The 70,370-nt window shown below is 41.0% G+C and overlaps 6 protein-coding genes across 7 annotated transcripts; 2 read left to right on the top strand and 4 right to left on the bottom strand.

Moving 5' to 3' along the window:
- The first annotated feature begins 234 nt into the window (after positions 1-234).
- Positions 235-9,069, top strand: LOC118776123 (eosinophil peroxidase-like). The gene is made up of 14 exons (XM_036526218.1): positions 235-301; positions 2,065-2,152; positions 2,584-2,759; positions 3,268-3,400; positions 3,762-3,891; positions 4,123-4,329; positions 4,620-4,980; positions 5,411-5,571; positions 5,862-6,120; positions 6,299-6,469; positions 6,969-7,206; positions 7,711-7,910; positions 8,216-8,284; positions 8,630-9,069. The coding sequence occupies exons 1-14, from the start codon at positions 235-237 to the stop codon at positions 9,067-9,069; spliced, it is 2,700 nt and encodes an 899-aa protein (XP_036382111.1).
- Positions 9,070-11,919: 2,850 nt separating this feature from the next.
- tmem150aa (transmembrane protein 150Aa) lies at positions 11,920-21,110 on the top strand. The gene is made up of 8 exons (XM_036527867.1): positions 11,920-11,998; positions 16,523-16,775; positions 16,904-16,951; positions 17,268-17,354; positions 18,407-18,474; positions 18,806-18,933; positions 19,439-19,616; positions 20,018-21,110. The coding sequence occupies exons 2-8, from the start codon at positions 16,711-16,713 to the stop codon at positions 20,317-20,319; spliced, it is 876 nt and encodes a 291-aa protein (XP_036383760.1). The 5' UTR covers positions 11,920-11,998; positions 16,523-16,710; the 3' UTR covers positions 20,320-21,110.
- A 4,770-nt stretch (positions 21,111-25,880) lies between these two features.
- rnf181 (ring finger protein 181) lies at positions 25,881-27,977 on the bottom strand. 2 transcript variants are annotated; one of them, XM_036527888.1, is made up of 6 exons: positions 27,839-27,977; positions 27,390-27,508; positions 26,976-27,109; positions 26,741-26,856; positions 26,388-26,462; positions 25,881-26,214 (listed from the first exon to the last, which is right to left on the bottom strand). In XM_036527888.1, the coding sequence occupies exons 2-6, from the start codon at positions 27,473-27,475 to the stop codon at positions 26,155-26,157; spliced, it is 471 nt and encodes a 156-aa protein (XP_036383781.1). In that variant the 5' UTR covers positions 27,476-27,508; positions 27,839-27,977; the 3' UTR covers positions 25,881-26,154. The 2 variants fall into 2 exon arrangements, with proteins under 2 accessions (XP_036383781.1, XP_036383780.1); XM_036527887.1 differs by having other exon boundaries at positions 25,883-26,214; positions 27,390-27,511; positions 27,839-27,976.
- A 1,289-nt stretch (positions 27,978-29,266) lies between these two features.
- Positions 29,267-35,310, bottom strand: vamp5 (vesicle-associated membrane protein 5). Its single transcript, XM_036527477.1, has 3 exons — positions 35,001-35,310; positions 32,268-32,411; positions 29,267-31,125 (listed from the first exon to the last, which is right to left on the bottom strand). Exons 1-3 carry the CDS (start codon positions 35,001-35,003, stop codon positions 30,934-30,936), a joined length of 339 nt encoding a protein of 112 aa, XP_036383370.1. The 5' UTR covers positions 35,004-35,310; the 3' UTR covers positions 29,267-30,933.
- A 5,734-nt stretch (positions 35,311-41,044) lies between these two features.
- vamp8 (vesicle-associated membrane protein 8 (endobrevin)) lies at positions 41,045-49,392 on the bottom strand. The gene is made up of 3 exons (XM_036527485.1): positions 49,174-49,392; positions 41,476-41,634; positions 41,045-41,353 (listed from the first exon to the last, which is right to left on the bottom strand). Exons 1-3 carry the CDS (start codon positions 49,186-49,188, stop codon positions 41,171-41,173), a joined length of 357 nt encoding a protein of 118 aa, XP_036383378.1. The 5' UTR covers positions 49,189-49,392; the 3' UTR covers positions 41,045-41,170.
- Positions 49,393-51,058: 1,666 nt separating this feature from the next.
- ncaph (non-SMC condensin I complex, subunit H) lies at positions 51,059-57,561 on the bottom strand. The gene is made up of 18 exons (XM_036527939.1): positions 57,459-57,561; positions 56,644-56,839; positions 56,430-56,520; positions 56,144-56,236; positions 55,822-55,939; positions 55,552-55,703; positions 55,270-55,459; positions 55,096-55,178; positions 54,768-54,970; positions 54,063-54,208; positions 53,766-53,872; positions 52,946-53,065; positions 52,740-52,847; positions 52,058-52,210; positions 51,817-51,927; positions 51,586-51,656; positions 51,223-51,298; positions 51,059-51,118 (listed from the first exon to the last, which is right to left on the bottom strand). Exons 2-18 carry the CDS (start codon positions 56,832-56,834, stop codon positions 51,059-51,061), a joined length of 2,073 nt encoding a protein of 690 aa, XP_036383832.1. The 5' UTR covers positions 56,835-56,839; positions 57,459-57,561.
- Positions 57,562-70,370: the final 12,809 nt, after the last annotated feature.

Below are 70,370 nucleotides of genomic sequence, written 5' to 3'. Positions count from 1 at the left end.
CTTGGTATTTCATTTGTTTGAGGAAAAAAAGACAAGGAGATATAAAAATACTAAAAGTTTTAAAAATGTAGAATTAACCTGTACATATTCAAAGCAAGCTTACATTTTTCCCACATGTTTTAGAACTTGGAGTCTAGACCACACAATCAATCAGCACTTTTTTCTTGGTGATGAATGGCAAAAAGACACCCCAGCCTTAATACACTAAATTAAAACTCTTTATATTTCATAGAAATGAAGACCATTCTGTGCATTTTGCCTTTGGGACTGTACCTGTCTCTCCTGTGCCAGGCTTCTGGAGGTGAGTAGAGGATAGGACACCTCAAACAAGAAGAGCTGGTTGAAGCTCTTGAACAGTTCATAAACCCACACGTCCTGTGGGTGCTGTAGGGTTCAAGAATTTGGTGTCAAAATACCGATGCAGATGACTTCAGGGTCGCCAATTAACCACCTGGTGCTCACTTCGTCGTTGTGCACTGTGGATTGTAGTGCGTTAAGTAACTGCTGGCTCGTCTTTTCTGCTCCATAAAGAGCAACAGGCATTACTACACGTCACGTGCAGCCAGTAATACTGGTTTCCACACGAAATATCCTATTGTGACCATTATACTGTAGGTAGTGTGTAATATTTAAAATGTAGTCACCAGTGACATCCCTGAATGTGCGCCTCTAAATGTACAGCAGCCTACTGCTGTAGTATTTAATGATCAACTAGTTTTTATCAAGGTTACAGTCTAGTTTTCCTTCCATTAATATACCAGCAACGAAATGGACTTTTACTTTTCTTTAATGCAAGACATCGTTTAAGCTTTAACAAATACCAAGGAAAACAAAGAGTCAAGTAAATCGGTCACATTGGCCAATTTATGTGTTCAATTAACACCCATTTAGGTCCTTTAGGTGAGCGATTGTATCGATATAATTGTATAATTTAGATACACTTGTGAAATATTTAAAGATTTCACTGCATCCTGTTCTCCAAATATTTTATGTAACACACATTTGTTGATTCATATGAACAAGAAAACAAGAAAAATAAAAGTGTTTATTTATCAATACTTTGACAATGTATTAGCCTTAACAAACATTTAGAGTTTTTAATGAGGATTATATTTTTTTCTTATTTACTTTATATTTATCGGGGACGTTGTACGTTTACACATAAATATGCATCTATCAGCAATCCACTTTGCCTGCTGAAGGTTTTAGGCATTTTTGCTGAGGAATTAAAATAGAACACAGCATGAAATTCACCGATGAATAGTCAACATTCCTTTGCACCATAAAATCGCCGGTTCAATTGGGTACCTCTGCTGTAGCCTCGAGAAGGTACTTTTACCCAAATGCCTTGCGCTCGGTTGTTACACATGGGTGATACGATATGTCGCTCTGAATAAGGTATCCTGCCAAGCAAATAAGTAGTAATAATAATGAATGTAGTACAGTAAGTTTAGTACATGTGATATCTTAATATGTTTTAAAAGGATGTCAAAGGATACGTGACTTAATACAGTGACAAACTTGTATTCGTACAGCCTATTTCAATTGTAGTGAAAGTAGCGCAAAGTACCTTGAAACACCAACAGCAGTCAACATTTTGTCATAGGCCTATCGAAAAACAATATTCGATTTTGAAGCTAAGGGATTTTTTGCGTAGTCTGACGTCGCTTTTTTTTCAGCATACTCGCGTGGACATTTTGACATGTGACCGCATAATTCAGCGATGGAAGATTTTGTCTCACAGATATCCAGTCTAATTTGAAAAGACAACCCATATGACTTGAGGACTCTGCACTTGGGTTATTTCTTTTATTTGTCTGATTATTTAATCTGTTAATTCATATATACTATAGTGCGTAAAGTATTAGTTTAAATATATTTGCATATAAAATGTTCATTTCCACTCATTTTTAGTATTATATAGAAAATAATACTGGTAAAAAAAAAAACTGGAATTTAAATTAATGTCTTCCTTGTCTGCTGTCTGAACATATAAACAAGTAGTCATTGTTAACCTATGCTAGTCAGATATTCATGCTCTTGGGTGGCTGTGTGTGTCAACAGAAGAGAGTCTGGGCAGGCAATTCATAATGAATGCTGTGGAGGAGGCCAAGAGGACTGTTGACGAATCCTACAAATATTCACGGGACACGTAAGTGAGCACAACCTGTCCTCAAAAACTGTTTGCCATTTTCAACTGTTGTGAATGTACATGAATGGGTGAAGCCAGCTGTGGTGTGTGAAGTCCCCCTGTTGATGTCAGAATCTGTCATTGTGCTGGTCTGTTGCCTATCCATTCATTCTGTTTCAGTGTGCCTGTCAACATGATTGTCATTGAGTGTGTGAAACATGTGTCTCACTGTGTTAGGGCAATAGTAATAGAGTTAACAGGAAATATGTCAAACACAGGCACTTGGAACAAACTATGATTGATTTGGTGATAAGGCCTGAGTAGAAGGCAAAAATGTGATCAGGTTTCCCAGTGACCATTTACTTGCCATGACAAGACTAAAACCGCACTTTGGATTGAATGTATGTCCCTCCCCCTCCCTACCCCATTCCCCACCCCCCTGTCCCGCACAGGAGCGTGGCCCGGGTAAAGAGGCAAACCGCCACTGCTGCAGACAGGCTGAGACTGTTGAAGCAGCCGTGTGGCGACGCGCGCTCAGCAGTTCGCGCTGCAGACTACATGGAAAACACACTGAGGCTCATCCAGCAGAAAGCCCACCACGTTCACAAACGCTCCCTCAATGCAACAGGTCTGAGTCCCCCACCGAGATGCTGCAACACACGCAGGCAGGAGACACTCGCTGACATACACGTTCTTAGTATGGATAGTATGCTAGCATTATGTATGAGACGTAATATATAGCACTCACGTAATACATGTTATGGTGTGGTATGCTGTAAATGTAATGAAATGTACATATGTTCTGAAACAGGGACGTTTCTAGCTATTGAAAAGACCTGGGGAAGTCAAGTTTGTCTGGGGCTTGTCTTTTTTTTTTTTTTTTGAAGGGAGATTGGCATCTGTAGGTTAGGCAGGTTAGATCTACCTTTATAATAAATAAATATCACAACTTCGGATGCTGCAAGTCAAGTTCAGCTCTGTTACATAGTCTGTTGTTTTGCTATAAACACCTCCTTTTTCAGGGTGAAAATATTCGGGGCTAGGCTTAAAATATTCAAGGCTATAGCCCCGAATGATCAGGCCTAACGACACCACTGTTCTGAAACATAACCAGTATTTCTGTCTCTTTCTTGTAGACCTCCTGTCTTCAGAGGACCTGAGCGCGATTGCCCGTCTAACTGGTTGCTCAGCCAGAATCCAGGATCCCTCTTGCCGGACCACCCCTCTCATCAATACATTCAGGACCGCCACTAGTGTCTGCAACAACAGGTGAGACTGTGAGACCCTCCCTATAGCAGGCAAACAACCAGTTCTTGAATGGTCAGTAGCTGACCATATCTTGAAGAGGGGAGCAATCCATGGTGGAGTATGTCTGCTGGAGGAACGCAAAGACAGCCAAAGCAAATTTGTGCATGATAAATGCTCTCAGTTCATTCTTGTCAGTACAGTGCACACATCTACAAACAAACATGGATCTGGACATTTTAATCTCTCCTCTGGTCTGCGTATTACATTGGGAAGAGAGTACTGTGTACACAAAAACTCAAAAAAGTGTGACCCCCAGGTCACTGGATGAGCTCCCTATTAACAGTGTTTTGTTCTGGTTGTATCCTGTCCCTCTCACCGACAGGAGAAACCCACGCTGGGGATCCTCCAATACACCATTCACCCGCTGGCTGCCTGCAGAGTACCAGGATGGGATCTCACTGCCTAAGGGGTGGGACCCTAACCTGCAAGTTAATGGCCAACTCCTCCCCCTGGTATTACTTTTTTATTTTTAGTATGAATAGGAGCAGCAGTAACAGCTATTATTTGTAGCAGTTTTACATTTGCTGTTGGTTACAGCAAGAACAAGCTTATCCAACAGTTACAAGACATGATCAAAAAAGGGTCTTTTTTGTTGTGAGAAGTGGCTTGTATTCTGACTCGATTCTCCCTTGTCATCTGCTTCCATCTTTTTCTCTCTCTCCCACTGTCCTCCTCATCTCCAGGTGAGAGAGGTCTCCAACCGTATTCTGAGGACCGCCAACGAGGATGTGGAGAGCGACAGGATCTATACCCACCTGGTGACTATCTTTGGCCAGTGGACAGACCACGACCTGACCTTTACCCCCCACTCCCCCAGCATCCGCTCCTTCAGCAACGGCATCAACTGTGACGAGAGCTGTGAGCGGACGGAGCCCTGCTTCCCCATCAGGGTGTGTGTTCCTCTTGGGTAACCCTGCCATGCTTTACAAACAACCACATACTAGTGTCTGCACTCTGGGCACCACCCGTATGAGGGTGATAAGTAGTGTATCAATGGGGCGTATCGGTTGGATTTACTGCACTTCAACAGTAACTCTGCTAATATTGATTTATCTTTGGCTATTTGAACAGTGTATACTCTTGTGTATACTCAGTGTATACTCATATAATAAGGCCAAACGACTCAGATTTTTGAGACATTGAGTTCATCAGTAACCCCCCCCCCCCCTCCTCCGACTAGATCCCCAATGGAGACCCCCGCCTCAGAAGTAACGAGGACACCTGCATCCCATTTTTTCGCTCGGCACCAGCTTGCGGGACGGGGAACACAGGCTTCATCTTCGGGGCCAGCAACGTGAGGCAGCAGATAAACACCCTGACAGCCTTCCTGGATGTGGGGCAGGTGTACGGCTCGACTGACACGCTGGCACGCGACCTGCGGGACCTCTCCAATGACGGCGGCCTGCTGCTGGTCAACAAGCGCTTCACCGACAATGGGAGGGAGCTCCTGCCCTTCTCCAACATGACCGAAAACATGTGTGCCACACGCAACAGTATCAGTAACACCACCAACTTGGAGGAAGTGCCCTGCTTTTTGGCGGGTGAGTCCAGCTATGGGGCGATCTGTGTGGGCGAGGGGCTGTAGGGGGGAAGGCCACTTCTTTCTGGCAGGAGGGTTGAATACTGTTTGACTGATAAGACCCTTGACATGAGTGTTTCATTTTCAAATACGAGTTGACATGACAGTTGAACTAAGGAAATGAGTAAGAGGCTCTATGTATGCCCAAATACATTGTACACGAATACAAATGCTGCAAACAATTACATACAAGCACGTCAAGTGAACCTGGAGATGGGCAATGGACAAGCAATGTACAATCATGCCAGTCATGCATGAGTGAGTCCTATGTGGGTCACTATCACAGAGGTAAATATGCCAATCAATCAATAAACGGACCCCTGAACAGGTGTAGATAGGTGTAAGGCGCAGGTATGGTGGCTGTGGCTGAGGTTTCTCTCCTGTGTGCACAGGTGATGTCCGTGTGGATGAGAACATTGGCCTTGCATCCATGCACACACTCATGATGCGTGAGCACAACCGTCTGGCGCGTGCCTTGTACCAGCTCAACCCACAGTGGAGCAGTGAAAGGCTCTACCAGGAAGCTCGCAAGATCATGGGGGCCTACTTCCAGGTAAACCCTACCGCCAGAGCGTGGCACGTGCATGATCCCCATGCTTACCTCAGTCCAGAATCAGTGTTCACACGCTGTAGAGAAATAACTTTTATTAATCACAATCACAGCCAGGGTTTCCCATATGTAATTGTCTCTGTTATGACCTTCCATCTATGTCTGTTATGACTCTCATACCAACAATTACTGTTTTTCCACAGTAGTTACCAGTTTACGAGTTTTACCCTTCATAGCTTTCTGTTGGATGAGGTGACTGCCCACTCAGACATTCCTCCCCAACTGACTCACAGGTGATCACATTCCGGGACTACCTGTTTCACATCGTGGGGCCAGACTTTGTGGCACGCCAGCTTTCCACTTACCCTGGCTATGATGAGAACGTGGACCCCAGCATCTCTAACGTCTTCGCCACGGCTGCCTACCGCTTCGCCCACCTGGCTATCCAGCCCTTCATGTTCAGATTGGATGAGAACTACAATGATCACCCACAGTTCCCCAGCCCACTGCTCCACAGGACCTTCTTTGCCCCTTGGAGAATTGTCTTTGAAGGTAAATTGGAGGGTAGCTAGTCAAAAATAACTCTGAGGGCCTTGCTGTGAACTCTTTGTCTGTTGACAGGTATTTTGAAAAGCTATCACAAGTATTGTCATGAGGTGCCAAAGTGTATTGGGCCGTGCAGTTTAGGATGCACTCGTGAACAGTTTGCTCCCTCTCGCTTTCTTCACAGGGGGTATTGACCCGATTCTGCGAGGGCTGGTGGGCCGGAAGGCCAAGCTCAACACTCAGGACCACATGATGCATGACGAGCTGCGGGAAAGGCTCTTCGAGTTTTCCAGCCGCCTGGCGCTCGACCTGGCCTCGCTCAACATGCAGCGCGGCCGTGACCACGGGCTCCCTGGTGAGGGCTCCCTCTCCCCTTGCTCCCTCTGTTTGTCCTTGACGTTACATTAGATCACATTCATTTAGCAGACATTCTTATCCAGCACAAAAGAACAGAAGTGTATCCATTCAAGCTGAATACGCAACAGTGCCAGACCAGGCTAACAGCATTCCCAGACCAGGGAGCATGAGCATAACACTAATTCAAACCTTACCACAAGCTAAGTTACGTAACCTGACTAGACAGCCTGGAAACTAATGGAACCCAGGTACACATACTCCAATACATCACTGTCACTAGATAACAGAATCCAAAACACACTGCGATATTACGCCTAAAATAAACAGCAAGTAATACCAGTAATACACGTTTCCCGTTGCTGGGAGGTCTTTGTCTTTGTCTACTTCTCTGCTGCTTCTCACCTCTATTGCTCCCCCATCCATCACACTGACACTGTGCATGTCTCTAACCCCTCTAACCCCCCCCCCCCCCCCCCCCCCCCCCCCCCCCCCCCCAGGTTACAATGCTTGGCGCAAATTCTGCGGCCTCTCCCAGCCCCAGACGGAGGCTGAGCTGGCCGAAGTGATGAACAACACCGAGCTGGCCCGCAGGCTCCTGGAGCTGTACGGCACACCCGACAACATTGATGTGTGGCTGGGTGGTGTCGCCGAGCCTTTCGTTCCTGCTGGCCGCGTGGGGCCCTTGTTTGCCTGCATCATTGCCACCCAGTTCCAAAGGATCCGCCAGGGAGACAGGTAAGCTGGTGTGGTTGGTGGGGGTACCGCAGTCCCTTGTGACCGCTCTGTGGGTTAATTCAGAGTTTGATACACATTGTGGTGATTTTTGTAGGGGAGTTTGTGCAGAAGGGTCACAGGACAGTGTTGATAATTTACAGGCACTTTTAGCCTGTGATTGTACCACCTTGAAATATAAGATCAACATAAAATGTAAAGCCTCAATTATTTTACCCTGCCCCATATAAGTATTAAAATAGATTGTGGCCTATTTAATACAGATCTCTGGTATCTGTATTAGGTAGTTAGTGAAGACTCTTTACAGGTATAGTACTAGGGACCAATTTTGACTGGCCTTGAAACTAGAGTATTTTTTATATTTTCTGTGACAAATGAAGGTTTCATAAATTTTTTACATGTTGGTACTACATACTCAAGCTTGAATGTGAAATTTGTAAATGGGTCACATGTATAAATGTACTATGACATGTAATGTGAGATGTTAATTAATACTTTGTTACCCAGACTGTGGTGGGAGAAGGAGGGAGTCTTCACCAGCAGCCAGAGGGAATCCCTGAAACGCACATCTCTGGCCCGCATCATCTGTGACAACACTGGCATCACAGAAGTTCCCATTAACCCCTTCCTGTACCGCCCCCGTGGAGCTGGCTATACACGCTGTGAGAACATCCCTGCCTTTGACCTCTCCCCCTGGAACGAGAACCGTGAGTTTACACACACACACACATCCTCGTAATCACATACAAACCATAAGGAATGTTTTTAATACATTACATTATTGTCATTAAGCAGACGTTCTTATCTAGAGCGACATACGAATTTATCCATTTATGCAGCTGGATATTTGTTAAAGTAATTGTGGGTTAAGTACCTTGTCCAAAGATACAGCAGCAGTGTCCCAGGCACACTGCTGTATTCAAATGAAAACCTGTTCTCCGTGGCTAAATTGGTGCTAAAAAAGTGTTACATTTAACGAAATATTAAAATAATTCTCATTTTCTAAAATAAGAATCAACACCTGGTCCAATGGGACCCTCTGACGGAGCCCAAGGTCCACGCGGACCACCAGGACCACCAGGTAAGTCTGGTCCTCCATCTCACTTTTCATCCTCTAAATATTATTTTTCAGGTTACAGAAATCTGTAATAATGCCACTGATAGAAGCAGTACTACTGATAGTAAGTAATAATACCTGTTGTAGTATTCATGAACACTCTTGCCCAGGATGGGCAAATACATTAGTAGAAAACAATTCAAACAATATAACAAAGTAACAATACAGCCAATACAAAACTGAAATATAATTTCTAATATATTTACAAATATAATGTATAATATAAATATATATGTATAATCTTCAGGAAGGGTCACAATAATTGACCAAACATGTCTCTGTGCTCTCTTCACCACCACCACATTACAGGGCCACCTGGTCCACCAGGTATGGCAGGTCCTCCTGGCCCTCCAGGAACCGGCGGTGAGAACCAACCCTCTGCCTTTGCCGTGCGCCTGGGCTACAACTACCCCAACCCCAATCAGAAGATCATCTTCCGCGAGCCCATCTACAATGGGCAGAACCACTACAGCACCCAGACAGGGGAGTTCACATGCGTGGTGCCCGGTGTGTACCAGTTTGACTTCCACTGCACTATATATCAGAACGTGGGTAACATCGACCTGCGCCGCAACGGGCAGCTGGTGATGCACTCCTTCACCACCCAGCAGAACGGCTACATCACGGCCTCAGGGGGCACTGTTCTGCAGCTCTACAAGGGAGACAAGGTGTGGCTGCAGGCCAACTATGGAGGCAATGGTATAACCGCTGACAGCTTCTTCTCTGGCCACCTGCTCTTTACAGTATAGACCAGCCCCCCTGCCCTGACAAACTTGATCACAATTCTCAAACCCTGTGGGTCACAAAGAACAGATGCACAGGTTACTGCTCACTTTAGCTCTCCTCTGTTATCCTTTTCTGTGGTTCCATTTTGGTAGCTTCCTGACATCAAAGTGCACAATGCAGACTTCATCGTTTCTTTTTAAGGATTTCATCAAGTATTTGGAAGCCTTCCTCAAGTAATCATGTCACAGCTAGAACATGGAAAATTATAATGCAACATGTATAATATAGATCAGTGTTATGATATTTTGAAGGGAGTAGTTGAAAAAAAGTGGAGATGGATGAAATCTTACTATATGTTTAGCTGCTGCACTGAGAAGGATGAATTAATTTGAAGGATGCAAGCCTATATGCACGGGTGTGGAACATGAAGAAAAATATTTTAAAACCTTTCCTTTGCTATTAGGCCCAGTTATTTTCCCTTCTTCCAAACTTTGTAATGCTGATTCTGGTCCATTCTTCTTTCTTCCTCTTCCACTTGATGTGCGAATTACATTCAATCAGTGACAATTGTTTAATGGAGGATCTTACCATACTGTAAAGATACTTCTTAAAATTTTCTGTCTGTTTTGCATGATGTATTTTTTTCCTGCTTTCAATGGCATAATTTTATGTTCTTTGCTTTGCTTGTTTGCATTACAGATATTAATTCACCATTTGAATAATTCAAAAATATCTCACCTTATGAGACACATGGCTATTGAAGTCACTCCTGCACATTGCTATCCATGTCTAGCTTAAATCATAGAAAATCAAAGAACAACTGTAAACATTTCGGTTCAGCAGACTACAGCTCTGTCAGCTTTTGAACTATTCACTAAACTCATGCTCCATAGCAATTAGCAGTTAGCATATTCCCTCTGCTGTAGTAAATCATATTGATCTGATATATTATTTGCCATGGAGGATTCCTGTGAGTTATGTGATCAGCATGTGATCAGATGAAATCCATGTCAATGCTTTAAATTGCTGTTATACTTTTAAAGCTGAAGATCTAAGATTTCCTTATTCAGGCTACTCTCTCCTATCGTACCAGAACTTTGACCTCCTGGTGTCACAGCAATATAGCTTTTATAAGAAGTGTTCTGTACAGGTTATATAAAAGTTTTATAAAGAGGTTTTCTAATTTTCCAATATAAAACAGATTGCAGAATGTTGAAGTTCCTGGGTAAAGATCTAAAGGATTTAGACTTCAGCATCTCAGAATGTTTTTTATTAATAAAAATACTCAGGGTCATCAAATATTTATATATTTATGCTTAATGTTTAGTTTCCCTCAAACACTTGTTTTCATAACATTGTGGACAAAATGCACTGATAATCTAAAAGATTTTTCGTTAAAAATGGATGGAAGGATCATATCTGCTTGTTTTTCACATAATTTCTGATATGAACATATTCCTCTGTGTCTGATTTTTGTCAATTGAATGTAGCACCGATAAATGCATTGAAATAAAAAGGGCATTCCTCAAAGCAGAATTAATCTGAGTTCTTCAGATCTTTTGGTTTTCATTTGTGAGCTGCTTTCTTAAGCTTGAACCACAAATAGTCAATTGGACTGAGATATGGCAAGTTAATTAGTAATTTGGGAACAAATTAATTGTGTTTTCACTTAATCATTTCATTTGCTTGAATACTTTGGATCATTGTGCTGGAATCACTCCTCTTGGCAGAATGAGCCAGGTTTCTGGTCAAAATGTCTTAGTGCATATTGTAGTATGTTGTTTCCCCTATATTAACAATGGCTCTGGGACTTTGTGGATAATGTGTACAAGCCTTTAGGCAAATACTAGTCTTTATGTTACCCAACACACTTTACACCATCATCCTTTCTTTATGTTTATGGAATTATTTTAGAGGCTTGAGGAGAGTATCTAGTCAATGGAGTCATGGACTGTTTTGATAAATAAACAAATTAAGAGACCATAGAGACATTTCAAATGAGAAGGCTATTTTATATATAGGTAGCTTATTACATAAAGAGTATATATGTGTAAGTAGATTTTATGTTGAATTATTATTAGAGGTTCCCAATAACAATCTCAGTCCCACTGGTAGCAGCATCACCTGCCTACTGTTTGCACCACCTGCCAGTAACACCTGCCCCCTTTGTGTCCTAACCACCCACGAGTTAAGACTTCTGTAAAACCAGTTCAATGGTTTTATACGTCCTTACGGCCGTTTGAATCGACGATTGATTCGTAGTCCCTTCTTGAAATAAAATTAGCGCGTTAAATTAAGTACTTAATGCAAATGAATAAAATGAAAAATGGATCGAAGGGTTGTATCAAGTTGCACCTCGGCATGAGGTTGTATTCCGTGAAACAACATTGTATTGCGTGGCACGAAAAGAACTTTATGCGGAAAATGCAATTTCTTACAGCAGAACGCTGCTTTTGAGTCAATGAATGCAACTGTTACGACTTGCAACATAGGGCTGATTTGTGGCAAGATGTGCCTTTTATGCTCCGTTTTCAGAGCGATTGCACCCCACCGACCAGAGTGAAAACGCTACACCGTAATTCGGCAGCTAATTTCTGGTATGTCTCGCCACTCGTTCACCGGTCATTTCTGTTTGGCTGATTGCTTTCCCAGCGCAGAAGGAGGAAATAAAGTTTTCATTTGTTTCATATACACGCATGGCCTTTTTCTTTTGGCCGGTCTTTGCGGTTTGGCTTTTGGGCAATGTAGTTCATTTGTGTGACGCCAGCGTTAGTGGCTAGACACTTAGATAAGTCATGGACCGGCGGGGCTTAAGTGTAAATAACTACATTTACCATGTGGCGCCATAAGACTCGCCAAAGAGAAGGGCTTGGGGACCGAAATGAGCGACTGAGTTTTTAAAGGAACACTAAGGTTGTTTAGCAAGGTTCAAAGAATATAACGGGATCAGGGGTATGTATCATTAGCAAATTTGTTTTTTCGCGTTGCGGTCGCGCATAACAGCAACGCAGAATACTACATTTAGGGAAATGTATTAGAAACTAGATAAACAATTTTTATTATGCGAAGTATTTATTTAGCTGGATGGAAAATAACCCCCCTAGATAGCTAGCACCGAGCTAGAGAGCCGTCAGAATCATGCGACTATACTGGGGAATCTACGCCAAAAACGCTCTGTCTTTGAAACAGACATGTACCTTGTTATGATAGTGATTAGATACGTAGTAGCAAACTAGGTAGCTATTTGTGTTCACTCTGCTTGCTTATTTGCTTTAAAGTACTGTAGTGTTTCTAGCTAATTAGATGCAACTTTTACAGATAGATAGATAGCTAGCTGTAATGTTAATCCTTGCCTGATAACGACATTTAATTCGTGATAAGTTTAGCTAGCTGCCCACCTAGCTAACCCATTTTTTTATTTTATTATTTTTTTTTAACAACGACTCTTTTTGAATGGTATTGCTGTCCATGCGAATCAATAATCTTGAGAACACATGTTCTGGTTGTCCGTTGATACCGACAAAGCAAATCTCGATATCAACTATCTGATTGTTGACGCGAGGGCATGCTTTGCGATTTTAAGACGTAGCTAACTACTGGGTATGGATTTCGCTCAGAAATCACAAGTAAAATCGCTTAATGTGTCTTCATTCGTTGTGCATGCTGACAAGATATACTTTACTAGCTGATGTGCTTTACTGTCAGTCCTGAAAACACAAATATCTAGCTTCTAGCTACTAGCCGCGTAAAGGTCATTTGCCTTGAACAGTAGGTATGCTACTTATTGTTTTTCCTTCTAAGCCTCGTCAAGTTACTCTTGGTGTTACACCTCTGTATTACTTGTTTGTGTAAGCTGTTCAGATAATTCCCAGAAAATCTTTACTTATATCCTTCGCTTGAAACGAATAAACCATAAGCTATTCATATTTGCCCGATGCGTTAAGTAAAATACAGTACAGTATTCAGCAGCTTTTTAGAAAAGATGCATACACAGGGCACAGGACATGCAAAAGTAGCCTATGTTATATAGAAGTGCTTCTTATTCATGGTCCATGGGACTCACCATGCATGCGCATTAATGTTGCAGCTAGGCTCTCATTTTAGATTTGATTAAGGTCTTAAAAGAATATATGTTTTTATTGGACATTTCTTCATTAATGTCATTATTATGTGCATGTGGGCTGTTATAAAGATAAAGTTGTACAAAGCAAGTGCATTTTTGTTTGTATCTGCCCCTTGGAAAAAAAAAAATGTTTAAGCTGTCTCAGTGAAGCCTTGTGAACTTAGCTATTTAGTTCTGGCCCTGGGCCCCAGTGAATGCCTAATTACTCTTGATAAAGATCATACTACTTATTTATTTGTTAAATTATTGCAAGTAACATACAGAAATAACTTTACTTGTATCCTTTTCAACAACTCATATCAATAACAAAAAAACTAAGAGCAGATGCTTGTTGCTAGATGACAAATCCAAATCTGTATTTAATTTTAAAGCTCAACAAACCTTATTGAGACAAAAACAAGCACAAGACTCGAGAAACACAGTAATATAGCGTAATTGAACAGAAAGTTAGTGTTTTGATATCTAATACAGAGAAATGCAATATCATGACATGTCATGTCCATTTGCTCAGTGTGCCACAAAAAAAAATGACATTACTACAAGGTGATAGGAGCATGGTGGTAGGACAGAACAATAAGATCTTTAGATCTGGTTCAATAAAAGCAGTTCCCTGCACATTGCAATGAGCAAGACTATATAAATGTGTCCTTGTGATTTTCTGGGACCTTTTCTTATAATATAACAGCCTGCTAAATAACCATTTAGCACAGACTAAAGATTTTCTTTATGGAAGTTGCTTGGCCTCAGGGTGGTGGAGGAGGGAAGAGAAAACTGCATACCTTTTCCTGGCCCGATGACATATGAGTGATTAAATCGTTGCCCGATACAATTATTCACAAAAGAAAATGTCAAGAGCAGGGAGAGGGGGAGGAGAGGGAGTGGTGGCTGCCTATATCCTCCCATTTCTATCTAATCCTGTTTCCTGTTTATAACAGGCCATTTAGAGGCCCCTTTCAAGGGCTCAACAGTAGTTAAGTGAATAGGCTGAATAAAGGCCAAGAAAATTTGACTTTATAGCAAGGAAAAAGTGAATAATTCTTCTAAAAAGGCATGATGGGAAGTTAGGCAGCCAACCAATTAGCACTGTTTAGCAAGGTGATATATTACTGCAAGAATGTAGTTTGCGAACAAAGAACTTGTGGTTAACCAACTTCATCTGTTGAATTAAGAGTGTCAGTTACTGGTTAGGACTTGTTTTAAACTCTGACTGAATACTGTAGTCCAGGCTTAAACTAGAGCGTGGGTGATGTCATTAGCTGACAAAGAGTCCACAGCAGTGAAACAGTTTCAAACATAATTTGCTTTATGCCACTGGGGTTGAGTGGCACATCAGATATCTGAGGTCTTCAGATATCATTAGTGGGGGTTGCACCTATCTTCCATTTGTTGTTTTCCCACTTGTTGGATTTGTAGTTCAAAAAATAGTTTGAAATGAGTGCATGGGATGTTCTGGTGGGGCTAGCGTACTGTATGTTCATAAGTCACATGTTGAAGAAGGATTTTAAAAAATTGTTGACATAACAGGTAATCCCAGGTTTATTAAAAATGTTTTAATGGGTGATTGAACATTTAAAAGCAATTAAAAACCATGGGAACCAAGCACAGGCAAATGGTGTGTTTCTTCAAAAATCATTGTGGATGCATTTCAAATTATGTGCAAGGATTTTAGCTTTACACTGCAAAAAAGGTGCTGTTTGCTAACAAAGCTGGGAAGAATCTCACTAATAAGCTATTAGCACTAAATAAATACATAACTATCTCAAAACATACGTGCCTTGTGTGTGCAGGCAGTGGAATTTCTGTCTGTTGTATATTAAAAACATAATCCTAGCTGAAGTTCATTATTCAATTTGTCTACGCTTTATTATAGTCCCTCTTATTTCTCTTGTCCTTTCGTAGGCTTAGGCATCAAGAAGAGCAGCCCAGAGGTGTTGATGGGCTCACAGCCAAATGTTTGATGTAGAGAGTACTCTAAACAGAGAGATGTTGTGTATGTGACCCCATTCTTTTCACATGGTAAAGGAATAAACCATAAGACCCAATCATTTGAAAGAAAAGAGGGAATGTTGGGTAGCGTTCATTATGAACTGTGGCTTTTTACTTTGTGTGGAATAACACAGACACAACTGTTGGCTTCATTTAGGTATCCATACTTGGAGGAGTAGATGTTTTTTCTTCAAAATTACATGTAGTGTGTACTGATATGGAGAAAATATTGCTAATGCTACCTATGAGTACCCTTTCTGTGCTGAAATAAGTTTTGCTATAGGTTTCAGTTTTTTGAAGTGTAGTGTAGCTACTGTATATATTACAATGTCAGTATGCTGTTGAAAATGTGAAAGAGAAGTTTCAAAAATGCATACAGAGACATACACATTGAATAAAATGAATGATGGTAAAATGTACAGAATTAGTCAAGCATTGTTTCAGTTGTTCAGTAAGAGAAGTCCTCCTCAGCCTTCCTAGTTGTAGAGAATGGTGCTCTGCCTACATCAGTGAAGTGGTTGCAGAAAATATACTGCATTAGTTATACTGCATAGTTATAATCTGGTCATATGACATTTGAATTGAATATATGAATATTTCAATTTTGCATGCTCAGATGAGGTCAGGTTGTACAGATGTGAATGTTTGTAAGGAGTCTTACCTCAGTGTCATTGTGTTTATGATTGTAGGACACCCCAAAAAGGGATTAACCCTTGGTTATGTAGATATGGAATGTGCCTGATGAACTCTTGTATTTACAGATTGCCAACTGAATATAGCAGTGCTCAGTGAAAGATTTTCTGCCAGGAGTTTGTTTTTCAGCATCTGGATACATGTAACACTTGTTTGCTCTAGTGCTGGGTTTGCTTTTCCTTAATGTAGGAGACCAAACACATGCCAGTGATGTTCAGTTTAAAAAATCTGTAATTTAAATAATGTTATTTGGATGCACAGACATGGAGAGAAAATTATTTACCTGGGGGGTATGATACAGCATCTTGTGGACAAAAGGTTTTATTTTAGTGTGGGAATTGCTTGTTGTCTTGAGAGAACAACTTGTGATCCTATTCCCTCCAGATATGAAGTTGTTCCCTGGAGACATTAGTTCATAACCTTGCTGTAATAAATCACTCCCAGAAGATAAAGATGCCATTCCTGTCAGATAGCGTCTCATGAGCTTAACTCAGTAAGCTTTTCCCCTCAGATAAATACTCTTCTCTCCATGTCCTCTTGTGGGCTGGGCTAAGCTAAGCTGATCTAAACTGTAAACTTTCTATTTTCTCTCGCCCTCCCTTCCTTTGTTCGCCCCTGTGTGTCTTCTCTTGTTTGTCCATCTCTGCTCCTCTCACTGGCTCTTGCCCTTGCAGGCGTTGGGAAGTGTTGGGTGCAACAGCGGCAGTAGCAGGAGCAGTGCTCTCATCCCTTGTCCTCTCATGTCCCCTCCACGTGTGTCCTTACCTGTTAGAATCCCCGGTGTGTCCCCTTGTCTCACCTCTCCAGACTCCAGTCCTCCTCTCCCTCATGCTTTGGACACAGGCCCCACACCAACTACCCGATGACTGCCTGGATTGTCCTGCCCGTCAGCCTCTCTGCTTTCTCCATCACGGGAATATGGATAGTGTGAGGAGATATTCCAGCCTCAAATCATACACATCCTGACACTGCGCACAGCTTCTTTGTCTGTGCTGGTGGAAACTGTTACGTAACATTTTCTTTTGTGCCTTTAATGTGTTCCTTTATCACTACAGCTATGCTATGGCAGTGATGAACCATCATGTTTGTCCGGTAGAAAACTGGTAAGTGAGATATTCTATTACTTTTTTCCCTTGTATATCATTATCAGGGTAAGTCCCCTGCACAGACGCAGGCAGTACATGTATTTTCTTTTAACATTTTTTCATAAGCAAAGGATAGGCCAGAATCCCTGACTCAAAAAACAACCTTCCAGTAAAAAACAATTTGCTAATGCAAAGGTGCATATGACATAAGGTCTTTGGAACCATTTGTGTTTTTGTAGTGACCCTTAGATTCTGTTTGTGTAAAAACAGGAAAGTCTACAATTGACACGGGTCCATGTCAGGTGACGTATTTTTATTTCCTTATGTGGTGCAGGTCTTACAATGTGACATGTACAGAAGAGACAGCCAAGCAGGGGTTCCCCAAAACGTGCTGCACCCTGCAGGACGTCCCCCTCATCAGGTGTCTCCCTCACACATATCTACACAACCTCTGGGCAGCCAGGTTTGCCTGTGTCAGCTGGCCTCAACTACCAAGCCCTTCTCACTGTGTCCCTGTACTATGTGAAGTTCTTTCTGCATTCTTTTGCAAGTAACATATTCAGGTATTGTATTGTAGCCTGCAACAGTTTTGTACATAGTAAGTCTCTGTCTTTGTTTGCAAGTTACTGTCTTTGAACTACTTTTTTAGTAGGGGACTGTGTGTTGGCCCTTCTTTTCTCCTATTAATGCTGGTTTTCTCTGAGTTTAGTGTTTGGTTTTCCTCTTTTTTTTAATGATTTCAAAATATTTCTTTACATCTCTCAATCAAGGATTTCAGGTATTTATTTGAAATTTACAAAACTCCACAAATACGATTATAATTCGGTACTTGCACTTTTGTCTTTGAAGTAAAGCATGGGGACTGGATTTTACTGTCGTGTATTAAAGTTGCTAAAACAGTATTCTTAGATCTCTGGCCGAATTTTAATTATTTCCCTCAGACCTTGATGTATTGGAGAATATTGTTCATGTGTCTTATCATTAATAATTTCTGATATTTTCTTATGGTATCTTCTGTTTACTGCCAGGGCCCATGATAGGCAATACTGCAGTAGCACAGCCAGGGTCTGCTAAAGCCCTTGCTCAGTGCCTGACAAGGTCATCTGTGTATATCAGGAATTGAATTTCCGTGTTGTTCAGAGTTATTCCCACAGCTGCAGATCTCTCCAACAATGTGTTCAATTATGTGATAAAGAATTTGCACAATGTGTGTGATTTCAGCATTCTTTTCGCCATTTACATTGATTGGATTACTCAATTTACCACTACTTTTCAAATCAAATGGTTTTTTTGTGTTAAAATGAACAAAATGTTATTTTATTATGTTGTTTTGCGTGACCATCAGAGTGTGTAGGATGTTAATCCAGTTGATTGTGCTGAGAGAGAAAGGGTGATGGAGAGACTGCAGTGATAATTGGATTCCTGTTTGTTGGCGTCATTTTCTGTCCTCTTCTCTCTTGTTGTGTCCTACAGTAAGTGTGGCTCATTCCCCCCAGAGAGCTGCCTCTTCAGCCTGATAGGCAATGTTGGAGCCTTCATGGGTGAGTCTTTTTTTTTCTAACCCCTCTCCACTTTCAAGGGAAAAAAAAACAGCAACAAAAATCAGATGTACTAAAGGTAACATAATTAAAACCAACTGCCTAATTGACCACAACTGACAAATGGAAATGAATTTATTGAGATCAGAGAAAGCAACACTTCTTTCTTGTTATTGTTTTGGATTTTCTTTCTTTCTTTACTCTGCATGTATTCCATCCCTCTAAATATCCATCCTTATTATTTTTTTTTTTTTTGTCTTGTCAGTCTCCTTTCATGCTGCCTACCGTAACTCTGTCTTTCTCTCTCTCTTTCCCTCTCTCACTAACGCCACAGTGGTGATGGTCTGCCTGCTCCGCTATGCCCAGGTGATTGAACATAGCCATCGATGCTGGATCAACACCAGTGCCCTGGTCTCTGGCTGCACCAATGCCCTGGGCCTGGTCATGGTGGGCAACTTCCAGGTCAGTGTGAGAGGGAGCGAGTGAGCAGAAGCACTGCTTTGTGTGTGTGTGTGTGTGTGTGTGTGTGTGTGTGTGTGTGTGTGTGTGTGTACCTATGGAACAAGGGAAACTGAGAAAGCGAGGGGGTCTGGGAAGAACTCATTGGTTAATTGCTTCACTTACTGTTATCGGTGGGACAAAACCTGGACTTTGCAGTGGAATAAATGCATGTGCATTTTTTTTAAATCTCAATGTGAAAATACCTGTATCTTTGTTTAAGTTTATCATGGATTAGGTTTGTGTGTATCTTAGTTCCTTAGTTTAGGCTAGCAGCCCGCCTGCTGCAGTCCCAGTCTTGATCCAGTGCGTCCTTCTCTCTTGGGAACTGCTGTTATTTACATGCTAGGGTCAATGTATGCTGTTTTTTTTTTTACTGCGTAGGAAACAGGTGCTGTATTTGTTTTTATGTCCCGGAACTGATGCCCATAAGTGCTCATAAATCCCCCTCCTCTCACCACCACCACAGGTGGACCACGCCAAGTCGCTGCACTATGTGGGAGCGGGTGTGGCCTTCCCCGCCGGGCTGCTGTTCGTGTGCCTGCAGTGTGTGCTGACCTACCGCGTGGCGGTCACCATACTCGACTACTGGATGGCGCACGTCCGCGTTGCCCTGGCAGCGGGAGCCCTCGTCTCTCTGGTCCTCAGTATCCTCACTGTAGGGGGTGGGGTTTCGCTGGCTTGCAGCACGTCTCCTGTGTTTGAGGTTTTTATGTGCTTCTGTTTGTCTGGTAACTAGAGCTGTTTTTGTTTTCGTGCTTGTATATTTGTGTTTTAAATACAGATGAGTAGGGGAAATGAACATTTAATGAAATGTAATAATTTAAGAATGTGTACATTTTATGCAGAGAGTGCGAGTAGTACCTTTCAGTGGCTGGTTTCCAACCCGCTTTAGTACAAGGCCTGATGAATGGTAACACTCGTAGGTGGTGAGTAAGTATAATCCTTTCCTCCTTTTGTCTTGGATCACAACGGGATTGAGGGTGTTTTGTGAACACACGTAGGGTTTGCACGTTTTAGTTCTGCTCCTTAACCCCGCCCTCCCCAGGTGGCATCTTCTTCATCCACGAGAGCTTCGTTCTGCAGCACGCGGCAGCCATCTGTGAGTGGGTCTTCACTGTGGACATCCTGGTCTTCTACGGCACCTTCACATACGAGTTCGGCACCGTCACCAATGACACCATGGTGGCGGGCCTGCAGCGCAGCCACCACAGTGGGCCGGGGGTCATGATTGGGGGCGGGGGGAGAGGCACGCCACTAGGGGGTGGCACCAAGGGTTTGAAATCGCCTGGCGGGAGCAGCACCTCCACCCACCTCAACTGCAACCCAGAGAGCGTCGCCATGTTGTAGTCGTTTTCCCACCACTTTCTCTACTGCCCCTCCCAGCACGCCAACAGGGTATGTGTAAGTGTGGATGGTGTTTTTATGGGCAATGCCACAGGTTTTTTTGGGGGGGGTGTGAATTATACACAGTTGTCTGTTTTTCCTCTGAAAAGAGTCTTGCCTGCTTTCCCAGCAGGACCTCTCCCACTGAAAGTCAGGCAAACATTTACATAATGTAAGTGTATTACCCTGGTGTACATTCTGGGCTTATTGGGAAAAGGCCCAATTTCACAGATCTTTCTGGAGGTACCAGAATACCACTGACCATGACTGTGCTGCTAACGTGTGCTCCATTTAACAGAGTGAGGAATACCCATAGTTATTTTACATTACTTTCATTCTTTTTATTCGTACACATTTCTGAGACTTTTCTGAGATCTCTCACTCAACCACTGAGTTTTGTAAGTGTCAGGTCTTATTTTTGTGGTTTATTAGGAAGAAGCAAAAAAGGCAGCATCTGTTTGCCATATTGTTGAACATGCCCTGTCATCCCTAGGGGAATTTCTTTTGTACAACTTTATTGGATTTCTTATGTGTCCACCACCAAAGTCTAAGCAGAGTATTTAAAAATGTTGAATGTTTGTAGACCTGTGATGGGACTGTAGTGTACAGCGATTGACAAGGGTGTGTGCAGGTATTATTTATTTATTTGTTTGTTTTGTTTTTTTTTTTGGTGTATTAATATGTAAGCATGATTAAAATCAGTTCATGAACTGCAGTATTTCAGGAATTTTTTAAATCCTCGAAACAATTTGAAAAAAGCAGGTATGTTTTTCCCACATTGTGCGTATGTTTCATGTTTCAGTGTCCTGTCCTACAGTCATTTTGGACGACTGTCTGTGCCAGATGGACATAGACTATGGTTTTTGGGTATTGTTCATCATAACGTATTTGTACAGTGTGCCACAAGACTTGGATGTGACAGTGACACTTTCATTCTAAGATGACAGGTGATTTCATGATCTGTCTGTACTGTGTCACTTACTATTTATCCTGTAGGAATTGTAGTTGTGTTGTGACCTTTTTCCACATTTATGGTTGTAGTATCTCCCAGACGGCCAATCATTTCATATTTCATTTACCTTGCAACCTCGGGTTACGCTGTTAGTTTGTGGAAGATGAAGGTGTATGATTGGCAAATTGTCTCTCTTTTTTTTTTAAACAAAGCCAGGTCAATTGCTGTACTTTAATCATGTGTGTAGTGATCATTTGCCATTTTCATTACCATGGGAACCATACAACCTTTGGACATTTAGACTATACTGTGGTAGAGTGAGTACTGCCGTAAGATTCCAACATCACAGAAAAAGCAGTTATGTTGAAAAGCATTTATTGTATAGTAGATACCATTCTGGGCATTCGACACACAATGGTGTGAAAAGCTTCAGGATATTTTTTAAAATTGGCATTTTGAATTGGCCACATGCTCAGGAATATGGAATACAATAAATGCTTTTAAAACATGATGGCTTTACTCAAAACGAGACAGTTTTGTTGTTGTAATCTATTTAACTGTGGTGCTTAAGTATATACTGTATTCAGATGAGTGCTGTGTTTTTGCAGTCTCACCAGAAACAAGGGGGTCCTTGCCCTGGCAGCTATTTTGCATTGTTGACATTACGGGTAGCAATCAGTAATTGGGAAGAACTCATGACCACATTTTTTTGACAGCTCATCAGTCACCAGGACCAATTTATGACATGACATAGATTTTCACAGTATTGCTCCTATTAAATGTCTTTGTTATACAGACAATGCAACTCGTAAGGGCTTCACAGGAGAGTCTTTTGTTGTGACATTCAGTACAGGTTAGGAAGACATCCTTGTGACCAGAATGTTGCAAGATATTTTCCAGATTGCTTTTGAACAAGATATTTATCCAGACAAGCTTTATATATGGCTAATATACTGCTATAAATTGATATAGACAAGTGTCAATGCATGTAATCCACCTGCTAAGAGCTTGATTGCCAATTCAGTTAATGCCGTTGGCATTAAAAATAAAAGAGAGGATACAAAGAAAGAAGGATATGTGATTTTTGAAACCATGTTGGCATTGTTGTCACATGTTAGGTCCTGCTGAAAAGTATTCCAGTCTTTAATTGGTGAACTTGCAAAAACACAGCCATGTGTTTCCATTCATCTGACTTGCCACATGGTGGTTTTTCATACTGCAGAAACAATGGAACGTGTTATGTTGTTAATCCTGTATTTTTTATTGGAGTCTACTGCCTTTGTTGGTATATACTTTCATGCTGTCTTTGTTGTAGCTGATCCACCTTTAAAATGAATATTAATGATGTGGTCAAGGGGAATTATTTTCAGTAAGTGTTGAAAATATTTCATTTCTGCTGTGGTCACTGTTCTGGTATATAATGCTCCACTCTGAGGCCAGAAAGAAGGCTTTTTAATTCCCTTCCACTTTCGTACACTTAGCTTTCTTTGTGATTAAAATAGCAAGTATTTTTCATTTGTAGTCAAAGGAAATGCTTGGACTGCTTTCTCCTGCCTAGACGATCAGAAATTACTCAGAATGATATTATAGATTGTCTCTACTGGCACTGGAAGACCATGTAGAAATGGTGATATTCCTGAAAACATGATTAACTGTGGATAGACTGTGTGTTGATACAGCATTTCAGCTGTGTGGACATCAAAGCTTCTGTAAAAAAAGATGCAAGTAGTATAGATTGTATTTTTTCCCCACTGGCCACTTTTGGTTTAATTAACTCATATATTCTTTCAGCATTTCTTTACATTTGCCATATTGAATATGGGTGTTGGTACGTTTGTGACTGTTTTAATGGGGGTCTTCACTGTAGGTGTGTATTTAGGTGGGTTTGGATGGTGTTGGCACCCTGCTCTTATTGTGACAATTTTTTTTTTTTTTTGTATTTCATCAAAAAGTATGGTGGACAGTTTGTTGCGAGATATAAGTCCAAATAGTAATAACAATATTCTTTAAGCCTTAACACCTTTTATTGTCTTCAATTGCAATATCAATATTATAATGCACACCCTAAGATTTAATATTGCATAGAGAGATGCATCTGCAGCAATGACATTTATGTGCTGGGTTGACAAATGATCCATTTGCTAGTTTGCAATTGTCTCTCCCCCTCATGTGCACATTGTGGGTGAGACACAAATTGTCGTCAAGTGTTGCATTCCTCCTCAAGATCATTAACTTCCTGTTAACGTCCATAAATGCCAAACTTTTAGTTTGAAACATGAAGCACAGTCCCTGCATCCTCATATTACTATGTAGCTCAGTAAATAGTGTGTCTTCGAGGGATTTCTGCTGTTAAGATTTTGATGTCCTGTGTTTGAATGTGCGTTCACTGTAAATACAGGGACATAGTCAACTTGTCTGCCTTTTAAAAGGTGGTCTGATAAAAGGACTGGGCCATGGGGGAGGGGAGGGAAGTGACAGTTGTAAGGTAATCTGAGCTTTGTCACCAGCAGACCATTAGCGTGCCATTAAAACCCAGCTCTGAGTTGTACCTTTCATACTTACAAGCATTCAAGTCATTCACAGTACAGTGCATGCAAATCAATTGATGAATCTAGACATCTATTTTTTTAAAGAAGATTTAAAGTGAATGGAAGCTTGTGTTTACTGGAAGTGAGTAAGATGACACTATTGGTAATAATGCATTTTAGTTCTATATAATGCACTTGTTTTGAATCTGACAGTCGAATGCCTGCATTTCAATTGCAGGTTAAAGCATGTCAAGAGAATGTTTGTCTTTTTTTGAGACCTGAAAAATACCAATGTGATCTTGATGTCTTGACAGACATTTTGGGGTGATAATTCTCAGATGTAATTGCTGCCTTAGGCAGGATTTGAAGAGGATATTCATTGCCCATTTTGAATTTTTGTGTTTTATGTTACTACTTTGATTGGGGGTCAGGGAGAGGGGAGTTTGAGTACATTCAAACCCACAAAAAATGCAGAGAATACTCTTCTTTTGTAATTACATGAATAAATACATATAAATTTATGTATTATTTTAGTTATGTATTTATGTTGTCAGAGATTTATATTCAAATACAAAATAAAATATATCTATAAATGAACATACTGAATGTATTGAGTCCTCTTTCAGAATTACTGTGAACTAGGCTAACTGTGTCATATGTAAACATATACAGTTCATATTTCCAGATATTTACAGAGCAAGGGATGTTTTTCATGACATGCAGTGTTTACCTCAATGGTATGACTGCACTGACCTTTCCCAAGATTGAGTTTGGACCCACAGTCCAGGGGCCTCATTTATTAAATGGTCTTACAAACAGATTTGATCTTAAAATTTGCATATGTTAAAAACCACATCAAAGTAATGATTTATACACTTTGACACTGACATGGAAAAGCACTTTGCCCTATGCAAGCTCCTGACCTGACATACAAACAACTACTAGTAGCCACACTGTTGTGAATTTATGGTGATTAATGGTGAATTAATGGTAAAGTTTGTAATATTATGTATGAATGTGATCATGTAGCTCTCCAGCGTCAAAACTGAATGAGTATGCAGAATGCAATTTTCAATATTGTTTCAAAGGTTTTGTGCATTAGTGGAAATGTAGGTCTCTGTAGGTAGGTCCAGTATCTGTGTTTTGACCATGGCTGCACTAGCTTTACTAGAAGACTTGGTGAACCACGCCTTTCACACGGATAGAGTGTTTAGGGACCGAGCTGACTTCTCTGCCCAGGATGATGGCTGGTTTATGAGCAGCTATTGCTTTCCCAGACACATCTTGATAAGTCTGCAATTTGGTATCAGTTTGTGATTTATAAATAAACAATTTGTACTACGGAGCCACAAAACTTTATTAACGCATCTGACCACTTATATAAATATTACCTACGAACCTTTTGAAGAAAATTTGTATAATTAAATACTGGATGGAATCCAAGTGCTTTTTATAAATGAGGCCCTAGGTGCTCTGTCCCCACATTGCCTCAGCTTCTCAGAAGCAGTTTGAAACACCCTCTCTACATAATATTTGACCATTAATCCAGTATTATCAAGATGTCCACAGCCAGACACTTATATGCTTTGATCCAATACTGAACGCTCTGACTTGGCTTTAAGGAGGCTTATTTCATCACAATAATCATGTGAAAATAGATTACTCTCAGAACCTGCAGTGTCATGGTAATTTCACCACTGCAGCCTATTTTTAGTGGTGGGGGTAACACTGGCTTATTCTCCATTACACACAGCACCAGGCCTGGGAGTAAATCAGAGTTAAGGTTGGCTTACTTGTTTCATATCAAAGTCCTAGGTGAGAGAACACTCAACAGATGACAGGTCATAGAGGGGCTGGACTCCTGGCCATGTTTCAGTCAGGTTTTAAATATTCTGAGCAAAATAAAAATAGCTTCATCATGACAACTTTTTATCATGTTGGTTTTAATAAAAGACCGCTATACATTGCATAGAGTACACATTACTATTTTTACCAACAGAATTTAAAAATGTATAATATTTGTAGATAGATCACTATAGTTTTCATCCACAACAAACCATTTGCAGTTTTGGTCCATGTTTGTGTTTTAAGTTTTTACGTATTATCTTCATATACAAAAGCCAATCTTTGTACACAGTAATTGTATATTAAATAATTACATCAAAGGGTACATTTACAAAGACTAAGATATAAAACATTTCCAATACCCCAATGCCTGCATTTGATGCTGTTACATTAATTGATAAGAGTAAAATAACAAACGTGTATTTCTTGTCCCCTGCAGTGTGTGTGGTTGCCTGTGTCAGTGCCTCTTGGCACTCATGTGTACATGGCTCCATGTAGGTTCTCTAGCCTGTGTTCCTTCTGTTTCCTTCTCTCCTGGAAGACAGAACACAACCTTATTTCTTGTATAGGCGCTGAAAGTAAGGCTGACTTTTCCATTTAAGTTTTTAGCTTTCAGGGTAATTGGTGAACAATAAAAAAAAAACATGTCTTGTGTCATTTTATGAATTCGAATGGATCTGCCAGCAAGATATGAAGAATAAACGCACCTTATCTTTCCTGAACTCCTCATACTCCTCATTGTCGGTGGGCAGCTCAAGGCGACACAAAGGGCAAGAGTTGGTCTGTGAAAAAGCCATAACAATTTTTGTAGGAACACTACAAATATTTACAAAGTAGTAGGTAGGTATTGTTAGCTTCTATTGACAGACTTTTGACTGATTAAAGTATTACCAGGGCAAACAGTAAATACTGTGAACAAGAGTCAGAGACCAAGAACATTCAGCAGCAGTAGTAACCCTGGAAACATTATCTTAATGACCTGGTGCCAAGCTGGCCAAAGAACAAATGCAGCTCTGGGCCCTTCATAATGTCAGTGAGTCCCGGCCCCACCTCTCCTCACCTTCCCCAGCCAAGGCATAATGCAGCCAGAGTGAAAGAGGTGTTCACAGGGCATCTTTCGCACAGTCTCCTGCTCCTCAAACTCCAGCAGGCACACCGGACACTTTAGCCCCTTGTCTGAGGACAGCAAAGAAGAAAAGAATGTTACAGGGTGGAAAAATTAGAGTGTGAGGGCTTGCGACCATGTGTGCCTTTGCACGACAGGGAAGCGCGAGTTAAGACTTTAGTGCACCCACCTGCTTGCTGTGGAGTGATGACCACTGTGGGAAGGTTCTGGGTGATGGCCCGAGCGGCAGGCGGAGGGAGACGTTGGTCCCAATCTGATATTTCAAATGGGCCCAAGTCAATGTCCAAGCCCTGCATTAGAGACCTGCAGACAGCGTGAACAGGAGCCACACTAAATTAGGATGTCATGGCCATTTTTACAGCCAAACTGAAGCAGCAAGCATCACACAACAACCGAGATTTTATGGGGTGGTGCAAAACAACTCATATTTTTCACAAATATTTTAATTATTTTTTATTTTATTATACAATTTAACAATTTATCTTAATATTTCTTAATAAGCCCAATACACACCCTATAAAATACGATTCTCCTGAACTGCAATGGATTTTCACAGTGTAATAAGAGGCGAAGGAAACTGCACCTTGCCAGTTCGAGCAGCGCGTTCTGGCGGTACTGCTCCTCGGGGTTAGTCGGTTCGCAGTCATGCTCGTCGAAGTAGGAGGCCATCACTCCGTCCGTCTCCACTGACAAGAGGCGCACCTGCTACAGAAAGTAATAATTGACAGCAAAGCAAGCTTCGCCGAGTTAAAAACTCCGATGGATTTACCAGATTATGCTTGCTCTCTCTGCCCAGGGAAACGAATGAAATCATGCCGGTAAAACTGTCTACGTAACTAACAGTTCTGTAACTCTTACGTTTGTCACATTATAAAGTTGTTGGCTAGCTAGCTATACAACAAAATTGCGAGTGTGTTGGTCTTGCTGGAATGAACGGTATTAACTAGGTAGTTATTTTACGTTAATTTACTGAAATAGCACTGGACTATAATTGCACGTAATTTGTCATTATTTACTTTACAGTTTACCTACCTGTTTTAAAAATGAATTATGCGATTATATGAGTGGGAGCTGGCTGTATCGTGTGAGATTATACAGATACAGAATTTACGGATGCGGAGTCATTCTACCGGGATAATCATAATGCGTTCAACCTACCCCATGGTAGAATGTTTTGTGGTATCCTATCAACAACTGCTCCTTTCAGACTGGAGCCAATCAAAGAAAAGAAGGCGGGTAAATATGCTACGTTTCAAGTTGTTGGTAGTTTGTGTGAGAACTCAAGGGTTTACAGCAAGCGGTCGAGTGGGAATGTTAGTTGGCTTGGCCGTAAACGGGGTCAGTACTAACCACACAGCTTTGTTTCCGCATTTTAAACACGTGCAGCCCCTAATGTATGTATATGCATGCATCTAGAGTTCTCACGTTGTTTTCCCTGTATCACAGTAAATATCGTTTTTAAAAACCCCAAAGGGTTCTTACATAAAGTGTACTTAAGGCAAGAATTGAAATTGAATAGAAGAATTGAAAGATAAGGGTCATTTATTTTTGTTTTCCATTCAGATACCTTCCATTACTATGAAACAGTGAAAAATGTGTCAGATTCAATTTTTTTTTGACATGAACAATGATATATCTTTAAATTCATTCTTTAAAATGAAAGAAATATTCATTTAATTACATTTTCATAAAAATGTTTTAATATATTATTAAACTTTATGTAATGAGCAACCCACATGTTTCTGGTAAAGCAGAATATTGAAATATCTACCTATCTTGGCTTTCACTGAGATACAAACACAGAGCTTAAATGAATTTGATAATTATTTGATCCTTTGTTTGTAATGCATGACTATGAGCATGCACTTTCCTATTAGCAAATGATTCCTTTTTCATTTGATTGCATCTAATTTTAAACATTACATGCACAAAGCAACACTAATGCTACAATGTTAGACACAATGAAGAAAAGGAATCAGCTGTTGGTGAATGATCATTCTTGGCTATGTGAAACTGAATTAAAAATCTGAAATTGGCAAATTTGTCAATCACAAAAAATTACCAATTGCCAAAGTAATTCTGTGTCTCACCTACTGTACCAGAAAGATTTTTTTTTTTACCATTGTCCACATTTTAGAATAACAGTAAACCATTTAAACTATGAAATCAAATGGAATTATGCAGTGCCCAAAAAGTGTTATAAACAAATCAAAACCATCTTACATTTTAGATTCTTCACAATAGACAATTTTTAAAAAATATTTTTTGGAAAGAAATTCATGCATAGGCATCAGCTTCACTATTTATATTTGTCTAACAAACAAATTTTGCGCATTTCAGCATCAGTCTTTAGATACAAGTGTCTTTAAAATGTTCCATTATTTTAATCAGGTGTGTCCAAACTTGACTGGTATTGTATTTCCTGATCCCAGGGCACCAACAACCCCCCCCCAAAAAAAAAAAAAAAATCAATAAGATTCCAACATCCTCCTGCATGAACATTTCTGTGCAAGTAATTTCATTCTCACTTAAGACCATCCCACTAATATAAAAATGTACGATATATGAAGTATTTTGATTTTCATAATTATTTGTAAACAGAGCAAAGTTGCTTATATTTGCACATGTATCTAACCCACCTGTCTTTAAACACTTTAATATGAGAATTCAATTAAAGCATTGCAGAAAAGTAGAGCATAATCTATGAATACAGAACTGAAATACTGAATTGAAACATGCAACTTGAAGTTCTTCCATGGAGGTTCAAAATCATGTACATCAGAGGTGTATTGCTGCCTCAAGACACAAAATGTAAACATCAGTGCCAAATATCAAAATGAGTCTACCTATTTATGCCATGCCAATATATTTCTACATAATATTCTGTAATATTACTTCCTAATGCTTTACCAGTTTACATACATGCACACCAAAACACATGCATACAAACTCTTATGCAAAAGCATTCAGGTAACAGAACAAAAAACAACACCAGTATAGGCAATCCAGTTATGTTCCATTACATAACACAAAACAAAACCAGAAAGTAACACAAAACAGAAAAATACAATTCAGGTTACATGAAATGTCAGCAGCAAGGGTGTGTCACATACAGAACACTACTCACTCAGTCATTGTAAAAATGTACACATAAATGCAAAGTTTTCTCACACAATTAAAAGGTTTCTTAAATTGACACCTCTTGTATTTTTAATTCTAATGAATTTTACTAATCTGGAAACTAGTGGATTGGCAAGCTCTTATTTCTACGCACACACACTTGCTTGAAATAAGCAGATCTCTCTGCTTTTGTGTTATTAAGGGACAAAATGGAACATGCATGCAGCAGCCATTTTAAAACAAAGACTAAAGTCACAGTCAAATGCCTGAGAGCAAAGTGTTTACAGGAAGTAATGAGTTTACATTCTGTGATATCATACAGTAGATTTTTGTTTGGGTTAATGGGAAGTCTGCCCCCACATTCTAATTGACTGAACAGTGAAAGACGTGTGAAGTGACATCAAAATATGTGCCTGGAAAAACACTGAAATCTCTCTCAGCGCCTGGTCAGTGTTACCATTTGTTTTGAGGTGTAAACAAATCAGTAGCTTTTTAATGGTGTGATTTATAAACAACCGGGCTACATGCAGTTAGGACAGGGGGAGATGTCCTGATCTATGAGGTGGATCCAGTTTTTGGAACGGCTTGTAAAATTATATTAAATTAAAATTATGTGCATATCTGGAATGCACAGGGCCAGTTTTATTACCTTGGAAAAGTAGAGAAGGGTAGCAGCTGAATGAGTCACATGTTCTGGCTCTCAAATGCTGCTGAAGAAGTGGTACCATTTCCTCTTATTATCTAGTCACAAATCTGTGTACATAATCTGACTTCTCTTTCTCTTTCACTCTCTCAATGAATAACACAGTCGAAAAGCCTTGAACAAGTCCCCAGAAACACCCACTGCCTGCCCCTATAATAGCTCTCCGCTTTCCCACACTTTCTCTCAGTCAGGTTGTCCACATTCCCTCTAATGCCGATGCCAGAGTCAAGGGGAATTGGCCACAAACCCCTATTCCCACCTCTGATTGTCTTAGCCTGTTACCTCACCTCTGCCTCTGGCAGCTCTAGGTACTGTTGGTTGGTGGAATAGGAGGGGTGCTATCCTTAGACTCAGAGCTGTAGTTCGTAATGATGACCACTACAATGATGACCACTACCACCACTGCCAGGATGCCACCCAGCAACACCTTCATCTTCACGGCCTCCCACCTCTTCTGTTGCTTCACCTTGCCTGTGGTCTTCGAAAAGGCCTTGCTCTGGGAAGACATTAATGATGGGTGTCAACAGCAGAAACCACATGACAAGGTATGCTCTTTTTGGATGACTAGCACTCTATGCCATAAAATGTCCTTAATATTCTTTTGTTATTGTTGTCTTTTACAAGTCAACAAAGTTTCACTCCTCTCTACATTGAGAGTATTTCAGCTTGTATTCTCAAATGATTTAAAACAAGAGACATGCTGCAAGTTGCCTGTCCCTGAATATGTGTGACCTTCTTGTTTACTAAAAGAATTTACATTACATTATTGGCATTTAGCAGATGCTCTTATCCAGACCGACTTGCATCAGCTGCAGGTTTTTACAATTTACTTAAGCAATTATGGGTTAAGTACCTTGTCCAAGGGTACAGCAGCAGTACTCCCGTGAGGAATCAAACTGGCAACCTTTCGGTTACGGGTCCTGCTCCTTAACTACAATGCTACACTGCTGCCCAACTTAAAATGTCCTCTTTTTTTTTGGAAGTATTTAGACTATTCTACGTGCTCGCTCAAATAGTAAGAGTCTCCTGAGGATCAAGAGAGTGAGTGATGGGAGGTGAACAATGTCGCTGCACTGACACGCCTCAGGGGGCCATAAGGCTACATGAAATATTTAGCCAATACATTCACACGTGCAGACACCTATTGTATTGACTGGCATACCAGGTCACACAGAGTGGGAAAGAAAAGCATGTTTCATCTCATCCATCTTGTGAAAATAGGAAATACCTTTCCAAAAATACCCCAGTTAACTAGAATCAGGATGTAAATTGTACATTCTTTTTCCCCCTAACCCCACCCATACTATATTTATAGACACCAATATGACATTTCCTGCCTATTCCCTAGACCCTGGTGGACCTTGGAAGTGGCCTGGATATAGGACACTCTGAAAGGACATGTTCTGCTCTGGTCAATTTGACCATTACAGTTCCTTGAGTTGTAGCCATAGATATCCATTAGTCTTGACACGTCGCATTAAAATCATGGTTTCACAGCCAGCATCAAACCAAAAGTGCAAGCTGCATTAATACTACCTACAGAGCAAGCTGTAGGGACAGCTGTGGTTGAGCAGAGGTGACAAAAATTAGCATTAGCCATTCAGTAACACTGCGAATTGTGCATGGTCTCAGGCTCACCTTCTCTAGCAGCTGGTCAGCCCGGTTCTCCAGTTCCCCCAGCTTGCCGGACCGTTCGTCCGCCTTGTTCAGGTTGTCCAACATGATGACCTTCACCTGCTCTACCTCCTCCTGAGCCTGACGCAGGCGACTCTTTCCGTTCTCCTGAAGACAGAGTTCAGGAGTCAGTCCCGACAGTGTGTACCAACCCCGATATGTGAGAATGAGGAGGAGAAAGACTGACATGGAACTGAGATGTGATTCAGTAGTACGACAGAAGATTAACACCAGTTTACATTTTGAGACAGAAGCGTCAGCATGTTGCTCATATTTAACATATTTAGCAGAGATGCTTAATCTCAAAATGAGATTTAAATTATGCCTGGTTAGGAGGACTGAGAAAATTGATAAACTGAGGATGGTGAATCAAATGCAGATCGAAGTTCAGTTAAAATAGTTGCAATAAAATCAGAACTACACAGCTCACAAGGCAAACATAACCCTAAGAGAGACCACAGGGGTAGTGCAGCACTTGGTCAGTCAACAATTTGCCCACCCCAAACAGAAGAAAGTCCCATGTTTTCTTAAAAAGAACACTAGATATAAACAAACAATATCTCCTGATTTAAGAGGAACAGTGCCAACAGCCATCCATCACATTGGGGATCTTTCCCCATGGTTACTTGGAATGGGTTCAGATAGTTGTTATTGTAGGCTGATGGAACCTTTCTCTGGAACAGCACTGTTCCTACCAGCCCACTCCAAAGAAGACAAATTTTCAATTGAGATTGTGGGCATACTTGCATAAGATGCTGTTTTCTGTTCTTGCAAACTGTCATTCGTACAAACAAAGGTCAAGCACCCATGAGTTCTGTAAGTGAGAATCTCTAGATGTGAAACTTTTAAGACAAAAGAAGAAGAAGAATTTGAACCCTCAGTCTTCTGTCCTGGGAATAGGAAGTCAGTTTTTCAGGAAAAAGGGCTTCAGGAGTCAAGGCTGAAATGATAAAGTGCACTGAGATGCAGACCGGAAACTGAGGGGCCACGTCAAAAAAAACAGTTACCACAGACACTTTCATATCTCATAATCTTTTCTTATGCTGAGGTTGAGACACAGAGGAAAACAATACATGATACTACCAACACTGAAGAGATATCATGCAACTTTTTACATTTAGATACCAACTTTTTTTACATTATTGTTAAACTGATAAACAATTGTTAAAGTGATAAACTCTAAGATGGTTCCAGATCTTACTGTCTATGGAGCGTATGGAGGGAAATCTGGGGCTTGTTGTAAGTAAAATAAATAAATAAATAAATAAATAAATAAGAAAACTAGATACCAGACCTCTGTTTATCATTATCTTTTATTAATGGCAACTGAGTTAGTGCCAACAATCCTTATCCTTATACAGGCCCTTAATATTTTAAAAATGAACTAAAATATATAGGCCTACTGCTAGGTGGGTGACGTGTATCTTCATATGCTTTGAATATTTATTGAGTTCTTCCCACGTCTGACAGTGCCCTTATCATGTCTCACTGTAAATGTATGGATTTTATATACTATTATACAGCTATTACGTATTTGCAAATCATAAATGTGCGTTAAACAGAAATATGTTGATCATTTTTGGTGCAGTATTGTAAGATTTCTCCTTTTAAAGCATAGTTTGGGAATAATTCTATGAAAATCAAACACCATTCGTCTACCATTACACCTTAAGTTCCATCAGCCTTCAGTTAATTTACTTAACGCAATGCGACACTTATATCATGATTCCCTTATCTGCCTTTGAATGTACAAATTCTTATAATTTTTTTTTTTATCAACCGGCGACAGCGTCTTAACTCAGGAACTGCTGTCCTTCTCAGTTGCCTTCCTTCCTTCCTTTCCTCTCTCCATCCTTTATGAGTGTACCTGGAATTTCCTGGTGGTTGAACTCCGCCTACACTCTGTTTTATATTAGTACATTGTCTTATATTCGCAAATAACTTAATTGCTTTCCTGATAACGCTTCAGGTGCGAATGGATTCATTTCCAACATTAAAGGGAGACACCAAGCTGTCCGGGCCTTGCTTTGCTACAGTATAACAAACCTGGGTTTTGGTTACAGTTGGCGCACATTTAACAAAAGATGGTATGCGCGCACCACCGCTTTTTATCACAAGCATTTCCATGTAAGCACCAAAGCGCATGTTTGTGTTTCTATCAACTACCTTTAATACTGTAAAACATGACAAAGATATTTCAACATTATCAGGTAGGTATGTCCTGGACAAGTGACGATACGTCTTACCCTGAATCATTTTCAGTCTCTCCTTGGCAATTATGTTCAAAATATGAAAACAATATTAGCTAAATGTGTCTAAATGTCAAAGCACAACTTTCAATTGAGTCTATACGTTATTTGCGAATTTTAGCAAGCAAACCGATTATGGACCGCTATTTGGTAATGCGTAGTACAAGTACAGGGTAGACAAAGAAATATGAATATTTTTAGGAGAGCCCACGAGAGTCGAATGCATCTGTATTAAAGACAAAAACGATTGCTTTCAGCTCAGATTTGGGCTAAAAATTACCTGTAAATACAAATGACAAGGTAACAATTACTAAAATTCTATGCAAAACACTTTTTCTTGGGTTGTTTCAAAGCGGGGTGCGGTCACACTTTGTGACATGTAAGAAAATTGCGTTAACACATTACAAAACCAGATATATTATTTGCATACTTTCCGCGGACCACTTACCATGACTCTTTCACAACAGGATCTCAACTATCGTCCCGGACTGTCAGCAAATCCACCGCATCTGTAAGCGCTACCCGTACTTGTCTCCGCACACAGCAACAGAATCGAGTGCTTACTTTGCGGAAAAGGAAGCACGAAACTTTCTCTTCCTCTCCTCTCTCTCGATTTTAACTTTAATTTTTCTTTATTTCTGTTGTACTGTCCTTTCTGAGTGTCGTGCTCTCCGTTCTAACTTCCTCCCCGTGCGTCTTTGTAGTGGCTTGAAGTGCCTACCACTATGTCGTAGTGGCAGACACGGCTGAGATGACGTCCAAACGGCAGCCTTTTTAAAGTACCCGTCTATCAAATTACAGTGTCTGGGTGGGTGGGTGGGTGGAAAAGGGGGGGGGGGGGGGGGGGTTGGGGGGGCTGAGCGGGCAGTACATGACCCACTCCCTACGATATTATTTTAAGAAAGTCCAGCTGCCCTCTCAAAAAACCTCTTTTGTTCCTTCTTCCTGCTGCTCTTCAAATACAACTGAAAATTATTCTGTTTCTAGGTTGTGGAATGTGATATCAGAAAAAATGTCAGAAGATATAGGGCACTCAGAGAGTGAGACAAATAAGAAGTGCAATTAGACAGACTAATCATCTATGGCCCCTTTTGTAACATGGTTTAGAATACCCTCTCTTAATGTTTATATTACAGACCCCTGGTATCACCAACCAGTGTGCAAGTGAATTTGTGTATTTCTGGGATGCTTCAGAGTGTCCCTTGTATCAGGCATAGGCATAAACACTGATTTAATGATTTATTGACCAACCAACAGTGTAATGCTAATATCTGCTCTGGGTTACACCCCAGATAATCACAGATACTGTAACAAAGAAATAGTTACTGTACAGGGCCATTAATGCTCATGGCCAGAGAACGGGATTTCATTTCTATTGTGATCTACATGTTCTTTGTGGGGGTCTCAGGTAAACTATACCCGTGCCCAAAAGTATGTGTGTGAAAGTTTTTGGTCTTAGGTCATTCTAAATAATTCCAGCTTCATTGTTTTATTAGTGTCAGGTTTCTGTTTTGGTGAGACTGTGTAAAACATAAATGATCTCTTATATTGGTTGCAAAACTGTACCCCAAATGTAGACACTAGCAATTCTTAAAGGGACATTTCAGTAGTCACTTGATGTGACCTAAGGCAGAAATTTGTTATGTTCGTTATGTTAAAAACGAAAGCTCATTTTGCTGAAGTGAAACAGGTATGCTGTAAACAAGGCATTGACAAAAATACCGGTGGTGATACTTTCATCCCCTGTCTGGTGGTGATATTTTCCTAATGATGTGCTTTTAGATAAAAAGAGGAAATGAATATACCACATAAAAATATGCTAAATAAGAATGGCAGTTTCATTTACATGCAAACAGGAAGTCAGCTACTTTTAGGGATCAGTGTACTACTGATATGATTTTATTAAAGAGGATATGAGCACTTCTGTGTTAAAATGGTTAATAAGTACTGTTATATTATTTGAGTGTGTCTTCCAAATGTGTTTAATTTAGGCCAAGCCAGAGAGGCAGATTGTTCACAGACATGCAGCAAACCAGTGCAGCGGTAAGGAACAAGGTCTTGTGACCCAGGTGCTATGGGTTTGATTCCCTGGTAAGCTGCAGCTGTTGTACTCTTTAGTAGGGTGACCATACGTCCTCTTTTTCCCAGACATGTCCTCGTTTTGGGACCTAAAACATGTGTCTCTAAACGAGAACGTGTCTGGGAAAAAGAGGACGTATGGAAACCCTACTCTTTAGCATTATCCAGCTGTATAAATGGATAGCATGTAAAAATTGTAAGATACGTACGTTTCTGTATAAGGGTGTCTGCTACAGTACACAGTATTTTTTCTGTACACACAGCTTTGGAGCTGTGAAGGAGAGCCTTCACCTTTCCCCCCAAACTATTGATTGTTTCAATTGTTTAATTGTTAACTTGTTAAATGTGTGGTTTAGGATTTGTCTTTCCAGACTGCTGCTCCATCTACAATTGAGCTCATTTCAAATGCATCTAATCAGGCTAATTATTTCATTATTAATTGTCATTGCCTTGTGCCATTCTGTAAATGGGTAGTGAGCCTCACCTGCCTAAGCATACAGGCGTGTGGCTGCAGAGCAAGAGATCCATCTTGGAAGGTAGCTGTTGCTGTGGCCTATGTGGTCAAGGCTGTTTGGTTTGTTGGCTTTTTATTAGATTTTTTTTTTTTTTTTGTAATGTTTATCCTTTGGTGTTCATTCCTTGTGGGAAGTGTTTGCCAGATTCACACAGGAGCTGTCCAGCAAAGTACAAGGGGAAGTTGTGTGATTTCCTGCATTGTAAATTGTGTATTTTCAACAATAATATTAGAATGTACTGTTAGCTGTGAAAGTAAGTTGTTGCTGCTTAAATGTGTTGTGTTGAGTAAGATGTTTCTCTAGTGACTCATGTATGATTAGAGCTCAATAGTTGAGTTCTGGAATTCAGATTGCTTCAGCACATTTTTTTTTATTGTTTGGCATCATCAGAGAGCAGATGTTTTTGGAAGAGGGTGGTGATCAGGTATCAATACCACCATGTGTCAAGCAGGAAAAAAATAATGGGGAAAATATATTTTTAAATTAACTATTGATTCAATGAGCAGCTGGGAATTGCATGAAAATTTGAAACAGACATATTACTTAATTTGCAGATTATCATTAAATTTATCTCATCACTAATTATCTAATCCCTGATCTGAAAAAGACTTACACTCTATGGGGTGGGGAGACATCTGAAAAGTATTTGAGAAAGAAAGCAGTCCACAGACAAAAGGCTGGAAAAGGAAAATCCTAACTCCATTGAATGGCTGCATAAGAGGATTTGGGAAAGTGATGTCAGGCCTGACTTCCCCTGTTCACGTCATCTGGAGGATGATGATGATGATGTAGACCTGTGAGTGCTGATCAGGCCTTGTGGTGCTGTATGAGTATCCTTCCAGGCAGAGAAACAATGGGCCTCCTCTGAGCAGTGCCGCACCAACACAAAGGGGATATTCATTCAGTTGTTTTCTACTCATTCATCACATGTCTGTGTGTGAGGGGGTGAGAATGAGGGGGTTTACTCTCAACCACATGACTGATTAAAAATTAGGACTGGATGACCAGATACAGCATGTATTATATATTACACATCCAACATATGTATCACTCATGGCATATTCTCATTGTCTCCTTTTTGTCCACTATTCATATGAGTATTTTTTGATTCTGTAACAATCTAAAGTAATACATGATTGTGTTATTTGATACTGCATTATTTACTTAAAGCCAGTCACAATTAAAACCATTCATATAAATATTGTAAATACACAGATACACTTGTGTTGAGATACAGAAGACATGTTCAGAGAAGTTTTTCACTACTTAAGGGGCAAATGGCCATCCAATTTCTGTGTACCATGTCTCCTCCTAGTGGACAAATGCTTACAGTACTGCAATATATTTGCTGAAGTAAGAAAAAGATTACTCGTTCTAGCACTTCAGACCAACAAACAATAATAATAACGCTGTGTATGCAAATAATGTTTATTGCACGATCAGGCATAACATGTTTTCATTTATATACTGTTTAAAGACTAATAAATAAAAACCGACAGAAATTGTAACTGGCCCAACATCCCAAAAGCACTTGCCCTACCACAGGATGAAAAATAATGCACTATTTGCAGCCTGTTTAATCTCCATAGAAGCCAGGGCATCAACATAAGTATGTTTTACAAGATTTCTGGAAAAAGTTACACATTTCAAATAAATTCCAAAGTGTTTGGTTGGACATACCATGACCACACAATGTAAATGACCCCTATAAATGACATCAAATTTGCAAAAGTTTTGTTCTTCCAACCAAACATTCTCTGTGGGTCTTATGTTCTGCAGGTATTTTTAAGTGGCACACAGTGACTGCAAGAGCAAAACTTTACCAAAGAAAGTATAGCTTGCATGTAGGGCAAACACTTTAGATATTTTTCAAAACAAAGTAAAACTACTTTGACAGTTAAAGGGCCATTCATTTCAGTAAGATACAGTATAGCGAGGAAAAGAATAAAATATTTTTAATTTGATTGAGACAATGCAAGAGGTTTTGACGAAAATAAAACATAAATAACCCTAAATAATCACAGCTAAATTAATCTGGGGCATATGAAGTGTTGGGATTCGGTGGTTTTACAAATATACATACAGCCAACAAGGCATCTTCAGCTATATACAACCACAAGAGACAATTCCTTGACTTTGCAAAAGCCAGCCTCTCATTGCAACACATTCCAATCTGAGCTAAAACATGCATTCAATAAACAGAGCTTATTGACATCTTTCACAATCCAGAATGAACAGCCCTTTACTTTCTTCAGCAAGGTGGTGACTCCTCCAGTCCCCAGGGATTTAAGTGTGTATTACAGATGAAATCAGACAATGTGAAGAAGTCAGATGGCATTGACTCAACTGCCCCTCCTCACTGTAGCGCCCCTGCAGGACTGGAGGAGAAAAAAAACACCACTGCTGTGTGGCTTGGCAAGGGGTGGTCTCAGTGTTCACTTCATCGGCCTGCGGAGGCACCCTCCCGCAGCAGGGTGAATGAAGAGGTCAGAACTATACCTTCAGAGCAGGGGGGGAGAGAACCCCAGAGCAGGAGCAGCCAATCTTGTGACTGGTGCTCCCATGAAGGACAGACATCAGAGATTCAGACGTTGATCTAATGGGGCACACTTGGGTTACAAAGGACTAAACCAGTTTCTTTTAGCACACTTCACTAGCCAGCCGTGCCACCACATGTGAGCCCTACAGGGGGCAACACAGAGTGATCAGACAGCCCTGCTCTGGAGAACCATCCCAGCTGAAGCATATATCAAGTAATGTGTCAAAACTACAACTCAAAGTCCTTAAAAGACAAACAGCGAGACTGGTCTCAATTTATACATTTCTTCAAATACATTTTGGATACACTTTTCTATTTGTAATCCTATTTATATATGTTCATGAAACTAACCAGAAGCCCTTTCAGCAGAATGTGTCTCATCACAACCTCCCACTCAAATTGCAAGTGAGGTTTACAATCAGGCATGGAAATTCCAAATGGCTATTCCTAAAAAAAAAAAAAAAACATTTTCCTTATGCTCGTGTGCTCATTTATATGTACATTATTTTTTTTAATCACAAATGGCTGAAATAAACATTTTTTTCCATGAATAGCTACTTGTAACCAAATTGTTCATACCCAATCATAAACTACCCAATCATTAAAAAACAGGTCAAAGGCAGCATAGACTGCAAATTCAGTGAACTCTATGTAAAATAATGATAGTCTAAAGATCTTAATGAGATACTGCTAATCTATCAATGTCCTATAAAACACCAAACTACTTCAGCGGACTACAGGCTACTTTAGCCATTCTAGGCCAATGGTTCTAATGTTGCTTTCCATTTTAAAATTAAAAAGGCTTGCCAAAGACAAATCCACATCCCACAAAGCAGGAAATGGCAGAGATGGGTGTGTCTCCACAGATCACATCATTCACTTTTAATCTAAATAGTTGTTAAAGTTTCTTACTCTGGGCATCACTGGCCCCAATTCCATGATCTGTTTATACATTACACTATCCATTTCTAGGATTAAAATGTAAATGTAAAATGTAATCCCAAGGTTTCTATTTGAAAATGAAAAGGAACATAACAGAACACTACAGGCTTACCATAACAAAGCAAATGTCCATGATTAAATAGTTGCCAGCCATGGCAATAGTAGCTCTTTAAACTCTTCCCCATGCAGTTAATTGCACCACCCAGTGTTTAAAAGTGGCATAGCAACCTCCAGAGGAATTTACGTCTGCTTGTGCATGCTTGGTATTTGAGTCGCCTCGCCTGTGGCAACAGGGTGTGAAGCATACCAATGTGTGCCATTACAGAGGTTGTGTGGCAGAGACTGTGTGTGTGTGTCTACTTCCTGAAACTGGTACAGGTAGGTGTGTGTGTGTGTGTGTGTGTGTCTACTTCCTGAAACTGATAGAGGTGTGTGTATACGTGTGTGAGTATATGTGTGTGTGTGTGTGTGTGCGTGCATTTACAGGTATTTTTGGAGCTGTATGGGAGTACCGGTACAGACGCATGTGCAATTTTGTCCGTCTCAGTTGTGTGGCTTGGAGGTCGGTGCAGGGACTGGCTGGCTGGTGGGGATGACTCCCGTGGCCAGCAGCACGATGATGAGGACAATGATGAGCACGATCACCACGATTACCACCACCAGCTTCACGTTCTTCCACCAGTATGAGCGAGCCACCTTCTGAGACGTGTGCTTGAAGTTCTGGGCCTGAGGAGAGACAGGGGGAGAGAGGTTGGCAGGTGCAGAGCAGGAGGGAGAGAGAGGTGAGCTGAGGATTGCACGATGATGGCATTCAGGGCAGAGGAATAGAGACACGCAGGAGGACTGACCCCAGCCTGGAGGTCCTCTGTCTTGCCCATCAGGTCGTCCAGCCTCTCGCCCCGAGCCAGGATGCGGTCCACATTCTGGGTCATGATGTCCTTCACTCCATCCACCTGGGACTGTAGGGTCTTGACCCGGTCCTGTTCCACCACCTCATCACCCTGCTCCTGACACACAGAGAGGTGGAGGGAGGCATCAGCCATCAGTGGACATAACACACTCGGAGAGAAAGAGAGACAGCAGTGGAGAGGGGGCTGTGATGCTAACAGCTAATGCTAAGAGCTAATTCTGGGACCGTTAAGTAATTGTTCATTCTCCCTATTAAGTAAGTAAGTAAATAAATGCCAGGATGATGCCTAGGCTAGGTATAAGGAGAGCAGGGGCCAGACCACTGCCAGTCACCTTGAGTTTAAGGTCCATCATGTCCACCTCAGAAATGTAATTCAGTGTTTCCCTAATCCTAGTCCTGGGGACCCACTGTGAACTCACAGCTCAACCAAACCAAAGGAACTGACAGCTCAGCTACAATCAGCATATGCAGTGGGTCCACAGGAAGCAGGATGTAGTGCCTGTGACTGTTAAACAGCCTGCAACTGGTCAGTACAGAGGGCTACACTGCGAGGCAGTCTCGTTCAAAAGGTCTATCCAGGATCTGAGAGAGCTCGCCACCTTCTCATTGTCCCAAGTCAAGCATAAGCAGTACAACAAATAGACAATGTGGTGTACTAGTTAAGGAAGAGGCTGTGGAGCCCAAATAGTTACTGGTTCGAATCTCACATGCCGTTGCACTTTAGCAGGTACTTGTAATTGCATACCTATAATTGCTAAATATCTACATATTTATGTGGTGTATAATATAAAATAATAACAATGAAATGAAATTCCAAGTTAGTGAGTCGGTCAGAAATCAGATCCACTTTAGCATGGCGTTATTAGAGTTTCCTGAAATATGAGACATACTGTCTGATATGACATTTTGCTGTGGATCTGTTACCCCAACAACAGACATGTGCATGCCAAATTTCAAGAGGACATGACAGGGCCCTTCCAAGATGGATCTGTCTTCAGAAGTAACAGCTGAGGACCTTTTGCATTCAGTCTGGGTGCTTGCCTGCCTACAGCATTATCTACATGTAACAGCATGTACAGTATGCATCAGTAACTGACATATATTCAGAAAAAGGTATTCCGCATTCTGTCATAGTTATACATTCAGAAAGGGTATTCAGAACTTTTTAAAAATAAATGAAGTGCTTTTAAGATTGGGTAGATTTCACCTGAAGGAGTTCAATGACATAACAGTGAGAATCTGTGCAGGGCCTTGAGGCAGCTCTTACATGCCTTACATTTAATTTTCCCTGGCGTCATTTTAACTGTGGGAGGCACAGATCATTACGTCAGGGGCAGTTATCAGCGCTGTGTGCTATGTAGCGATATCATCACATGAATAGATAATGAGAATGCAAACTATGTGTTAGCAAAATAGCATCATACTGATTCATATTTTCGTTGTATTAAAAAGCTATCATCAATGAAGGCCACCATGAAAAAATGATATTTCCCGCTCATTTACCATAAAGCATAGCTTGTTCTGTGTACATATATTAGATTCAACATTATGCATATGTGTGAAGGTCTTCCAGGAAACAGTGTTGATATTTCTTGTCATTTTAGTCAATCTTAGGACATCGCATTTTAAATGTAAATGTTCTTTGTGGTCTTCAGCAGACCTCACTTCTTGTGAAATATTTATGTACGCGTACTTCACAATACACAGTAAGTAAATATAAATGCATCATGTGTATAGTAAAAACATGTAGTGTGTATGGTACATGTGCATAGTAAAAAAGGACTGACACAAGGTCTGTAAGATCAATAGTTTCAATTGCACAACTCTAGATATCATTTGTGCATTCCCACCATACACCTGAGAAGTTACATGTTTGCATAAGAAATAAATGGTATCTATTTACAGTAATCAGGGCCCTGCATTTCCTGAAACTTAATTTCCTGCTATTCAGTACATCCACACCAAGGCTCTCATACAGTCCCATCATAAAGCCACACTTCACACAACCATTCGCTATTATATCAATAACTTAATGTGCTAAATTTGTAATTTAGTTACTAATCTTTGAGTACTCATGTGTCCATTAAAGGAAGAATTTGTCCATGATCATTTTAATCTATTGATAGCATAGTCATCTATAATGTGTTGATAACCAAGAAAGAATAATTTGTGAACTGGTGATTCTGGTCCTTTGAGACACTGGGATGGAAAAAAAGAAGGAACCTTTGATCAGACTTGTGGTTTTTAAGTAACTATTTTAAATAGGACTGGAAAAAAAGTTCAGTGAAACTGTATTCCACTGTTTTTCCATATTTTTACATTTCACAGTTCTGTATGCCACCATTCCACAGTTCTCTTTTCCATTGGAATGTTAATGTTTTCCTGTCATTCCATGTTTCTTCTGATATGTTTTCTTGCAATGTGAACCAAAATATTTGCCACTTGACACCACAGCCATATACCAGACAATGTACTGTAAAAACACAATTCCCTAAAGAAAAGATTTTGTTGGGAGGGCACACGTTGGCTAAGGGTAAAAAGAATGACAACTCCAGGCTAAGGGATCTCATCAAACCACCATCGATCTGTTTATTTAGCTAATTATTACTTATTCACATTGTTAAGTGACCAGACAAGTAACAAGTTTAAAAACCAGGCTGTAGAAAGCACAATGTTTCATATTAAACTGAGAGAATTTATTTTAGGTGTCAAATGTGGCACACTGCTTTGTAAAGGAAGCAATTTGTCCCATTATATTTAATGACACACGCAGACATGTAAAAAGCCACTGAAAGTAGTGAAAGGATCTATTTTCACATTGCTATCAATGTCAATTACTTGAGGCAACATGCAGACACATATACAGTGGTATTTAAAATGAAGTAGAGTGCCTTAAATATATGAAAAATTTCATCTGAAAATATAATATTGAAATGTCAGTTCATTCACATGAGTAATTAAAAAAAATCACTTAAGAATATTCTAAAATATTCTATCATCATTAGCATTTTTTAAAGAAAACATTCTCAAGCAATGTAACAGCGAATATATCAATAATCAATCAAACATCTTTTGTGGAATTTTGCATGGTAGCAGTAACTAAAATAAGTCACTCTTTTTTCAAAAAGCTATAAAATGCATGACAGCTCTGACATGTCATTGTATTTATTTTACAAAATGACAACATCCAGAGGCATTTTTGAATAGACTGGTTAAACGTGGCTTCAGTTTCACTCCGTGGCATTACATTCAACCCAGAAGTCAAAAATGAGGGGCCAAATATAAGACAAACCAACACACAGAGGTGTCTGATGCGTGGTTTGTAAGATGTAGGAGTGGGTGTCAAAAAAATACAACAAAACATTTTACGATGCTTCTTTTGTCCCTGCTACACAATAATTACAGTAAAACAAACAATATGAACATAAGCAGGTCTAGAATGTATTAGAGGTATATTTCCCCTGTATGGTACCACTGTTCATTATATTATTGCACACGTAATTTGATAACAGTACACAGTAAGACTAAAATCTCTCTCCATCCTCCATAACACTGAAAAATACACATGGGTGTATTCTAACTTTACCTTAAATTACTGCAAATTAAAAAATAGCTTCAGCTTCAAAGTTTCAGTCTGAAAAGGGCCACCATGTCATGATGGTTCAGCCCTGAGCCCTGCCTACTCATGATAGTATGCCCTGTTTAAGCAACTGTGTAACTATGACAACTGCCCTAAATACTTACCCTTTCAACCACTCTCTACTCTTCTCAGATAACTGATGGGAAAATATAAGCTCACAGTGAAGAAGGCTAAATGTTAACAGCCTTACACTTTCTAGGCGGAGGTGTCTTGACACATGATATTGGTATAGCAGGCTACAGTCACCAAGACACTGAAAGTAAATGCAAGACATGACTTTTTGAAATGTTTGAAAGAATGCCTGCAAGTGGATCAGTGAAGAATTATACGTATACGTAGTGACTGGCAGACACCGATGCCATTTTTCTGAGGAAATCATGTGATTCACTTCTGTGTATCCTTATGTTACATTTTGTGCTCTAGCCTGTACATAAAAAGTACAGACATGTGGCATATCTTTAGCAAGGCTATCTCAAAGCTGCATAACTAGTTAGTCCTGACTGCCTCATTTGGAAAGGTTTTTGCTTTGACTGCATTCTGAGCCCTACAGCCCAGGTTTGAACATGGCCTTGCCATTTGCTGATAATGACCGGCAAATTGGCTTTGTTCTGCTGGAGACAGAGATGGGTAGATTGGTCAGGGTTTCCTTGTCTCACTGCTCTAAAGGGACACTGCGATTTGTTAGCCCCTGCGAGTTGCACGGATTACGTCAACAGAGTATTCTCCAATGAGCACGCACTCTGCTGTAGAGCTCAGTGTGACTTTTAGTGTCAAAAATAGGCATTAGCTTCATGCAAGTGTATCGGTCCATTGCATTTGTCTCGCCTCGGCACTGCTGAATGAGTACAGAAGTTGTCGTGGTAAGACAAGCCTAGTACACAGTTGGCAATTTCGAAAATGGTGTTGCATGAAGACGCTGTAGCTGCTGTGAATGGAGGGAAACAACTGCCTGTGATGTGACTGGATTAAGTATTGATAGTACTGAGAGTACCGAGTTCCAAATCAAACTCAACAGTAAAGTCAATGACATGTAGAACCTAAAGAAACTGTAAACATTACATTGATTACACCATCCTCTACCATTGCTGTTTTCTTAATATACTTTAACACACCTATGTCTGCAGATTTTTAAAGTAATTTTGTCATGCAGCATACTCCTCCTCCTCCATGGAGAAATCTCCACTGCTCTCTAGGTAGACATGTGTACTCTGTGCGTGTGTGTGTGTGTGTGTACATGTCTGAAAGGTGGGCACACCCATTCCTATCCCCAAGAGGTGACACACACAGATACACTCAGTAACAAACAAAGGCGTCTCCATGACACGGCAAGACAAGCTGCGTCACTGCACTGGTTTCCACCCTGCCTCTCTCTCGCTCCCTCTCCTCCTCACTGCTACACACAAAGCTCAGAATGAATTCTGCCAAATGGCTGAACACTATCAAATAACATCTCACAGTCAAGGGAACATTAGCGATGACAATCGGGCCTATAACACAAGCGGTTATAGAGTTCTGAGTAACATCTCAGAAGGAATGACACCCACATCAGTGACAACGATAAGAAATTCAATGCTGTTATTATCTTGTCACTTCAAGTGCTTCAGGATTTAAGCCTGGCTGACAGGAGTTGCTGATACTCTTCCTACTCCTGGTCTCCCCTTCTCCCTTTTAGACACAGCAATCTCATAAATACACATTTGGGAAAAATGAACACAAAACAGGTGGCTGAAGGAATGGCAGAGTTTATGAGAACAGACGTGGGGAATTGTAGACTTGTGACCATCTTTCAAATGAATAACAGAAAATGTCTAATAACATCTGTGGTTCCTATATCAGCAGATGTCCATGTCAAGGAGGCCAGCTTCAATTGTTACAAAAAATTTCCATTGCACTACCAAATGAGATTCAACTGCCACAAAATTCAGTTAAGCATGAAATATGTTGTCTGTTCATTTCACTCTCTTCACTACTTTCTGTAACACCAGGGGCAATTCTGTGATAATACAAACAATGAAGAAAGTCCACAGATATGATCGCCTTACTAAATCATTACTAAGATTACTAAGCATCTTTGGGAGTAACCGTTTCCTTTTGCCCTGGAAAATGTACTTTCTGTACAGGACATTGGTGTGCAAACCTTTACAATTTTACACAGAAGCATCTCTAGTATTTCAGCCTCACATGAGTGAATAGTTAGATTATAGCAGTTAGATTTAAACTCTCACAATTATCAAAATGTCTGTACTGACAGTTGCTGCAAATGCTCAAATTGAAATGTTTATTTATGCCTGTCTCTCGCAATTGCCACATCATTGATATGACTGCCATCACCCATTCTGCTTACCATTAATCACTCATTTCTGCATTGTTTGATCTGATGAAAAGATCAGACACATCAGAGCAAAGTAGTGGACTAATGGGAGCTTTACATTCCTCTGGAGATTGGGCTTGAATCCTTCACTCTTCCTTCAGCATCTCTTGGGGAGAGTTACGCTGCATGGCACATGCCCCTGATGATAGTGTGGACGAAAAGCTGAAACCCTACACTATATCCACCTTCACAGGGTTTCTCGATTACCATCTGTCTTTGTCTTTGTACAAGAAAGCAGGCTGAGCGTGAGTTCCCTGAGTGTTTGGTGTCAGACACAGTAGGAACCTCACTTCAGATGGCAACTGTCTCCATATTAGTAGCTGGCATTGGTGTGAGACTGTAGCAATTTCGCACAAGCATCTTTTTTGCTCCTTAATTTTGGTATGATCACATCTGAACATTATGTGAAATCACCTTTGATTTTGTAAAAAACAGTTGCCGTTGTAGTAAAATACCTTGAAGAACACCTATAGCCCTCTGGAGCAGGCTAACTGATGTGAAACCAAATAAGGAGGATTTAGGGAAAACAAGTAAACAAACGCCTCCCTGGAATGCATTGTGTATGTACCAGCCTAGTGTAATTGTTGTAGCCACATTTGCTTGATCGTAAACTGAGAAGCGCTTTATGGTTATGTAAAGCGTTGCTATTCTTCGAGGAACGATGTGCTCTTATTGTTTGAGTCGCACACAAAATAACCCTCTGAGTTGGCTGGTTAACGTGCGGGAAATGTCAGTTGAGATATTTTGGTTGCTCAACCATTTCAACAATGAAGAAGCGGAACTTCTGCAGAAAAAGCCCTCCAAAAAGTCCAAAGGTGTCGTGTCACTACTATAACTGTATGCATTCAATCATCAAAGTCAATGGTTTTCCTTAGACAGGTAAACATATTAACCAAAATTTCCATGGTTAAACTACGGCCAACGAATTCCACTTGTGGGCCTACTCGTCATTGTTAAAGCTAATTATATCATCATCATCATTCATTAAAAATACACCTTGAGCAATGCTCGCATTTAATTTAGGGGTTAACATGAATAATAAAACGACATCAATGGCACTACATAACACGGTATGCATTTCCGGGACTATCAACTCAACTGCCTAAAGAATTTAACGATATTTCATTTACTTCAAATAGGTAGTACGATTTCAAAGCGCGAGTATTGCACATTAAAACTTTAAGTTATGTAACAGTGAAAGGACGACGATGATCATGATTGTAAAAAAAAAAAAAATCTATTTAAGATTGCAACTTCAGCCACCCATTACGGCACACTTTTTTAAACACAAAGTAACCCGTCTAATAAAAGAGGGTCTTTCCGCATGCTTCCGCGAGCAACCATTTTAAAGTTTTGAAACCCGTTTGATCGCAAGGAGGAAGAAAGAAAAAAATCAGTAAGATATGTTTAATTAATTTTGTCTTTTTAATCGTCGGTTTCGTAATCCTACAAGAACGCCAAACAAGCAACAAGTGGTTTTCCATCCCCTTAAAAGATGAGTGAAAATAGCCTATTGCCATCGAGTAAAGACACGTTACTGAAATGATCGATCAAAATCAATAAGAAAAAAAATCAAGTATACCCTACACAATCAAACATTTAACTCGTATCGGGTGAGCACTTACCATGTTATGTTCCATGTTTCCCAAAAATTTGGGATACGACACGTCCACGGGAATAAAACACGGACTGCCCACTTAATTTGTAAAATATTATGTCTGTTTTCTTGGATTCGTAGTTTTATGACGGTGCTATTGTTTTTCAGTCCTTCAAAAGCCGACGTCCGTGCCTCCTGTTGCTAACTTCCTGGTTGTGTTTGAAACTGAATTCCTTCGCTGACCCACCTCTATCTTTTTCCTACTTCCTCTTGCATCCTCGCGGGGGCGCAAGACTCGTCGCCAAACCTGTTTGCTCACCTAGACGACAGGTGAAAGGAGGAGCCACAGAATCGCAGGTGGTGACGTGACAGACGAACACTCACATTTCTCACGTTGATTAAAATATATAAACGTGAGACGAAGAAATTCGTGTGATGTTTTGCTTTTTGTACTGTCTCTCGTTGCTATAATTAATCCGCATGTTGTGCACCATTATGTGTGCAAAAAGTTTCAGTGACAGATAAGTATCGCTTTCCACCCTCGAGATTATTAACCCCCATGCGCCACAAGGAACAGTCCAACAGGATATGTGACATAGCTGAAAAACAAATGATGCGGGAGACAGCAGGGATGACGGTAAACCATTCGTCACTCACCCAGAAGACGCTTTCTGTGGTTAAACTATCATATATATACATACAATGTGTATGTGTGTGTATACATGCTATATTTTGTTGACCAAATATCCTTGGGTAATTTACAAGGACTACATCCAACAATAAGAGAACATGAATGGCAAATCTAGACCTGGATTCAGGCCAGTTAGGGTCTGTTAAGTATCACATTGCCTCTAAATAACCTGAAAAATATTAACAGTATTTGGTTGGGTTTCAGGCTATACTTTTCTACTTACTGGTGAATAGCCTGTTCTGTTATGCACAGACAGCGGTCTTTGCTTACAAAGTTTCTTGCAGTGATTTTCTTGAAGTTTGTATGACCTGCAATGTCCTGTGCACTATAGGCTACCAAGCTGGTTAACTAAGAACCAGATAAATTCCTGTAACACCCAAGAATTCTATCCATGAGTCATCAGAACAAGTGTCTGACATCACACAGTAAACTGATAATTTTCTCAGCTGTACACCATAATAGCAGGCTGGCCATACTGACAAGGCCCTCTGTATTACCCAGACAAACTGGTTACACGCTTGTCAGTGCAGGCAATTACTCCAGGGCTTCTGGGGTAACACAGTGCTGTATAAAACAAAGCATCTCACATTAAAACCTCTTACAGGAAGTCTGCACTAAGGCTTCAAACACTGGCAGTTTTAAAGTTACAGGCACATCTCCCATCATTTCACAATAGTAATGTTCATATATATTTTTCCCTTTTAATACAGGTCTTTTGACATTCTTTTCACTTATGATAAAAGTTAAGAAAAAAAAAAGGTTTTTCAAGATTTTAAAAAAGTGTTTGCTTTATTTTCTATTTACACATTACACAGTCCACAGAGGAAAGGTGAATAGTAAAAAAGTAAAGAAATCTAAACACTATACATGTACACAAGAGACAGATGACAACAGGTTAGACAACAGATGGGTAACAGAAAGAATAAGGAGGCAGTAAAATATACATATATGTTGTTCTTAAAAGTCCGCTGGGAATAAAATCCCCATCAGAGAGGATCAACGGATCAACGATCACCTGAACTTGAACAAAGGACTGGTAATTCATGTTCTCAAATTAAAAAAAATCTGATGACTTTAAAAAAAAAAAAAAAATCATCATCAAATCTTCAAAATGTAAAGCACTCCGTGCAATGCACTCAAGGAAACTAAAATGAGAGGGGAGGTACATAAGGAAGCAGAACTACATAATCTCTCCATCACAAATCCGAGTGTGTGTTCATTTTCAATGACCTTGCTTGATGACAATATCTGACATATCGTCCACTTTGATGAGCTCCAAGTTCTGAAGAAAGAAAGAGAGATCGCCTTTAGTTATTACAATCTGAAAATAACTGAAAAGCATTGTCTTAAAGAGCAAGAAATGTAAGGGTTGAGGTAAGTACCCACCTTCTCATTGGCTAAATGGAGCAGAGCAACAAATGCCAGAGGCACAGATAAGTTCTGGGCCATGGTGGAGGGCAATCTGAGGATACACAGAGACACAGGGTTATACTGTGCATAAATCATTTATCCACACATCTGCCATATTCATATGAGACTGACTTTAGTTGTAAGACTACAATCACATAGTTTACAGCTTGCCACTCACAGCGGAACCTCTGTGGAAAGGAATGTTTAAATGACACATGTACCATGTACATGTGAAAGTAAACATACATAATATTTGTCTTCAGCTACAGTACATGATTGCATGTTGAGTGAATGCATGTTATGTTCCATAGTGACAGCATGGTAGTGGGCACAGGTTACCTTTGAAGGAGGGTCTTTGTGGTCTGGCTGAAGGCTTTCTCCCCGGTCACCGTTTCTGCGCTCTCTCCCTCCTGCTGGGAACACAATATGGTCAGCTGGGAAGGAGGAGAGACGGGTGGAAACATGTGGCAGGACACAAAGAGGCTACGAGACTGGGCACGGGCAAAGACAAGTAGACAGAGGAGGGAAGAGAGATGGATAATGCATAAACGAGGAGACGTGACAAGTGACCTTGTCTGGATTGTCCAGGCAGTCCGTCAGCAGACTCCACATGGTGTTCTTTAGCCTTTTCATGTCCATCTTCTTGGCTGTTTTGGCGTAGTTTATTTCAATCTTGTTTACCTTGGGAGGAACGATGCAGAACAGCTTCCATCACAATGCTTAACTCAACAAGTCGATTTTTCAGCTCCTCAGAAAAACCCGTTCCCGATTTCTGCTCCACACCTGTATCACTTGACCCCCCCCCCCCTACCTTGTGAGGTTCTGGCACCAGGTTGTCCTCCCCATAGGTGAAGATATCATCCTGTGACCCAGGAGGTGTGTTGCCAGAAGCAGGGTGCTGGGTCATGTCAAAATCATCATCTGGTCCCCCACACCCCTCTGCTTCATCATCACTGTCTCTGCCCTAGAGAGAGAACAGTTTACAGGCTGTCAGCAAGACATCCCTGCTCTTTCCCAATAGAAAAACATGGGAGGGGCAGGTGAGGAGTAATGTCTGTTACGTTAGCGCTGTTGTGGTTGTGGTTGTGTAGTTGGGCATCATTGTGGTGGTGTGCTGTGTTGTAAAGGTAGGGCAGTGGCATGGCACCTTTACGCAGTGCTGTACTCAGGGTCGGCCCAAGCCTTTATGGGGCCCTAAGCAGAATTTGATTTGGGGCCCCCCCCATTGCCTCAGCGCCACCAGTACTATTGACTATTGTAATGCTTGATCATTCGCACACCTGCTGTAAATCTAACACACCCATTATCAATTTTATTGTGTTTTTGTATGATTACCATTGACATAATATATCACAAAAAAAACATTTCAAGCTCTCTTGTGGGACACTTCAAGCGCTCTTGGGGGCCCTCTGGTGGCCACGGGGGGCCACACGCTTATGCGTTGAGCCGGCCCTGGCTGTACTGCAGACATAGAAACAGTGCAGTGACCAGACCTGTAGACCAGGGCAGAAGTTTGCAGTGTCGTTGGCGTTGTTGTAGTTGTAGTCCCCAATGCCATCGCCCAACTCTCCAGACAATCGCTTTGGCCCCTGCTTACACAACTGGCAGACAACAAACAGGGTACACGTAATCATCATCAACTCGCAATTAGTTCTGCTGCCTGTGGACTGGGATACTGTGACAAGTGTGGAGGACTGACCGTGCTGGAGGGCTTGGCGCTGAGCTGGGACAGGGCCTCTGGGGGGTAGTGAAAGTCTGCTGGCAGCGTGGTCTTCTTGTTGCTGGTGGAGAGGGCAGACTTGCTGTTGGTGGTGGCTGCCTGGGAACACAGAATTACAGATGCATGGGGTGTGGATGGTTGAGGTAAGGAAGTCATGAGGGGAGAGGGGTGTACTTGTGTTCCTCACCCATTAGTCAGTAGTTTTAGATTGGTGGGCCTGCAGGGCCTGTATTACTATTCATAGATCTGACACAGTTTAATCACAATCAAAGGTTTAAACAGTGCTTTTCAAGGTTTTATGAAATTAAGCTAAACTTATTTTTAGAATTTAATTAAATGAGCATTAATACCCCCCTCCTAAAAGGTTTTAAGGATAAATTAAGATTTTCAACAGTTATTGTTATTCCTGCAGTAGTCACACTACTGTGAAACTGGGATATTTTAAAGAAGGATTATCAGTTTTGTTATTTTTGGATTTGGCCAAATGTATTCTTGGAATTTCAAGGGCTATAAGAATCCTGCAAGATTTTAGCCACTATTCACAATTATGCTGTTACTCGGCTACCTTTATGAAATGGATTTGAAAAATGATAATCAACCTAACATAATTAAACAATGTAAATGAGAAATTAAAATTAGAATTAAAATAAAGAGCAAAGTCTCACTTCAGGATATAACCAAATACATCAATCTCTGACAGACCTGTGTGAGTCCTGTGTGAAGAGATTTAAATTCTACTAGACAGTGGTTCCTCCTAGACTGATTGTATAAAGCTATCGAAAGGTGGTGAGGTGCTTACTCTTGTGGTGCGGAAGTAAACATCAAAGTTTATGTCGTCACTGAAGTCAATCTCAAAGGTCTTCTTGGGCTTCCTCTTGCGGCTTTCCTTGTCTGGGAGGTGATCCTCTGATCATAGACAACACAGATGCAGTCTGGTAAATGTGGAGGGGAACTTGACAAAAATGTGAGAGCCATTTAGGGACAGTGTAAGAGTATCAAGTGTCAAAGGGCCTTATCATTAATCTCTTAGGAATCTGCTAAGAGATTAACAGTTGCTATTCATCCAGAGTATAGTCCTTATACACCATATACTCACGCTTGTGGTGGGGTTTGAAGCGCCAGTACCCAGGCCCAGCCCACATGGCCATGGTCCTAGGACTAAAGTAGGAGTATTCCCTGGGCTGGGAGGACAGCTGCAGGCACATGGTGGTGATGTCCCCTCCCCCAATTGCAACCACATCCCTGAATACAAGCCATAGAATTAACTTAATGTCCACGGTGACAATGAACATGAAAAAAAAAACAAGTATGTTTGAGTTTTTTGTTAATCCTTAAGCAAGTTGTATTAGAGTAATTGGGCTTAGCAGGATAATCAAAGTTCTAAAGCTAATGGGAATGCAATTAGTTTTGCTCTAATAAGCAAAGCGAATTTTGAAGCTAATTTGAGCTGAAGTATGTCAGCTCTATAAAGGGCGCTGCAAGTCAAGTCTTAAAAATCAGGCAGTTCTCGCCTTCATCTCAGTCCTCTCAGGTTTTAATTATACAATTGAGAGTCAAAGAGAAATATGCATCAGTTGTTACAAACTTGCAGGACCCCACAGACTGTTCTGTAAAATGCCTGTCTATAACTGGGAATAGAAAAAGTCCTTGAGGCCCGCAGTAGCAGCTGCTCAAAGTTAAACATCACCTGTTAAACCTTTTCCAGGCTTCACCTTCGGTGTTGTCCATAAATCTCAAAGGCAACACTAAAACCTATAGCACTAAGCACTCTGCCCTGTTTAGTATGTCCAGTGCCTCTTACCGTCCTCGTCCTGTCCCTGTCATGGCGCAGGTGTCCTTGTGCTCCTTGGGCCCCTCCCCACAATCTCCCGGTCCCTCTTCATAGGCATCATCATTAAAATCATCCCCAAAATCCTGGCATTCCTCCTCCTCTGGCTCTACCTCGGCGTTCACGTCAAACACGTGCTCCCCCTGCTTCATCTTCTCCAGCAGCTGGTTCATGGTCTGCACGGAGACAGCAAGCACCAGAATGTGAGAATGATGTGCAGGTGATACACAACAGTAACGAGCCCCAACAACATCGTGCTTATGAGTCAGCCACTGGGCATCGAAATGACTGGGAATCTGACCTGGTCTGGGTTCCACCGAGTGAAAGAGAAGTCCTTCAGGGAGGGGCAGATAGAGTTCTTCTCCAGTGCCTGCTGCAGACCACCTACAAACACAACACACAGAGGGGTGAATGCAGACACCTACGTTGGTGACAGGATAAGACAGGCTGACCATGTGACCGTCTGCAGATTTACCTGTGAAGGGCTGCGCGGGTACGTGCTGTTTTGGTGGTGGAGGGCTGGGAGGCGTGGCCCGCAGGAGGGTGAGGTGGGAGGGGAAGAGCAGCTCACAGCGGCTGTCTTCACTGAACAGCACTGACAAGAAGACCCCTGCCGTGCTGCTCTCATCGAAAGAGGACGCCATGCGCTGGAACATGGGGTCCACCTGGACGGAGGGCGGCGCATGGACAAGTAAGCCCATCAAAGGTTTCACACAAGCGCCACAAGTCTCCCCCAGCACCTCCCTCTTTACTTTACCTCACACTTCCTCTCCGTCTCAGAGCTGTTGATGTTGCTCAGGTTCTGCTCCACAGTCTTCTTTGGTGGCCTCTTCTTCTTCACCACTTGCTTGGCAGCCGTCACTCCTTCAGCACTTCCTTCCTCCTCTCCCCCCTCCTCAGCTTCCCTCTCTTTCCACACATGTCAAACAGGCAATCCAAACAGTCAGAGCCCCAGTTGTTTTGTGGATCAAGGTTCATAGACAGTGCTCAGGGTATATTTAGAATGTACTGAACGAGCCCCCCTTACCCTCTTCGGGCTTTGTCTCAGAGCCCAATCCACCCAACACTCTGTAGGCGTCAGCATGAACAGCATCCACTCTGACCGCATAGATCTTGGTGCTGGCATCCAGAGTGCCGGCTGCCACCTGGCCATGCACAAACACAGGCACAACACTCATTTTGAGCACACGCTTTATGTCAAACATATTTTATTTAATATTTAACATTTAATATTACTACAGTATCACTATCTAGCCTGGAATCATATGCATTTCCTTCCATCAGACACAAAGTAACAGAATGAAACAGGTGAAATTCAATAAAATTGAAGGAGTACGGTAACAGCAGACCTTGAAATTTGTGAGCTCAGAGTCTTTCTGCTTGAGGATGTCAGCCATGTAGTCGATAAGGTGCAGTCCAAAGGCATTCTTGGTGGTGATTTTCTAAGCAACAGAAAAACAATTATGAATTTTTGATGCATGTCTGTACCACCTTTTGACGGAGTATATGAAACTATGATAAAATGCACAAAAATGCTACCTAAGCAATATTAACAAGACATCTGAGGACTGTTAAGTTCGGTGATGAACATTTATTTATTTATTGTTATATCTCCATGTGTATATGTGTACTCACATTCTCCGTGGACAGTTTGATACAGGTGGAGTAGTGCTCTGAGATCTGTGCGTTTGACAGCTTGGGCACAGCCGCTGGGGTCCCTGTAGCACTGTGTGAAATTCTAGAGTCAACACTGTGCTATTTGAGCTGTTCAAGTGGCACAGCTTTCTTAAACAAGCATGTCAGACCAACTACATCACATCAGACAGAACAGCCATGCTCCCCCTCTAACCTGTGTGCAGGAGACTCGGTGACAGAGACGTCCGACATGGTATGGAGATCCATGACCCTGGATCTACGTCTCTGGCGCCGCTCCAGCTCGTCATTGTTGCCGGGGAAGGCAGCGAGAGGTGGCGTGCTGGTGAGTGTGGATGGTGAGGACCACTGACGTATTCGGGAGATCGGGGTGGACGAGGAACTCATGATGGCTGCATAGGAAGGGGGTGGAATGAAATTTAACGGTACTTTCAACAACATCATCTGTAGGACTATGTAGCTAACCAAGTCACACTCTTTCTTATGTAACCAGTCAGCCGTCTGGTTCGATAAATCGATATTTTTTTCTTCATCGTGCATTGACTGGGTTAGCTGGATGCTAACCAATTAGACCTAGGAATTAATGATGCGATCAAAGCACATCTGCTAGTTAGCTGAACATACTTGTGTCTGACATGCGTAACTAGCTAGAATAGTTACCTAATTAATTCATCAAAACGCCAACAGCTATGATGTCCAGAAACAACTTTAGCATCTCTGGCTAGGTTAGCTAGTAAGGCCATGTATTGGCAGCAGATAGACACACTCCGACATGAGAACCAGCTAGTCATTTACGAGTGTAGAAGTCATTACGCTTACGACTATAAGACGACAACACTTTAATATATAGATTCGACAATTAGCTACTGCATGGAAACCGACGTAAAAACGTCTACGTTAACTAGCTAGCAACAATACGTGCACTAACGTCAGCAAACATTTTAAGTTTTGCTTTAGCTAACATCAGCAAACCAAGAATAAATTCTGCTTATTTGAAAGACAGGGTCTTACCTTAATTTAAAACCGCTTCTATTTTTTTTTTTTACAAACGGATAAAAAATATGATGTTACAGTCGTGCAATCAATCACTAACGTTTATCAACGTTAGCTAGCCGGCTATCAAAATCCAATGTCTATCGTCTGTTTTCCTTCCTGATCACCATTTGAAAATGTGCGCGAACGGTTTACGTAAAGCACGCAATGGGTTGCATAAACGTCATCACGCATCATTGACGTGTACGTAAAGAACGCGATTGAAATTCCAGCGAGTCCAAGCTCTGGTTCGCACTGACATGTAGAAAGTGTGCCAAGTAGTTACTTTAACTTCATCTGTTATTTATTCCATGCCAGTACAACGTATTGCAATGTAAAATGTGAAAACTATCTAACCAATGTGATTATTAGCTAGCAGTAAGTGACGTTCGTTTATAATCATTACATTTCCAGGAACATTACACATAATTCAAGCTACAATCTTTTGTAGGAAATGTAAATACTATGAATAAACAGTAAACTAGCTTGGACTGAACTAACAGGAATAGATCATAAATTTTGACTGTCCCCTTACTAAATCAATATACTACAGAATAGTGTGTCAGTGCTGCTTTTTAAAATCTCCCTAGCTGCATTTACATGAAGGCACATATGAGAAAGACTGGTAGCAAGTCTGCAATGATTTCACTTTATAAAATGCCTCACACTATACACAATACAAGTGTTTCTTAGTCCTGTTCTTGGTGGGTCATCGTGTATGTTGGTTTTAAGTTGCAGCCTGGCTCAAGAAGAGATGAGTAGTTGGAGGTTTGTTTCTGTGGCTGAAACTTTCAAAATGATCACCTCAACACTTTCTCAACTCAGTTTTGTTAAATTGTGCTTAATTACAGGCAACAATGAAGATAATTGATCATGATTAACTGGTTGTTCTAATGATTCATTATTATAAAGCCTAGAACAATTAAATGATAAATGATCTCAGACAACTGTACTAAATTTGTTGGAGTGGCAAATGCGAAAAAAAAAAATTGTACCTTTATGTTCATTTTTCTTGAAGCATATACACACTGACACGTCCAATGCAAATCAGCATCATCTGAAGAGCTCAGTTAAAGCTGATTGAACGTGGAAATAAAACAGCATAAACAGTCCAAAAGTACAAGCACTGAGAAACACAGCCATACCATAGATTGTGTCATACCCGAGGAATGTTGTCATTTCTGTCACTAGATGGCAGCATAGTTAATCTAGGAAAGTAGCCTATGGCTCTGAGTGAGCCACAGTACACTAGTATATAGACAGTCCACAATAACCATTGGGCATTTGTTTCCTGGAACCCCATGCTCTATTTATCTAATGTAACATACTCTTTAGATGGTCCCCAGTGGCAGAGTAATGTCAGTGGGCAAAAGAGACAGTAGGAGAGTGCTAAGTTTAGTACTGTTTTTCTTCTTTGTATTGCATTGATTTAAAGGCATTAAAATGACCTGTATATTCTTAGTCTGGGGATATGAAGTACAGTATACATATATCTTGCCACCCTGTCTTTCTCTTTCTCACTGTCCTCTTTAGCTTGCATTCATTTCCTCTCCATTCATCCTCTTGCCTCATTTCATGTAGCTGTTTTTCTTGTCCCTTATTTTACCTAACAGCCCTCCCCTTTTCTCACCACCTACCCCTGTGCCTCTTTCATTCATCTGTCTTGCTATAGCCTCGACCTGACACCCTGCTTTCAGACTCCCTTCTGTCACTTCAGTCCCCTTGTATGCGTTCCCCCTCTGGAATGATGATCATTGTATGGTGATGCATAAACAGCACAAAACCTAGTGGTGCTGTTTTAAGACTGAAAGATGAAACAAAGGCGTAATAATGCTGCTATGATGTGATTTGTATTCTGATGGCAGAACAGGAAAAGAACTGCAGTAATTGTGTTTCTCGCTTCTACATGCCAGTCACCATTCTCAAATTATCCTGTTTTTATATTACTGTGCTTAATGGGTTCTGCATTGAGCAGCCTATTTTGATACATTCCTTTGGCTGTGATAGCCATCACTGCACGTGTGGTTGCATGTGGATTTTGTATTTGCTACTTATTCTCAAGATTGTAGTAAGCGAATGTCACTTGTTGTGACAGCAATTTTGAAGGTTGTGTTCTGCAGTGAACTTTCGTGGAGCGACATTATTGAAAAGTTGAATCTTTTGCCATCTGAGATATCTCTTGCTGCTCTGTGTTACACAGTACTACTACTAAGAACACAGTTGTTCGCATAATTTAATCCTCAGTGCGTTGTCTTACTCATGTGGCTCATAAAAGCAGAAGTGGAAGAGTAGTGGATGGGCAATAGCTGGCTCACCAATGGCTCATCCTCTAGTTGCATGCAACTATGCACACCTAATGGCAATTACAGCACTATATAGACCTAGCTGTAACAACTCTTGTTGTGAAGTACCAGTCTTGCAGTGGGCAATGGGCAATGGGAATTGGGTAAAAGGCAATCGGCATTAGGCAGTGTGCAATTTGCAATGTGTAGTGTGGTAGGTGACGCACTGAGAGCTGTTAGCAGAAGAATGATTTTACCCAGTTTTGTATAGGTACCTGAATTGTGATTGGCCCTGAACTATTGGTGGTACTACCTGGCTTTGACCATTGTCTTGTGGACCACAAGTCTGAACCAGCGTTTTGTTTTGCTTGTTTGGACCAGCAAGTGGCTGAGCTGGCTGGTAATGGAGACCTTATCATGAACGTGCAGGTAGACTCCAAAACTGATTTAAGCTTTTGTTTTGTTGTGGCAATCAGCCACTGTTCTTTTTCGTTTTCCTGTCTGACAAATATGGATGACTGCACTATGTATTTTTCACTGTATTTTGTCAGTTTTTATTGCACACCTCAAGGCCACCAGCTTGCCTTATCCCCGTGTCATGCCCCGCTAGTAAATTAGATTTACCATTCAGTGTCTTGAATATCCCATTCTCATTGGTAGTAGTCTCATCCTTCATTTCTGCTGAATGCCCAGTGTGCAGGGCTCCTGATTGGCTCAAGTGGCAAAGCACTCATCTTGAGTGCAGGCTGAGCCCTATGGCCTTGGAGTGAAACTAGCCGTGTCATTTGCTGACAATGGCGGAGAGCCCACAGCATTAGAACAAATGAATCTTTGTTCTGCCAGGGATAGGGATGGGTAGGTGGGCCAGGGTTTCCTTATCTCACCACTCTCAGACTGCTTACGGTTTGTCAGGCACCTGCGAGTTGCTCAGATGACATCATTGGAGTAGCGCTTATCCTCCAACTGGCACCCACTACACTCTGATGGACTGTGTGACTAGGAGTGTGAAAAATAGCTGTTGGCTGCGCGTGTGTGTATCAGAGGATTACATTTGTCTCACTTGAGTGCTGCTGTGTGACTGGAGAGCTTGTCACGGTGAGATGAGCCAGGGAGGGGGGAAAAAACCTAAAAATCTCAGCGTGCACTAAGTTCATTACATGACTGATCATCAAACGGCATAGGCATCATCATAGTTTCTTCCAATATGTTCAACTAGAGCACATATTAATGGTTATAACCTTGACATCACCAAAATGTGTCAATGAAATTAGGCTGTGTGTGGCAAGGCTGATATAATTTTGTGTGATTCCTCAGGTCCTCTCAGTCTTCACCCTGGCCCTAAGGGATTGTCCTGTTAGCAGTAATGATGAAAGAAGAGGTCTGGGCTGTCCAGGTTCGACTCAGACAGGGACATATTTTTCCTGAAGGCCAATACAGGTCACAGCCCTCTCCTTGGCCAATAACAAAGTATCTTTGGAAGCATAGGAGGCCTTAGTTACAGACATAGGAGACTTTAGTCACCTTGGTGGTAGGGGTGCTTATTTCTCTCCCAGTGACACACATGACACACAGGCTCTGAAATGTCATGGATATAAATGTTGAGTCTTGAGTTCAGACAGTGGAGACTATTGCTGCTTCTGCAATTTAATTATATTTCAGAGTAGCCCACAGTGAAGGAGGGTGGTATGGCAATCAAACAAATGTAGTGGTCTGCAGCGAAACCCTTGAGTTCTGTAAGTTCTGAAGAAATTATCACCCTTTCCCTTTTGCTGTTCTTCCTCAAATAAACAGAGCCAAGCATTTTCATAAGCATTTGTCATGGATAAGGATATTTGCTGAATTACTGTATATATTTATGCTAATATACTTTTACTACTTATATACTTATAATAATATGGTACTGTTAAAACTAGATAATGGTATTGCTTATAAAAAATTATAAGGTTTGTTTCTTCACTCACTTTACTTTGTACTTCATTTTTGAACCCTTCCTCCACAATCTATTGAAATTCATCAACTCTACCTAGCCTCCTGAATGAATAAATCAGATTTTTAATTGGATCTCGGGAGGCCTGACTGTTGAGCACGTGCACACCCTTCTCTTCTGCAGCTTGAAGCAGCGGCTGTGGAATTGGTGTTCCTGTCAGGTCTATTCCCTGTGACATTGCAGCTGAGTGAGGAGTCTGGCAGCCCACAGAACGCCATTCACTTTGTGCGTGGGTGTGTGTGTGTGTTTAAACCTTAGCCTTTCCGCTCACTTTCTGGGCCTTTCTCATCCAAACCTTTATGGTATAGAAAACGTATCATCCGGCATCAGACATACATGTGTTATTCTCTTCTGTTCGGGACTGGAATCAGTTACGAATCTTTTAATGATTTAATGGATATGCAATTACCCTTATACACTGTGACTTACAATTTCCATGTTATCTTTGGTGCTTGAAACAGTACAGCAGCTCTAGTTACTTAGTTATAGAAAGTTTTTCAACAATAGTGTTTTCAAGGGAAATTGTGTATTTAAATGATTTAAGAACTTTGCAAGAAAAAATATTTTTGTTGTAAGGTTGGTAGAGTTTGTGGGAAAAAAGTTAAAGGAAGAAAGTGCACAAGCAAGAAAGAAACACACAGACATACCAGTGTTTGGCCTTTAGCAAAATTCTCATCATCAGGGCTAAGGGAATTAATAAAGAATGGCTGCACAGTGATCAATAAGGCCGAGTGACACTTGCACACTGATCTCCATTGCTCAGTCTCTTTGTGGCTGGGGTTTTACAAACTCCCTGTGTCCACCAGCCGTGGAAATGCTGGATTCATTATCACGTGCATTTGAGGGTAGTTATTTTTAACCAACCTTTGCTCTATATGCCCTATGTTTGAATGTGGGGGGGGGGCAGAGTACCTCCAGCAGTGAAGGGACAGAGTGGCCGAAAGGGTGTCATCAGTGGGCGGGAGGAACACAGCTGACATTATTGTTGTTTTTCCTCTGCTCAGATTCATTTTATCCTTTTTCATTTCATTTCTTTTAGGCCAGGGGTAAGAAGAGATGGGAACTTTATGTCAAGAGCAGGATGCTTGTCAATAGTCTTTATAGCACAGAGTCATTTATCAGGTTTATTGTCAGGGAGAATAAACAGAATCCAAGTGGTTATTCTCAGGGGTTTAGCTCAAGGGAATGTAACATGACCTTGGGTAACTCACAAATCATAAAGAATGAAGCTTATCATCAATATACTACATTGATGGTGTGTGTGCAAGAGTATATTTGTGTGTGTTGCTTTGGCAAATGACAGCTAAATAGTGATTAATTCTTGTGTTACTCTTTTATCAAAATTTTGAACATGAATCCTGTATTTTGATTTTGATTCATTCCGTTTTCCCAGTTGGCATGGTGATAGACACAGTGTTGTTTCATATTGTTTTCATTTTGAAATGATGAAACACACAGTGTACATGTATGTGTGTGCTTGTGCATATGTCCACACATATGTGTACGTCTGTCCGCACAACAATCAGAGCATCACAGAGCAACAGGTGTTTTTCCAGGGGTGTGTTAAGCAGTTCACTCTACAAATATATACTTCCTCCCTTCCACCAGTAAACACTTGCTTCAATACAGCAGAGCTAAACAGCCAGGGAACCCCTGAGGGTAATAGATACAGGATAAGTGCTATGGATGTGAAGGGATGAAGGGGAATGGATGGGTTGTGGGATTATGGGGATGAAAGAAGAGATGCAGATCGGGGACCAGAAACAGATGGTGTTCGTGGAGTTTCGAGCGTGACAAAGACGAAAAACACTTCCTCTGCCTGTCTTGATACGGGAGAGCTTTTTAATCACAACACGACGCGTGCACATTGTGACACCGGGGCTGTTTTTTTTTTTTTTTCACTTGATTTATTCCCCGAGTCCCCAGCTCTCAGCGGCTTCTGTCCAGCTTTGTGGCGAGGATGCTCTCTAATTAAAAGATTTGGCTAAACAAATGGATGAGTGAAAGGAGATTGTTGATTAGGGACGGATTCATTAGGCTGTCTGTGGTGGGGTCTGTGGTGCTTCCTTCCCCCTGGACTCTGCCTGTTAATCTGTTAATATTGGAGTCTGAAGGGAGAAAGAAAAGAGACATGGCATTTATTGGGAGATAAGCAGGGGAGCTGGAGAAAGACAGGAGAGAGACAGATTGCAATAGTCAAGGAAAAGGTGGATGATTAAAAGGGAGGAATAATATAGAAGGCAGCAAGTAAAAGGACCATTCCAGGGACCATGTGATTTGAAAGTTCTTTTGCAGAAAACTGGTGGATGGGACCAGCCAAATCATTCCCATGGCCATTCTGCTTGGTGTATGCAGTATTGCATTGAAGTACACTGGCATAATGGTCATATCCTGGGTGAAGTTACCGAGCTGAGGTATGCTTGCACTTCTAAAACCTCCTTCCTGCTAAACAATTCTGTATAATCCAGTCCAAAAGTCATCCGAATGGCTTCTGTTTTAATGAAGTGTGAGGGAAGGAAGGGAAATGGTTAGGATGAAAAATGAATCAGTCATATCCTATGGAGAAAGAGCAGAGAAGTTTGAGGAAGCTTGTGTAATAGGCAGAAAATATCAAGGCAAAATGACACAAGGAGACAACAGCGATGTGCAGAGAGGTATGGGGAAATAATACTTGTAATAATGTATAATGATGTGTAAGGAGATCAGTGAGATGTGGAGATGAGATGAGGACACCTTGATACATGTTTGGAAAGGGCTGAGAATTAATGCCATTCAGGTCTGAATATGTACCTGTATTTGAACATTTAAATCTTGTAGTTATGTAAATTCTGTGGTGATGTGGTTTGGTGAACAGTATGCTTGGAAATGGCCAGGGTGAGTCATGCAGTGTCAGGGATTCCCAAACATTTTTCTGTCCAAAGACCCAAGTAACTATTGCAGGTCTTTCTGAGGTTTTATTCAACATTATTCACATTCACATACAATTGTGACAGTGCAAATGAATGTACTCCTGTTTAATAGTGTCTTATAAGCCCTTACAGGCTGGGCACCATAGTGTGCATGACACTTAAATAAAAACTAATCAATCAAAATCAGTCAATACATGGCACTGAAATAACATTTTTATGTATTTAAAGAGACACTCAAGAATTTATTTCAGCCAGCAACATTATAGTGGTTTTCAATGGCAGAAACTGAGTATTTTTAAAATCTGCCTTAAATTCTCATTTCTTTTCAAAGTGATTGTACAATTGACTTACATACCTTGCGGACATTGAAACCCTATTTGCTGGTAATGGGAAGTGTTCAGGAGAAGCAAAAGGGAAGCATATATCAGATTTATGCATTAGCCCAGCCATATATGGTTTCACAGGTAATTTTGCCATATTTGCTGTGGACCCCCTAATGTAATCATGTGCCATCCCATAGCCCCCAGCTCCCAGTCTGGGAGCACATGAGCGAGAGGTTGAGACTAACGAATTGATTGCAGGACATACCAGCTTACTTCAAGCAAAACATTTAGTGCTACCTGTCCATTAATGCCACTTAAGAGAAATGGAAGATGGAGAATGCATTCAGAATTTCCAATGGACTGAGGGAGGAAAATGTAATTGTGTTGGTCTTTGAAACTGTGTTCCTTTATGAAGAACAATTTTATACCCAATTATAGGAGCTGGGTGCCCAAACGATGTTACATCAGACAACAAATAGCTTCTGTATGATTACACATTTATGTGTTTGATGGGAGCTTTTGAAAAGGCACTTTGATGTTTTGCACCCATGTGCAAAAAAGGTGTATGTGTGTGTGTGTGTGTGTGTGTGTATGTGTGTGTGTGTACATGTATGTACACATGCCTTTTCCTGCATTACCTACCTGGAGGCAATCCTCTGCAAAATGAAATTTAAATTCCAGTGCATGTCCAAAGTCATTCTAAGAAGTTTGTTTGGCCACTGAAGCAACGTTTCTCCACATGCTTTGAAGTGAGCAACCGAAACAAAGCTGAATATTAAAGGAATAGAACAGGTGTATTAGCCTTCTGTGTCTTAGAGTAATATAGAATATCATGGAAGGTTGATCGGCAGGTACCAACATGCAACCAGTGAAGAAATGGATACAAATGGATAAACACAGAAGAAAATACAAACTTCACTGTTTGAGCAGCAAATTGATGTGTGAGGTAGTTAGGGGAAGTGAGCAAGAGGAAGGAAATAGAATTTATATGAGGGAGAGATCAGGGAGTTTTAATTGATGAAATGGATGTTTTAATGGTTTGTTTTAAGCCTCCTCGCCGCCTACCTTCCTTCCCCTGCCTTTTTCTTTCTCAAATCAAAATAATTCTAATAAACACCAGTTCATAATTAGATTTATTATCGTTAAGGTTTAGAACAAAAATAATCAGCATTTACAGAACACGGTACTGTTAAAAAAAATACTTCAACCCTAAATGTATATTTGTGCATGATCACACAAAAACATACAACTGAAGGCACATACATCAATCCTCTTTATTGTGATAAGAAGACTGCTACTTGTATATTTACAACATGGTACCCTACTGTTTTCCGGCATTTAAATACCTTGCCATATATTTTTCTCTCTTCCTATCTCCCTCTTCCTCTCTGTTGAGGTCCCTCTCTCTGTCATGGCAGTTCCATCCCTCGGTCTCACTCTGTCTGTCTCCCCTCTGAAGGTGTAATATTGTAATGGGTTGCTGGGTGACAGAGACCGTATAATGCATGCTGGCACATGTCTTCAGTCCAAACATGCCATTACTTGACAATATCACATTGTCTGAATTGTGGCCAACACACAAAAACAAAATGAGCAAAATGCATTTCCATCTAGCAGACATTGTTTTCTTCTGAGTCAAAGTGGTGCATATTTTACTGTAGTATATTAACTGTAGAAACATGAATCTGTAAAATAGTATATGTACTTTATATTTGTTAAGTGATAAAACATAGATCATCAAGACACTGGATTTCTCATCAAGTGAAGGATTATTGGAATGTTATTGGCTGTTTGGAAGAGATTCATAAAGAATGTCATATATCCTCACCCGCAGCATAATATCATTTAAACATTTATCATTAGAGCTCTTCATAAGAAACGGATCAGGACAATGAAGCATGCCTTAACGTAGATACACGGCGTGTAATCCACACCTTTCTCCTATAGCTCTTCATTCTTGCCTTCGACATTCTATTTTACAGTGTCTGTGGATGAACTGATTGGATCTAAATGTCTTGATTGTGTCCCATTCTGGTAAGAGATCCTTTTTATTGCAATATGCCTGAGATCGTCTCCTGGAGTCAGGTCGTCTAGGTGCAGGCTTCTGCTGTAGAACCGTAATCAGTTTTGATGATAATTTCATTGCTGCACTGACCCATTCCCTCTCGTGTATGTGAATTGTTCTGCTGACCCCCCCCCCCCCCCCCCTTTTCTGTTGGCGCCTATTCCATGAAGTACCCCCCAGTGGAGGTCACCATCTCATTAAGGGAGGGGGGTTTATAACCCAACCTTGAGCGTATCTGGGCCTCTGCTTCAATTTCTAGCCAAACCCTCTGGTGCGTGTCAACTTTGTCAGCTAACAGGTCAGCAAACAAGGACTTCACACTTAACAGGTATATCATTTTATGATTTTATATCACCAACAAAAATGAAGGAATAAATAACTAGAGCCTAGAACCAAGAGCAGATGTTGTTCACTCTCTCTTCTTCTAGGAAGGCATAAGACATGAGGACATGAGGAGAGGTGACGGAGCAACTACAGGCCTCTGTCTCTGTGCCAGAGGTACGCTTGTCTGTAACTGAGAGAGAGTGGACACATCCGCGTGCGTGATCTGTTACAACTTATTTGTTTCACCTTTCTGTCTCTCCTTAATCAGGTTTTACTGTCTGACAGTGTATTCTCCTCCCTTGTCACTAAGGTGCACCTCTTTGCTGAATTTTCTATTTTAAAGTGGGAAACCAGTGAACTGGCATTAGAGGTCTATGTATACTTTGTTTGAATGTTTGCACTTTCCTCTGGGAGGTGCAAGAGTTAATGGAAAGCAGTTGCCAGTGTCGGTTTCCTACCATTATGAAAAATTCATGGCAGATCGTGAGGGCAGAGAGTATGTGCCTCTTGTATGGCACAAGGGACTTCTCTGTTTTAGAAATGTTAAAAAAAAACAAAGATAAAATGATATACCTGTTAAGTGTGAAGTCCTTGTTTGCTGACCTGTTAGCTGACAAAGTTGACACGCACCAGAGGGTTTGGCTAGAAATTGAAGCAGAGGCCCAGATACGCTCAAGGTTGTCTTATAAACCCCCCTCCCTTAATGAGATGGTGACCTCCACTGGGGGGTACTTCATGGAATAGGCGCCTCTAACGGTTTTACCGGCAGGTTTAATCCCAATGTAAGAAGTGGGTCCTTATCCATACTGAATAGGATTTTCTACTTTTTTGGTGAATGCCTAAGGTTGTGTCAAGGGTTTGATGTAGAAAGAAATTGGAAGGCTAAAATAAATGTGCATTTTTCCTCTTCACTGTTTCATTTTTGTAGTAAAGTATAACAAGGAGAGAAACACTTATACATCCTGACCTATTTTCATTTTTGCCCTATACCAAATCTAAAGGTTTTAGAAAGCTTAACAGGACAGACATGGGATTACATATGTGGTTTTGATTCTGAGATCCACATTTGCACACAGACTGAAAATTGGGAATGCTCTTCAGTTGGTAAAAAACAATCTGAATGAATTTAAATATAAATGGGCCGCAAATGAGACGTTTTGTGGAGTTGATGAGAAAGGATATCTTGTGTTGACATTATAAAGGTCTCATTATAGGGAGGATAATGTATTTTTTTAAGTGTGCGATCTTTTGAAAATGTGGGTTTGTTTTGTTTTGGCTTGTTTCCTTGATTTCTTTTATTTTTCTCCTTCTCAAAATAAGCTATTGTTCAACAGTTGTTACATCAAGAGATTTTTAAAAGTCAAGCCCACTCTCGCTCTCCTCTCCCGCTCCCCCTCTCTTCTCTCTCTGTTTTCTCTTTTTCTGCGTCTCTTTCTCTTTCTCTCTTTCCTCTCTTTTCTCTCTCATGCCCTCTTCCTAACCCTCCTTTCTGTCTGTTTCTGTGTCTTTCTCCTTCTCACACTCGTGTGAGCTCTCAGGAGGTCAGGCAGAAATAAGTCTCATTCAGAAATCCAGATATATGCATTAATCTCCCCGGTTCACCATTCTCTGTCTCTCTGCCTCCCAATGCTCCCTCTCTCCTCATGTCTATTTATCAAGTTATGTGCCTATATTGCAGTGAGGTTATTTAAGGGGGAAATATTGGAGCCAGCCCCTCGACATTTAAACCATCATCACGCATATACTATCTCTGGGTCTCGCGCCATCGATCACTTGTTCCCTCTCTCGCAAGCTCCCCTCTCCCTCCTCTCCCTCCTCCATGTCTCAGGGGAGGAGTTTCCGCAGTGATTATCACCAGCCCACTTAATATTTCATGTCGTGGCTTCGGTTTGTTGCGAGGGAGAGGGCCCCCCCCCCCTCAGGCCCTGTTTGGGGGCGCTTCCTGTGTTCTTGCGGTCGTCGTGGTCATCGATCATCTCCTTCCATCGATCCTTAAACTGCTGCCTGGTCTCTGTGTTCCTCTGCCCATCTGCTCCTCCTCACCGCAGCCTTGTGGCAAGGGCTCTGCCTACATGTAGAGTGGCAACAGGGGACAAAGAATAGCATTCACATTTGCAAAGAAATATGGACACTTAGCTATCAGCCTTTTGTAGCTTGTATCATAGGCTCAATCTTCAGTAAGCATTTGATCACTCGGAAATCTTTCATTTTCACATTCACAGATATCCACTGTTAGATCGATGGATATTTACATAGGATAACGGCCATTTAGACAACAGGCTTTGAATCTATCTGCAGAGAGACATTGCTGCTGTGAGGCATTAAAAGACCATTCTAGCCCAGACTGCACTGCCTGTGTCCAGTGATACATGCAGGAAAAGCGATGCACTTGTCATTGTACAACTGTTTGAGTCACTGTGTGGGCTACGCCAGCTGCAGTTGTTCTCCAGCACTCCCTCTGCACGGAGCTGGAGGGTTCATATCCACAGATTAATTTGGAGTGTCCTCCTGGAGTGTGAATTATATCCCACCTCTCGCAAAACGCGAAGGGCAATGCGGAGCTGCAACACCAGCCATTCCCATGTTCACATGGAGTGGTGCTAATAAGCACTTTATGCGCTGAGGATCAGCGAGCTTTAATAAAAGCTGGAACACCCCCCCTCTCCCCATCAGTCAGCCATGCTCCACAGGTTAATTACACTGCTTCTGTTCTGGCCCTCCAATGCAGTTCATTCTCACAAGCCCCGGTCAGCGGGCCGCCCTTAACACTCCCCTCAGCTAACATACACATAGCCCTTCAGTAACCGTCCACTGTACACCTTTTGTTAAAGCCCCTGAGATGATTAGCCTCTCCTATCAGCCATTATCCATCTTTGTGTTCTTCATTTTTTTTTTCTCTCCATCTGTTGATCTAAGCTGGCATTATGCCTGATGTCTTCAGAGAACTGGAGGCTTGCACTGTGTGTGAATGCATGTGTGTGTGGTGGTGGGGGATAGAGAG

The sequence above is a fragment of the Megalops cyprinoides genome, chromosome 4, assembly GCF_013368585.1.
Source record: "Megalops cyprinoides isolate fMegCyp1 chromosome 4, fMegCyp1.pri, whole genome shotgun sequence".
Classification (NCBI taxonomy): domain Eukaryota; kingdom Metazoa; phylum Chordata; class Actinopteri; order Elopiformes; family Megalopidae; genus Megalops; species Megalops cyprinoides.
This window is presented reverse-complemented; position numbering and strand designations above follow the sequence as displayed.

What these genes read in the sequence shown, in the direction of transcription:
- LOC118776123 (XM_036526218.1), top strand. Translation starts at nt 235, where the DNA reads ATGAAGACCATTCTGTGCATTTTGCCTTTGGGACTGTACCTGTCTCTC. An exon ending in CCTGTGCCAGGCTTCTGGAG is followed by an intron (nt 302 to 2,064) that starts GTGAGTAGAGGA and finishes GTGTGTCAACAG; the next exon opens with AAGAGAGTCTGGGCAGGCAA. An exon ending in AGGATCCGCCAGGGAGACAG is followed by an intron (nt 7,207 to 7,710) that starts GTAAGCTGGTGT and finishes TTTGTTACCCAG; the next exon opens with ACTGTGGTGGGAGAAGGAGG.
- tmem150aa (XM_036527867.1), top strand. Translation starts at nt 16,711, where the DNA reads ATGACTGCCTGGATTGTCCTGCCCGTCAGCCTCTCTGCTTTCTCCATC. An exon ending in ATCACGGGAATATGGATAGT is followed by an intron (nt 16,776 to 16,903) that starts GTGAGGAGATAT and finishes TTATCACTACAG; the next exon opens with CTATGCTATGGCAGTGATGA. An exon ending in CCTCGTCTCTCTGGTCCTCA is followed by an intron (nt 19,617 to 20,017) that starts GTATCCTCACTG and finishes CGCCCTCCCCAG; the next exon opens with GTGGCATCTTCTTCATCCAC.
- rnf181 (XM_036527888.1), bottom strand. Translation starts at nt 27,475, where the DNA reads ATGGCCTCCTACTTCGACGAGCATGACTGCGAACCGACTAACCCCGAG. An exon ending in TTATGCCTTGGCTGGGGAAG is followed by an intron (nt 26,463 to 26,740) that starts GTGAGGAGAGGT and finishes GCTTTTTCACAG; the next exon opens with ACCAACTCTTGCCCTTTGTG. An exon ending in AGGAGTTCAGGAAAGATAAG is followed by an intron (nt 26,215 to 26,387) that starts GTGCGTTTATTC and finishes TCTGTCTTCCAG; the next exon opens with GAGAGAAGGAAACAGAAGGA.
- vamp5 (XM_036527477.1), bottom strand. An exon ending in CTGACCAGCTGCTAGAGAAG is followed by an intron (nt 31,126 to 32,267) that starts GTGAGCCTGAGA and finishes ATGTCTTCCCAG; the next exon opens with AGCAAGGCCTTTTCGAAGAC.
- vamp8 (XM_036527485.1), bottom strand. An exon ending in CAGAGGACCTCCAGGCTGGG is followed by an intron (nt 41,354 to 41,475) that starts GTCAGTCCTCCT and finishes GTCTCTCCTCAG; the next exon opens with GCCCAGAACTTCAAGCACAC.
- ncaph (XM_036527939.1), bottom strand. Translation starts at nt 56,834, where the DNA reads ATGAGTTCCTCGTCCACCCCGATCTCCCGAATACGTCAGTGGTCCTCA. An exon ending in TGAGACAAAGCCCGAAGAGG is followed by an intron (nt 55,704 to 55,821) that starts GTAAGGGGGGCT and finishes ATGTGTGGAAAG; the next exon opens with AGAGGGAAGCTGAGGAGGGG. An exon ending in CTCGGTGGAACCCAGACCAG is followed by an intron (nt 54,971 to 55,095) that starts GTCAGATTCCCA and finishes GTCTCCGTGCAG; the next exon opens with ACCATGAACCAGCTGCTGGA.